Source organism: Bactrocera neohumeralis, chromosome 5 (assembly GCF_024586455.1).
Source record: "Bactrocera neohumeralis isolate Rockhampton chromosome 5, APGP_CSIRO_Bneo_wtdbg2-racon-allhic-juicebox.fasta_v2, whole genome shotgun sequence".
Classification (NCBI taxonomy): Eukaryota; Metazoa; Arthropoda; class Insecta; order Diptera; family Tephritidae; genus Bactrocera; species Bactrocera neohumeralis.
This window is the reverse complement of record NC_065922.1, coordinates 60,100,998-60,168,163: the sequence shown is the minus strand read 5'-3', so window position 1 is coordinate 60,168,163 and position 67,166 is coordinate 60,100,998. Positions and strand designations below refer to the sequence as shown.

Genomic DNA, 67,166 nt, shown 5'->3' with positions numbered 1-67,166 from the left:
TTTTGTTTAAACATATTGCAGTTTCATTTAATGAAAATGCTTATATAAATATATATTAATATTTGTGATATTTTCAGTTTGGTTGTTTTATCAAAATATTCAAAGAATTGAGGTTTTTTTCTATAATTATTCTGTTTAATTTTAAAAATCTAAGTTGCCTCTGGAAATGTATTAAAATAATAATACGCGCTATAGAAAGGGAACACATATTTCCAATAATATAAAAAAACATCAAATAAAAATATATTTGCGCGGTATGGCATTATTGATTTAGAGTGGCTAAGCACACAAATAGGATACAAACGCTAATGTCAGAAACATAGAGTTCCGCTTCTCCCTTCGCTACGAGCGGCAAGCGTTTTGTTCTCGTTTTCATTCGAACAATGTGGCCATTACGCAATACGCATATGTAGTTTTATACACATCTAACTTTTTAATTATAATTTTTCATAATATAAAATATCAAAACTGAAATCAAACTATTAAAAATAGTTCATATATTTTTAAATAATAGCATTGGACTCTGATTTTGAGTTAGTTTAAGAAAATTTCGAACATATTGAAGACATTTTTTATAATTACTACAGTATATCGAGACTCGCAACCCGCATTTCTACGGGGAAAACCCCAAATCGTTGGAAATTCTATAGTAAGCGGGCGGTAGAAGCGGTGTTGGCTTATCATTCACATTGCGCTCTCATAAGATTCATTTGGGCATATGTGTTTGAAGAAATATTGGTTCATAAACTGAAGTTATTATTAAAATTACTTTTTATTAGGAAGTTTAAAGAAATAACCTGATTTGGAACTTTCTGGTCCGAAAATTATATCTATGTTTGGAAGTACCTACACTTGTGAATAATTTTTTAATTAAACAAACATAAAATAAGAAGTAGGTTATCTGATTTAAATTTTGGTACAATAATGCCTGTAGCTACAGCAAATAAGATTAAACCAAACAAAGAATTTATTATTTGAAATAAACTAAATTAAATGCTGTTATAAAGACATATTAAAAAAAATTATACTTTTTGTTATTTGTCTTACATTTTATAAATGTATAGTAGATACAAATAAACTTAAAATTGTTAGGCAATTTTACATTATTACCCACAGTACAACTTCCCATATATGCGCGCGCTCTCATTTGTAAATATGGAGTGGTAAAATACGTTGCTCTCACTTTGTCCGCGATGATCCCCTCATCTAGCCATAAAAATGTGCACTCGCGCCCGAACGGGCAAAATGCCACTGAGGGCTAATATGCCCACCCCTGGTCTGTATGAAGACGGCTGTGTTAAGTCTTTCCCAGATTTATCTATCATGATAATCTGCGACTTTTTCCATGAAATATGATAGTATCCGAGGTTAAGAATTGCATTGAAGACCAAAGACAGCACTTCTACAGCAATATTTGGTAACTCAATTAGCATTTTTGGGGTAATATTATCATGTCCTGGTGACTTTTTTGGTTTAAGTTCTTTTATTATTCTAATAAGTTCAGAAGGTGAAGTCTTAAAAGACTTGAGTGACTCGTTAACTGTGTTGGGTAAGCTGGACAACTCAAAGTTGTTCTTTGGGCAATTTGGTTGAAACACCTTTTCTAAGTGATTTGCAAAACAATTAGCTTTTACCTCGTCATTTCGAGCCCAATTCCCACCCATGTCTCGTATAGGCATGTTGGAGTCAGGTGGTGACTTCGTGGATTTTTAGGCTTTCCAAAGTGAATTTTTCTTACTTGAATTTGGACACAGCTTCTTTATATATATTTCGGTATTGAATTCTTCCTCACGTTTAAGCGCTTTTTTAATTAACATACAGCAGATTTCAATTGAAGCTGAGTGGAAGGGGAGCGATTCATCTGCCATTCACGCCTTGCACGCCTTTTTTCATTTACAAGCTGGGACCAAGCGGCTTACATATATTTTTGTTTGGTGTTGCTAAGACAGCTGCGCTAGTTATTATATCATTGATTTCTCTTATGCTTTCGTCACAATCTCTTCCTGTATTAATTTTGTACTCAACATTAATGTGGCTACTCACATATTTTTTATATTTTAGTCAATTCGTTGTATACGATTTTAGACCCACTTTTGGATCAACGAATATGGGTTATTCACATAACTTTATTAGTACAAGTGATCAGAAGATAGATCAGTACAGTATCAGCTGTTATGTGCGATTTATCTAAATTTTTGATTACAGCAAAATCAATTAAATCTGATGTTTTCTTACGATTACTAAGTCAATAATTCGGCTTACCAGGAGATGTTATTTCAAGGTTATTGTGCCTATTTATAATAGTGTCATACAGTTGCCGTCCTTTCGGATTAATTAGTCGTGAGCCCCAATACGTGTGTTTTACATTGTAATCTCCACCTGCCAGATATCTATGGCCCAGTGTTCCAAAAAAGTCTTTAAATTGGAATTGGTAATTTTAAACCGAGGTGGGCAGTATATGGCCGTCAGGTTTAAGTCCCCGCAGCAATTTTTTATAGTTATTGTTGTAGCTTGTAATTGCGCTGTGGCATAAGATTCTAATGCGTGGTGATTTAACCGTTTTCCAACCAACACTGCTGTTACTCCATGCGCGTTTCCATCTGGGTGATTTGTAACATATATTCTAAGCCCCGGTATAAAGAAATTGTTTTTGTTCGTAAGATGAGTTTCTGACAAAAGCATTACATCAGTATTATTTTCATCCAGAAATCTAAAGTTCCAATTTATGTTGTTAACACCGTTAGCATTCCATAAAGAAATATTCAGTACACTCATTTTTTACTTAAAAAGTTTGCAACATTTGGTTTTGTGACTTGATTATCTCTTGAATCATATTTTGCATTGAAGCCATAAATTGTGTCATACATTGAGTAAGGTTGAAAAGTTTAGTTTCAACGCTTCCATTTGGTTGGTTTTGGGGCAATTGCATTTGTGCAGTATTTGCCTTTCACCACGTTTGCATAGCTCCCTTGTGTAGCATTGTCTTTAAGATTTACAGGTTTTGAAATATGGACGGTGATTTCAATATTTTCATTAGGAGAAATATTCAACATTGGGTTACGACGTGCTTGAATGCCCTGTGACAACTCTATACCTTTTATAACGACTGCAAGGCCTTTTGAGCTCTTCAGTTGGTAAGAGTAGTAATTCTTGTTATTATTTGACAAGAATTTCAAAACATCTACAACTTTTTTTAGAGTATGTTTGAATTTTTGTTTCATCTATGTTATCTTTTTTCAAGGGCAAGTGAACTGATTTTCGGCGCAAACGCCTTTTTTCGCAAATTTATCCAATTTTATTGGATACACACCCGCACATTCGATAAACGTACCGAACGATTTTTAAATCGGATGAAAAGAGACAAAATATATCGATCGTTATCGAGACTTTCGATACTGTTATTCACAGCCACCACCATTGTTAACAACGTTTATAATTCTTTCAAATCAATCGTGTTTTCGTTTAATTTACATACTTGTCGAACGAAAACGGATATGAATGTAATTATATTGCAAGCTCCAGTTTTCAAACTGGCTGGGATTTAGAATAGCATCCCCGGATTTCGGGAAAAAAATGGGTATCAGTGGAAAGGTGACGTTCTCCAGATCACGAATATATATATATATAGTTGCCGCTGATTTATAGTTTTAAAGTTATTTGCATTTAAAGTTGAAAAATTGATAACTTTAACATTGGTAATTTGTATATTGTGAATAACTTTTTCACTTATATTATGCACTTTTCACTTACTAACATTTCAAAACGTTTCTGTAAATTTTTTTTAATTATTTGTTGTAAATAAAGCTTTATTTTAATTATTTTATTTTAGTTACAAATATAAAAAAAGGGTTGCCATGGTTATTTTTTTAATATTTGTTGTAAAAACTTTATTTTAATTATTCAAACTGGCTGGAAATGCTTTATTTACAACAAAATTAAAAAAATTGCACGTTAATATAAGTGAAAAGTGCATAATAAATGTTACTCACAATATACAAATCAATGTAAAAGTTGTCAATTTTTCAACTTTAAATATCTTTAAAACTATAAGTCAGCGGCAACTATATATATATATTTTCGTGATCTGGAGAGCATCACCTTTCCACTGATACCCATTTTATCCCCGAAATCCGGGGATGCTATTCTAAATTTTACCCTTCAAACTTTTGGAATTCGTCGACTTTCCCAAGTTATCGGTAAGTGTACAGACCAAGACTGGTGAGGTTATAAATATGATGTGAAATGAAATTATTTCGAAAATTAAATTCATTTTACAGATAATATTTGGAATACTTGCAGTTATCAATGGCAACTAAAGCAAAAAGGAAAAGAAAAGGCAATTATGCTTTTACGTCCGCTTTGCACAAACAATTCCCTTGCTTTGTACAGGGCAAAACCGAGCAAGAAGTGAAGTGTGAAGTTTGTTCTTGTTCGTCTCCTTGTTGAAAATGTTCGCAGCATGATTGTCAGTAAATATAATTATAAGAACATGTCATGCAACGATTTCCATAAGTATGTAATGAAATCTGAAAATGTTGATATGCTAAAAGCATAGTAAATTGTACGATGCTGGGAGATAATTAAATTTTACCTATTTGAGGCGCTGGAATTTGTTATATATCTGTATACTGCTCCTTTTCTTTTTACTTTTTGTTTGGTTTTTTGATGGAGACGTACTGATTTTTCGCTGGACCGATCTCGTAACCCTAGCATTTGAGCTACGCTCACGCAAATAAATTGGAGGGGGTTTGGCATTTACGACTGTGGTGGTACCTTTTGCATCATCGTTAGGCTCCTTGTTCAGCAAGGCAAATCTGTTGCCATTTAGGATTTCTGGCTTTTTGCCATTTGGCGTACCTGGTTGAAATTTTTTTTATTGACCGCTGATTTAATTCGACTCGTTTTCCTTTTTACATTCACGTAGCGGTCAATACCAGTCTGAACAGATGGCCCTTTTTTGCATGGTACATTCTGACCTTGCGTTTTGTTTTCCTTCGCTGTCCGGGTGCTAGCTGGTACCTGCATAGTGTCTGCTGTTGGCACATTTGTTGTTGCCCGATTGTTGTTTACTGCTGCCTCTGCTGACTGCGCTTGCTTAATTTTCATTTCGGATTCTGAAATCCAACGATCCAACACTGGGGTGTGTCAAGTTTTTTTTGAGTACAACTGCTTTTTGTGATGCCGGCTTTTGGCCGCGCTTTAAAAAAATAACCTTGTCCGATCCAACACCATTAGCGTCCGACTTCTTTCTGGATTGGCGACCTTCAGCCGCGCTTCAAAAAAATAACCCTGGCCAATCTAACACCGGGGTGTGTCAAGTTTTCTTCGAGGCCGCGCTTCAAAAAAATCCAACTCAAGGGTAAACATTAGTCCATTCGCGTCCGACTTCCTACTGTATTGGCGGCCTTCGGCCGCTTTTCAAAAAAATAACCCTGGCCGATCCAACGCCAGGGTAAGCATTAGTCCATTCGCGTCCGACTTCTTTTTGCGTTGGCTTAAAACAAATAGTCCTGGCCGATCCAACACCGAGATGTGTCAAGTTTTTTTCGAGTAAAACTACTTTTTGCGTTGGCGGCTTTCAGCAGCGCTTCAAATAAATAACCCTTGCCGGTCAAAAATCATGATATATCAAGAAAACGGGTAATGATTTATGTATTTGGGGTATAATCCTATTTTTTATTAATTTTTATTCGTTTGATAAATGTGTAGATATGGCAATACTTATTATTTGACAACACGGAATACTTAGTGGTAGGTGAGTGCAGCTGGTAATCTCAACAAGGAAATGCGGTTGGACTCCGTTATATTTGAAAATTTAGTGTAAGTGAATTATTATTATTGATTGTGACTATATGTACCTGGTGTTACAAAGCGTTTTTATTGTTTCCTTTTTTTTAGATTCAACAATAGTGACTACCAAAAAATGAGCGTTCAAATTATCGATTGGTGATACGCGTTTACAGCAAGCATGTTTTACTTTCAGCGCTAAATTTTTGATCGCGGTTTTATGTGTATTGCAAAGCATTTTTATGGTTTTCTATATTTTATCTTTTTAGATTCGCCATTAGTGGATGGCATTAACAATGTATTGGTAGTGCCAGAATACGATTCAACACTTCCATGGGTGAAACAATTTACACTAAGTCCCAATTGTAAAGTTTGATACTGTTCCGAAGACTGTCATATGGAGGCTTTAAATAAATACCATCGACTTGCTTGAATTGGTGTTCTCCACACAGAATACACACGCCACATAAATTCATTGAATGAAACATGGAAGGAGGTGTAAACAAATAACTTGCACATTACATTTTTCGATACTCTCAGAAAAATGCAAAGTGGATTGAACATCAAATGGAAAAACTTTTTGTAGTTTTTGGTACAGCATTTGCGGACGTGAAATTAGCTATTGTAAGTGTAATGTTCACGAAAATTGTTTAACATTTGTTATTATTATATTTAAATTACTTACTTATAGTTCTAAATTAATTAATTTTAAATATTATTGTTAAATTATCTTGCATGTGCACAAATTGTGTGAATATTACGAATTAGAAAATTAATATATTTACAGCCCTATTCTCATGCCCTCACAAAAGTCACCAACCTCACTACAGTGATGTTTCTCACTATAGTGAGGGTTACCTTATTCTGGCGAAAATTCAAAAGCTCAAATGCTCACTATTATCACAAATATCTGTGACGTGTGAAAGCAGCCATCATAATACAAAACATCTGTGTTTGTTTTGTTTTACATCAATATTTGAAATTTTTTAAAAAAATATTTGAGTGTTATGGATGTTATGTTATAGCATGAAGGAACTGTTCTTTGTGTATGCGGCAATTGTTGAGGAGGGGGAATTAGGGGGTAGGAGGAAAATTTTGAAGCGTTTACGAGACAAAAACGATCCTTTTACTATGCAAGACACAACAATTATAAATACATTTCGATTCCCAAAATCGCTATGTAAAGTACTTATAGATAGGTGAATTGGTGCCGCATGATGTGCAGAAGTCGAGTATATCTTTTGATCTGCGTTTCCTGGCGTGTTTGTATTTTTACGGGCATGGCTCTTACCAAAAATTCGTTGGTAATAGTTATATGCTCTCTATGAGCCAGTCCTCTGTGTCTAGAGCTCTGCAATTTATTTCGAAATTAATTATGGATGTTAAGGGCAGTGAAATTTATTTCCCTTCAATCGCGCAGGATGTTTCAGATACAAAGAAGGAGTAAGATAAATAAATAAAAATAAATATAAATAAATAAATAAATTTTCTCTTAAAGATTTTGCATGAAATTTGGGATCAAGGGCACAATCGGCGCAATCGATTGTACCCATATAGGGATTGTTTCACCCTCAAGCACAGACGCATACATATCTTTATTATCCATTTGTGTTTTTGTTTGTTTGTTTTTATTAAAACAGCTGTTTGACAGCAAAAAGCTTTTTACCTCACGTGGTGACTTTTTTAAGCTTTTTTCTTATGAGGTTTGAGCAAGAATAGCCTCACAAAATATGCCTCACAAGAAATCTCTCAAATTTTTCCTCTCAACTCAGTTGAGAGGTTTTTTCAGAATAGGGCTGTTAGTATTGTAAGTTATACAAACAATACAAATTATATATAAGCCATATATAAGCTTTTTACCGAAAAAATAATGTTAATATAGTAAATGCTATCCATAAATGTAGCCAAACGGTTGATTGTTAAGGGGGTATTCTGGTCTAGAAGCATGAATTTCAGGTAATTTTTAAAGTGTCGTAAAAAAGGCAATTAATATTTTTAGTATCCATTTTTTTATTAGGTATTTGTTAATTTTAGAAGAGTACAGAAAAAATTAAAAACTAAAAAAAGTAAAAAATTTCAAAAATTATGAGCTGATGAAGTGGGGGTCTCTAAAAATTTCCACGTGACCATACCCACGATTTCAACCCTCCTAGTTATGTGAAACCAAAACAAAAAAAAAGATTATTAATCTAGAATAATGTCGCAATGGCCGGAACTACGGAAAAGTGGGAATAAATTTTTTTCACAAAGTGGCGACTGCCTGAAAAAAAGGTTTTTTGGATCACTTTTTCTGACTATTTCGAATTTTTTTTAAATAATAAAAATAAAAATTTAGGCATGAGGCTACTTCCAACCATAGACAAGCCTATAAAGAAGACTTTGTAAAAATTTCAAGTAAATCGGTCCAGTAGAACTTGAGAAATCGTGGGTATCGTTCCGAAAAATTCTGTTTTGAGAAAAACGCGATTAAAGTTTCGTACAATTTTGCATGAATGCATGAATAGTAATATTTATAGCCAATTTGGACTTGCATATTTAATAATTTTATTTGATTTTTACATAATATACTATTCTAATAAATATTTTTGTATTATGTTTCTTAGTAATAGAAATTGAATTTATCACAACAATATATAAATATATCGTCTATCATATTAATCTTATTATCTGCTCATATGATTGCATGTATACGCATGTGCGCATTCAGAAATTCAAATCATGACTTTATCACTTATCAATATATTACATGTGCGCGGACTGATCTGCATGTTCAAATACATTCATTTATACTTATATGTACATATATTTGTATACACTTCCGAACAAATAATGCACAAGCATACAAACATACATATGCGTACACATGTGAATATGTCACCAACAAAAAATTGAAACATTGTTCTACAAAAACAATTGTCTCAAATAACAGAAGCATCACAAGTCAATATGGCAGCCAAATTGGCGAAGGACAAATGTAGTAAATTTTACAATAAAAACGATTTCATTCATAAACGCAGGCGCAAATTCCACAAGCGACCTCGCTTCATTCATAAAAACAGACGCCGTAACATCTCCCCGAGCATGCCTTTGCCAACAAACGTCTTTTCGCGACAATGGCAAATGCTAAAAGTCATAAATTGAATAACTTTCTGATGCTTCTTCACAAAAAGATGCGAGAAAAGTGGCAACAACGCAGTTGTCGATTTATAATATTCATCTATTCTAAAATATTTTTCCGTGACTCGCAAAAATCTGCGTCAATATGTATTCACGCTCATACGTATACATACATACATATTTACGCAATTTTGTAGGCAAAGCTGTTACAGCGGCAAGGGAAGCGTTGACAATCGCCGGCCAGTCGTTTATTTTTTTCGTTTGTATTTTAATATTTGACAGATGTCGCTTGCAGTCTGTCGCGCTCAATGTGTTCAGCACTTGACTCTTTGACAAAACGCCAGTTTCGGCCATTGGTTGACCGACAACGGAGATGCGAAAGATGCGTGCGACACTTGTTATTATGAATGTATGTACATATGTATGTGGCTCGCGTTTGCTTTCGTAAACATACAGACAAATGAGCCAAAGAAATACTTAATATATGTACATACTCATATGCCATAGAAATTCTATTGGTGCAAATATGGAAATGATAACGAAATAATGCGAACATGCATATTTCATGAAGCTTATCAATTTTCTTTGAAGAAATTATATATAAATATAACTTTTTTGAAATAATTAAAAAATTAAAAAATATAATTAAATTATTTTTTACCCAATTTTTCACGATTTTGTAAAAAAATTAAAATTTTTATAATTTTTCTGAAAAAAATGGCTCAGAGAATGTTTCTTTACATTCTTTGTGTGACTTTGTATATTTTTCTTCAAAGCATTTCTCTTTATTCATTCTCACATGATGGCAGCGAGAATGGTGAAATTCTGCATCGCATCTTATAAGTTCTGTTAGCCGTCCAATCGAACATCATACAGAATTCAATTTGCACCTTCTCTATGTCTTTATGTTCTCTGTCTGAGTATACATATAAGTATGTAATCTCGTCTGTCGCGACAGCACGAACGAATGCCCATGCAAAGAGCACGTATAGTATACATATATTATAAGAATACACGCGGAGTATATCTGTGTAAAATCTCATCTGTCGCGAGAATGGCTGAAAATGCTCACCCACAAAAGTGCCCAACGCGCCATAAGAAGTTTTCACTTCAAAAAATTTCGATTTTTTTAATTTCTAGACCAGAATACCCCCTTAAGCTTAGTATTAAGTTCTTTTTTATATGAAGTTTTTACATTTCTTGAGAGCTGGATCCTGAGCTAAGACATGAAATCAACAATTGTTTCTTGAGGGAAATTCAAAATAATCATTTAATTCATTCTACAAATTAAAATTTGTGCGTGTGTGGGGAGAAGAACCAGTGGGATTTGCTCTCTTATAGCCTACATATTTTCAGGAGAAAAACCCTTTTCCATCCGCTATCATGCTCAGAACGGTTTGTTTCGCAGTTAATCACATTATGGAGCTCAAGCCTTTGTAATTTCGAGAGTTGCAAGAAAAGTTTGTGGGGCTTTCGATGTGTGACTATCGAGATGTAGTTATCGGTCTGACATTCATTGAATACCTTTATAAGCCAACAACGTAAACCCGTGGCCCGTGTCAGCTGATACGACCTATCTTATGGGAGCGCAATGTAAGTGATCAGCGAAAAACGCTACTCCCTTCCGATTTGGATTGGATTTTTGCCGTAGAAACGTGTCAGCTGATTGCTCTCTCACAATGTAGGGTTGCCAGTCTCGATATACTGTAATAATTATAAAAATTGTCTTCACTATGTTTGAAATTTTCTTAAACTAACTCAAAATTAGAGTCGAATGCTATTATTTATAAATATATAAACTATAAATATATAAACTATTTTTAATAGTTTGTTTTCAGTTTTGATATTTTATATTATGAAAAATTGTAATTGAAAACTTAGATGTGTACAAACTTATATGTGCGTATTGAGCAATGGCAACATTGTTCAAATGGAAACAAACAAAGATGACTGATTTGTACGGGCTCAACTTTTGACACATTTTGCTCGCTAAGTTCTGCAACTGAGGAAGGGAGTAGCGTTTTTCGTTGTTCCTGCTATAAGGAAGGTAACTGAGGAAGAGAGTAGCGTTTTTCGCTGATCACGCTATTACTTAACGTATGATCTTCGAAGTTAATACAGTACAGCGTGTAGGATGTCGTACTACTGCTAAACTGTTCCATCCTACACAAATTTAGTTTTAGAAAATCCCAAACAGCATAAAAGTTAGTGTGCGTAGAGATGCGCACTGCAACTCAAATCCTGCTTTATCTTTGATCTTTTTTGCCAAGTTATTTATTTCTCGCTAGAGATATCCTAGAATATCTTTGTGTTGTTACACTTGGGGCTCCCGACCTGTAACCTGTATTATTTGAGAAGATAACTTTCGAGGGTAACGTGGTATAGGTTCATTAGGGCAACATATTATAAAATGGGTTTTATGACGAGTGGGATGTTCTCCAAGAGTTCCGCCTTCAGTAGGAGCAAACTGTTCAGCTGAAATATTGCTGATACGAGTTGCAACTCTGCACGATTGAATTGAAGTTAAAAACCAGCTCTGGTTTGGCATTACGAATTACAACTAACAGCCTCATTCACATGCTCTCGCAAAAATCACCACCCTCACTACTGTGAGGTTTTCCTTATGCCGACGTAAATTCAAAAGCTCAAATGCTCACAATTTCTTCACAAATTTGTGTTGTCTGAAAGCATACACAGCCTCACATGACAAAATCGGTTGTGTTTGTTTTGTTTATTTCAATATTTTTAAAGAAATTTGCAATTATTGTTTTGAAATAGATTGGAGGAACTCTTCTTTGTTAATGGATATCCCGGGTCTTGTCATGACTGTGGTATTCGCACCATGATTCGTGGTTATTAGGTAACCACAGGTGTTAACACCTGTCGCGGGACCTTTAAATGCAAGGGAAGTGTGTTGCAACAAGTTGCACGCCAAAGCCCGCATACCATCCCATCGAATTCGCAGAATATCCTAATTTGAGGTACTAGAATTAAAGAACGATATATCTTGTCTTTGTAATAGAAATATTTCCAAAGGCGTTATCTATCGATAAGTGCTTTTCTATTACTATAAATATGTAACTTACGGTTTTTGTACAGTTTACTTCCTTCTAAAGCTTAGTATCCAGCTCTCAAGGAATGTAAAAACGTCATATAAAAAAACGCTTAAGAAATGGCGTCTAGTACTAATTTTTAATAAATTTTTTAAATAGAATGCGTATTTGGCAATTCTGGTTTTGCGAGGAAACATGAAATTAACAATTGTTTCTTGAAGAAGATTCAATATAATTATTAAATTCATTCTACAATTAGTTAAATCATTATTATAAGATATAGTTCATTTTGAAATTTTGTATAAAACTTACCAATCTTCATCCATATTCCTTAAATCGCTATGAAAATATTTATATACTTACACACATAAGTATATTTTTCTTTGTTTATTTTCTCTTGCTCTTCTAATATGGATCATTCACAATGCGTAACCAGCTGTCAAAATTACTTGACTACAGCTCAAGAAATAAGGAATTTTTTTCTTCAGCAATAACTTAAGAGCTGGATACGGACCTTTAATATGAATATAAAGTCACATACTTATGTATGTTTAAATAATTCAGTTATATTATTATAAACAAACATTTAATAATAGCATTCTCAAGAGTCTGATGAATTTTTCATATGAAATTAAGTAATCCTAATTATTATAAATACACATATTATACAAGACAATACGATACAAACACAAAAAAACATATATTCAACATTTAACAATACAACATATTGACCTAATAATAGAACTTGCATATAAACACGTGCATTAAATTGTACGCTCATTCGTTCGTTGTTCGTGGTTGTGCACGGTTGATTTTTTCATATCGAGCGCACATATACGTACTCGCTGCATAACTTCTCGTTACGTGGTGTACGCGCAATTTAACCTAGCTTTGACATTTTGAGCTTCAATTCGTTACACTTTCCACGTGTTTTTATACTTTTCATTATAAAGTTAAATCCACAATTTAATTGGGTAAGAACGTAAATTCTTTCGCAATGCCCCCTGGGGCCAACAGGCTGGGGGATAATAGGTTTGCACCATTATTCCCGGGTCCTAAGAACAAGAGAAAAAAACCAGAAAATTCAACGCTGGAATTCTTCCCGGAATGACCTATTTCTAAGAAGGATGATCCCAAGTACCTCGTAATCAAATCACAGGACGCCAGAAAACATATTGCATCCACTTGTTGCTTTGTAGTACAAAAAGGTATTCAGGCCATAAGCAAAGACATTAATAAAATCACATCGCTTCGTGACGGCAGCCTACTTCTTTTGGTCAAGAACAAAAAAATCGCTGACAAATTTTTACAAACCAAACATCTTCCCGGAGCTGGTGCTGTTTAGATATCTCTTCACAACTCTCTGAACTCAATAAAGGGTACAATTTACGCTCCATTTATCTGTCAGCTTGCTATTGACGAAATAATTGATGGTCTAAAAGATCAAGGAGTATCCGATGTTCATAAATTTACCAAGATAAACAATGGTGATCGTGTACCTACTGGTGCTTTATTATTAACTTTTGACAAATATACTTTACCTAGTCGTATTTAAGTTGCCTGGTGTACCCTTGATATCCGTCCCTACTATCCTAATCCCATGCGCTGCAAGAATTGTCAGTTGCTGGGTCATACTGCTAAGCGATGTAATAAGACCCCATCTTGTGCTATCTGCAACCTACCCCCAAATCATAACCCTCCCACTGAATGCTCTAAAGTCAAATGTGCTAACTGCGATGGTGAACACCCTTCTTCCTTTAACGCCTGTCCAAAATTTGTTCAGTATAAAGAGATACTTAAAATTAAAACTATCCACAAGTGTTCGATGCGTGAAGCCATCAATTTATACAAATCTCTAATGTCTTCTACTCCCTCACCATTCTCTTATGCTATTGTAACAGCTTCCTACAACAATACTACCTCAAAAAAATACATCAACATCGAAAAAACTTCAAACACTAATGATTCTAATGACAACATTAAAGCTACAACTTCAAACAAAAATGCTTCATCCCCTACCAACATACACTCAATCCATAATGATTGCCCCGAAACCCTTTCTCCCTCCGTTTCTTCCCTATACAATTCTCCTTCTCCATCCTTCTCACCCCTTTCCACAACTACTTCTCCTACCACTATAACCCGTTCCACAACTTCACCTGTACCCTCCTGCCATCCACAATCACATACCCAAGTATCCATAGATACATAATTCTAGATATTAAATTCCAATTAAAACTTACATTTTTCATACATATATACTTTAATTTTCTTTATTTTTTTATGTTAACTTTTCTTCAATGTAATATTAACGGATACATTAATAACTACTTTGAACTTGAAATTTTAATTAAAAAATATAACCCCCCTGTGTTTTAATATTATTAAACGAAATACATATTGCAAACAATATATCAGCTCATACTCCAAAAGCCTATGCTGGTCACTTTTATAACCTTCCTTCCGTCACATCAAGCAAACAAGGTATTGCAACCCTGATTAAGAGAAGTATACCGCATAATATTCTCCCAATATCTCCTTCGAATATCTCTTACGTTGCCATCGAAATTTCCTCCCCCCAAAAAATCATAATCACCTGTGCATATTCCCCTCCTCACCAAACTTTTACTTCAGCAGACTTCTTTAACCTTTTCCCTTCTGGCTCGACTCCTTTTTTACTGGCTGGTGACTTCAATGCCTGGTGCCTTCTTTGGGGTTCTTCCTCAACTAATTCCAGGGGCCGCATTATTGAGGATGCTGTCCTCTGTTCGGACTGTGTTGTCCTTAATGATGGTTCCCCTACCCATTTCTCCACTCATTCCACCTTCACCCATATAGATCTTACATACAATTTGTTCCACTTCACTCTCTCCCAAAGTTGTTTGGCATTGTATAGATAATTTGCATGGTGGCAATCATTTTCTTATCATAGCCAAAATCTCCTCCCATAATTCCAATTTCTTCAAACCCAGAATATTTTTCAACACTGATTCAGCTGATTGGCCCAAATTTCAAGAATTTTGTTTACGTTACTCAGACACCCTCCCTTCAGAATCAGAAGATTATAAGATCTGCTGCCAATCAATCTATATCACAAACCTCTCCTAAACCTCATAATCGTAACCTCCTTGGAGGGATAGTGAGCTATCTTCTCTCAGACTGCATAAGCAACAAACATGGCATCATTTCAAACAAAATCGTTCGTCATCAAACCTTGTTGCTTATAAAAAAGCTAATGCCATTTTCAGAAGAAAAGCGAAGCAAGCAAAAGTTAAATCTTTCCAGACATTTACCAGCAGCATTAATTCCTCTTCTGACCCTAAAATGATTTGGTCAAATATAAGATGACTGTCTGGCAATATTTCTTTCTCTCCTATTCCCTCACTCAACTCCTCTCAAGGCAATCTACTATATCCACAGGATATAGCTTTAGAATTCGCCAAATTTTTCTCGTCAAACTCTTCTGATTATAATTTCTCCTCTGAATACTCGTCTAATAAGCACTCTTTACTTGCCTATAATTACGTTTCATCTGCTTTAACCCCTTCAGCCGAATATCTCGACTCAGATATATCTTTAATAGAACTCAATATAGCTCTTTCTGCGGTTAAAGGTAAAACGCCTGGGTTAGATAAAGTTTCCTATCCCATCATCAAACATCTTCCTTCTCATCTCCTCAAGCGACTTATCAACCATTACAACAATATTTATCGAACTGCCACCATACCCCAAATCTGGAAAACCAGTGCAATCATTCCTATTCTAAAACCTGGCAAACCTCCGTGCGAAGTTACCAGCTATCGTCCTATTTCCCTTCTACCCTGTTTAGGAAAACTTTTAGAAAAAATTGTTGCTACTAGACTCTCTTGGTTTCTCCATTTCAATAAACTCATTCATTCAAATCAGGTTGCATTCAAAAAAGGACAAAGCACTATCGACGCTGTTTTACACCTTGACCACTTCATATGTGACGCTTTATCTAATAAAAATCACGTTTAACTTCTTTCGCTTGATTTTGAAAAAGGGTTTGATCGCGGGACATACATGTAGTTTTAAGACAATTAATCAAATGGAAGGTTGGCCCCCGTATATTTAGTTTTGTTAAATCCTTTCTCTCTAAACGTAAAATCAAAGTTCTTATTTCTGGCACAGCTTCACCTACTCTTCCTTTGGATAACGGCACTCCTCAGGGATCACCGCTATCAGTTATTCTGTTCACCATAGCATTTGATGAAATCAGCTCTATCCTTTCTTCCTTCCCTAATATTCAGCATCAATTATATGCTGATGATCTTCTTCTATTTTCAAAATCTTCTGACCTTAGTTCTATATCCTCTACCTTTGAAGAAATCCTTTCTAAACTATCCATATGGTCCCTTTCCGCAGGCGCATCAATATCGTACTTAAAATCCAGTTTACTCCACATTTGTAAAAAACATAATTGTCATTTTCCACCGATTTCATTCAACAATGTAAATATTTCATGTTCTCCTACACTTAATTTTGTGAAATTGTGAACACTCTGAAACATGGCAGTTGGAGATTTGTATTCACGGACGGTTCAAAAAAAATCCTAACCTCTTTTGCGGTTATTAGCGAGAAAGGAAAGCCAATTTCATACGGACTGCTTTTCCCCTTTTGTTCGATATTCGTTGCTGAAGCCACTGCGATTTTCCATGCTGTTCTACATGCCACAAAAAGCCCGGGAAAATATGTAATATGCACCGACAGCTTATCATGTTTCCAAGCCATTCAAAATTGCAACAACCACACTAACATCATCATTTCAATTAGAGAATATCTTATTATATATGAAAATAAAATTAAGATAATGTGGGTTCCAAACCACACTGGGTTATCCGGAAATAATTACGCTGATGTATTAGCAAAGAATGCATCCAACACGCCCACAATTACATTCAGTTTCTTTATGAAATCTGATATATTCCGACTCATACACCAAAATAGGCTCTCTAAATTGGCACTTGATTGGGTCTCATATAACCACCATTATTCAATAGTTAACACAGCCAGAATCAAACCGCTATACCCATCAACAGTTGCAACTAATTTTATAACACCATACATTCGCCTACGGTTTGGACATACTATACTGACGCATGCTCACCTCCTCGGAAGAAACAGTACCAACTGCTGTCCGTTTTGTAACTCAACAACAACTGTGCTTCATATATTAGAATTTTGTCCACCACTGAAAGATAAGAGAGATTGCCACTTCAACACAGATCCGATTTCCCTCCTTTCCAACGCTACGGAAGAAAATACCATCTATCGTTTTCTTAAAGAATGTGATCTATTGAGGAGAATTTAATCCAACACATTTATTCAACGGACAGCTGAAAGCCTCTGAAGCTAGCGCTGCTTCTTTTTTATGTTGTACATATGTTATTAACATTGTATAAGCTTTTATAAATAAATAAAAAAAAAAAAATTGTACGCTTAAAAACAGGGTATCGAATGGCAATACAACATTGGAATCTAAGCGTGCTCTACAAAATCCACAAAGAGGGAGACCCGGTAATCTGCGCCAACACATCGCAAATAAGGTTCTTACGAGCGTACTATGTGAAAGAGTGAAGCCCACGTTCAAAATACAAATCTTGGAAAACACCCGTGAAAGTACACAAGAATCGACACACACCATCTCTTTGTCGAATTTAAAGCTGGTTTGACAGCACGAAAAGAGCTACCTTTATGCTGCTATGTCTGAATTTGGTATTCCCGCGAAACTAATATGGCTGTGTAAACTTACGTAGAGCAATATTACAAAGCAGCATTTCCGAGCCGTCCGATACCAAACGAGGTTTTAGATAAAGGGACTACCTTTCGTGCGACTTTTTCAATCTACTGTTAGAGAAAATAATTCGAGCTGCAGAGCTAAAGGCACAATCTTTTGTATGAGTGTACAGCTGCAGACGTACGCCGATGATATTGATATCATTGGCCTCAACAACCACGCCGTTTGTTCTGGAAAATTGAACAAAGGGCGTGACACTAATAATCTTTAGATAAAAGCCTATAACTCAGAAACTTTACCAATTTCAACCAAATTTGATTTGCGATTTTACTCAAATATTCTTAACACACGCAGGCGAAGTCAGATGACAACCTCGCCCTTCCCATATGACACACTTTCTAATTTTATCTGACTCTTTAACTCTATAGGATACAAATCAAAAATCAACACAACTATCAGAATTTCTATTTTTCTATTCTATTTACTATTTTTCCCAAAATTTTGACTCCCATATACCTAATACATATATTTTTCAACTTCCGGTTCATTTTACCGCATATAAATGAATGAAATCAGGACAATACTTCCTCTAGTGTGCATGAAATAAATATACGGATTTCCAAACATCATCTTTCACTTTATACCTTTTATTCCATATCGGTCAATCTGTGTATCAGATACACGGATTTTCTAAACATCCTCTTTCACTTTATATGTTATATACCTTATGGGTTGTCGTTTTTGTTGCTAAGAATTCTGCCGAGTTGGCAGTCTTTGACCGAATAAAAAATCCAGGTCCGTTCCGGTTACGTAGACCCAACTAAAACTGAATAAAATCGGGTCAAAATATTCCTTAGCCCCCATTTACTCTTTATAAGAAATTTATAGGAATTATACTATGTAAGAATTTCAAGCTTCGTATGTATCTTTCAACATATAAGATCTCTTAGCAAAATTAAGTTAAAGTGCATTATTGGAAATAAATACTTCAGGGGGATTCTCGTGATCTTGCAAAACATACACAGAAAATATTTCAATGGCTATAAAATATGTCGGACCAATTCAATGGGAAACTAGTGGCAGAACTATCGAAGGTTAGAATGATATTGATATTGAAAATTTATTGTAGGTGAATAATTTTTTAGGACTCCAGTGAGTCCTGCACCAGATTTCGAAATAGAAATTTTAGAAGAAGAGAATTCTCCTGCTACGCCCTAAAATGCCGCACCTTCTATCGCACCAATTTCTATCCCCCTATCAACATTCCAACGGTCAACTCGGCCACCGAAATCTTAGAATGAACAATTGGCGGCTTGATTTTTTAAACAAGAAAATTCAGAAAAAAAATAGATATAGAATTAAAAAAAAATAGAAAGAGATGAAAAATATAAATTAATACATTTTGAAATTAAGGGGTCAGTAGGGTAATCTTTTTTAAATTTTTTTTTGCATTTTCTGTTCCCTTATACCCTTAAAATTAATGTAGAAACCCACTTTACCATTGGAAAGTTTCTAAAAAGGCCCAAAAATAATAATACCGCTCGACGTACACCTGGCGGTTGAAACGCGTTTTTCTCAAAACACACTTTTTTAAACTGGCAGACGTGATTCTGGTCGAACTACTCAAACGATTTGCTTGAACGCCTGGTTATCGTCCCTACCAGATTAGATAAAGTCCAGCACCATCAGTGTTGAGAAATTCGTCAACGGCTATAATGAATACATATGTAAGAACACCGTACTCGCGTACACTCGTTATAGTTGACAGTCAAGTCAAACAATTGAAATATAGAACTTTATTAAAATATATGAAAATATGACAGTTTATGCATTTTTTATAAAACGTTCTCAAGCACTGCGTACTCGCTATTTTACGCTGTTCACTCGCTGACGGTTGCTTTTTGACTGTGTCCTTTTGGTTGCTGTCACTTGCTTCATTTCATTTGACACTTGTTGGGCAACAGAGTTGCCATCGCTTACAGTCGGCTTTCCTAACCCAATGTGGCGCCCTCGCTCATGGTGCTCTCATCTTCGTCGTCCATGTCTGGATCATCTGGTGGTAACATGCACCAAGTTTTAAGTCGATCTGATGCAAATACGGCTTTATATTGATGTTGTGTTCGTTCGGCATGAGGTAAGTCTCACATAACGACCATTTGGCAGTACTTTGGTGATGATGAACGGTCCTCTGAATCGTGGTTCTAATTTACGTGATGTACTAGAGCTTATTGGTTCGTTTGTAGTCAATACGAGATCACCTTCAATGTACGTCTTCGGTTGATTATGCTTTGCGTCGTATAGCTTCTTGGCTTGTGCTCTTACGTCGTTTATTCGTTGAGCGGTGTCGACTCGTAGTTGTTGCAGGTCGGTGTCGTTTATCAGGTCACCATCATCGTCTTGAAGTGCCTGGATAAGTTGATTCTGCAGGATGTCTCGTGGCACGTACCCATAAAGTAGTCGGAATGGTGTACAACCTGTGGTTTTATTCGGGATGGTATTAATGCTCCATTGTTTTTGACGTAATTTGTCGTCCCATCGTCTTTCGTCATCAGTAGAAGATAATAGCGTGGATAGGATGACGCGGTTAGCTCGTTCAGCGTTTCCGTTAGCGCGTGGCGTCCGCACTGCGTTTAGAATATGTTTGACGTTGTTTTCATTGTAAAACTTTTGGAACGCTTTTGAAGTGAACGCCGTTCCTCGGTCGGATATGATACGTTCAGGCATTCCCAGATAGCAAGTAATCTCTAGCAATACCGGGATTACATGGTTTGTTGCGGTACTCTTGACTGCTCGTAGGATTGTGAATTTGGTAAATGAATCTTCAATTACCAATACATGCTCGTTGCGTTTTGGACTTTTTGGGAACGGACCCAAATGATCAATGTGTATTGTCGTAAACGGTATTGGTTTAACGATGTCGTAGTGATATCGACCCTCCTGTCGTCCGCCAGGGGTTTTATTTAAAGCACAACCCACACATGAGTTGATGTAGCTCTTTACGTAATTGCGCATTCGAGGAAAGCAGAAGAGATTGAGAATTCGTTTTATTGTTTTGTCAACGCCCATATGACCTGCCTTATCGTGACATTCGTGGAGTATTTGGAAACTTAACTGCTTCGGAACAACCCATAGTAGTCTGTTGTCGTATTTTCGATATAAGCGTCCCAGTTCAACAACGTAGACGGGATATTCTGGTTTCACCTCATTCTGTATTTCGTTAACGATGTTTCTTATTTTCTCGTCTTGTAGCTGAACACTAAACAACCAATCTGCCTTGTCGATAATTATCTTGGAGATTTTGAGATCAGCGGTATCTACTTCGTGTGCCTCTTCGTAAGGTGCACGGCTCAACGCATCGACATGGGCCATACGAGCTCCTGGTCGATGTTGAATTTCAATGTCGAATTCTTGGATTCTTAACCACCATCGGGCAATGTGTGGTATGAGCTCTCGTTTCTCCATCGTTGTTCGTAAAGCGTTGCAATCGGTGATAACTTTGATCTTCTTTCTGTATACGTAGTATTTGAATCTTTCCAATGATTCCACAGTCGCTAATGCTTCGAGTTCATAGCTATGGAAACGTTTTTCGTTTTCTGTAGTGGAGCGACTAAAGTATGAGATCGGGTGCAGTTCTCCCTTCTCGACTTGCAACAAAACGTTTGATAGAGCTTGGGTCTGTATGTAGTTCGTGTTCGGCTTCGATGCGGTAGCTGACCATGGTTGGTTTCGATGATAATGCGGTCTTGAGTTCGTTGTCTCCATGTGAATGCGGTGTCGTTGCGTAGCAATTTGCGTAACGGCTCAGAAATAATGGAATAACCAGCGACGAATTTTCGGACCTAAGAATTTGCGTACTCAGTGACATTTCCCGGCTGTGGAAATTTTACGATAGCGTTGGTTTTGACGTTGCCCGGTTACCTTCAGGAGTTAGCTGATGTCCCAAAAATGTTATTGTTTGCGTGAACAACTCACATTTGTAAACGTTCAATGTGAGTCTACAGGTGCGTAGTACTTGGAATATACGAAAAAGCTTTGTATACATTTCGACGAAAGAATTGCTGCCAATTAGGAGTTATCCATATAATGCAGCATGTCGCCCGTCTCCACTCGTCTTTGGATTTCTGCCATGAGTCTATTAAACACAGCTGGTGCATTCTTTAGATCAAACGGCATGCGTTTGAATTCATATAGGCCGTCCGTTTTGATAAAAGCAGTGTATTTCCGACTATCGGGTGCCATTTCGATCTGATATTAGCCACTATTCAAATCGAGTGACGAAAAGTATAGGAAACGTTTTGCTTCATGTAGCCGTTCTTCAATATTCGGGACTGGAAAATTTAGCTTGCCAGAAGACTTTGCATCTTATTTCGTTCTGCTTCAATGCTGAAATTGGACATTAGTTTTTAAAAATTGCTCTCAGTTATTACCGTCGTCTGTACTGCTCGTCTGCTTCCGAATATTGTTCGACCATTTTCAACTTACAGCGTAATGTTTGCATTGATGATAACATCTTGACCTATTAAAACGTCTTGTTCTAGTAACTCGTCATCAGCGAAGTAGGCTTGCCGTCGGTGGCGATATCTATGGTAATAGCCTCCGTGAACGTACGTACAACCATTCGTCAAGGTTGGTTGCACCAAGTCGTCGTAACGCTACTGTCGTCTTTCCACAATTTGCTCCGTTTGGATGAACTTTGTTACACGTTGTACAGTGATGTCGTTTCTGCGGCAATGGACATTTGTTGGAGAAATTTCCAGGTGCGTTGCAATTGTAGCATTTCAATTGTGCTTTAAATTCATCATTTTGTTTCGTTGACTCAGTATGTTTTTCGTTATTGTTGTATCGCTTGCTTGTTTGATATACTTGTGGCTCACTTAGCTCTCCGCGATTAATGAAATAATCCTCGATGGCGTCTCTCATCTGTTTCATTGTTGTAAACTTCATTGCTGAAATGCTTTGTAGGAGTTCCCTATGTTTTAATACAGCTCTTGCATAGCGTATAATGGCTGCCTCACTCAGTTTGTAACGTTTACCTAGGGCCACCACTCGAAAACAATATTCTTTTATGATTTCTTTTGGCTTCCTCGTTGCATTGGCCATCACGAAATGAATTTCCGCCTCGTCTCGGTCTGAACCAAATTCGTGTCGTAACGCATTAGCAAAATTTTCCCAAGTTGTGTGTAATGTGGGTGATGCATCCAACCACATACGTGCAACTCCTCTTAGTCGTGTATAAATAGCCAACAATAAGAATTTCTCGTCCCATCTATATGCTTCAACTACTCGATCGACTCTGTCAATAAATTGCTCTACCGTAATGATTGCGTTATTCGTTGGATCAAATTCCGGCAGGGTATTTGCAATTTCTTTTACTAACGCGTGTCGCATATTCCCGTTCGTTGAATATTCCCGTTCGCAGAAATAATTCCGTTGCTTTGAATGCGTGTTGTAACGTTGTTGTTAGTTGCCACCGTGCTGTCGTCGTTCGATGAAATAGCGTCAGTGGCATCACTTTGAACGCCTGCGCCGCCGTTTACTGCGACTGTGCTATCGTTTCTAGCTGCGTTTTGTACCGTTTGAACCTCTTGCGTGCTGGCTGTACCAGTGCCGTTATTTTGTGCTTGTAATAGCTGTACTATCATTTCACGTAACTGCTGCATCTCCTGCTGCAGTTGTGCCACCGTTGATATCTCGGATGACTCCTCCGTAACGTTGATTTCTTGGATGTCCACCTAGTCGGACTCCTCATATGCGTTAAGACGTTGCAACAACTGATCTCGCGTGCCAGTCGTCGCTAATTGCATTTTTTATAAAACGTTCTCAAACACTGCGTACTCGCTATTTTACGTTGTTCACTCGCTGACGTTTGCTTTTTGATTGTGTCCCTTTGGTTGCTGCCACCTGCTTCATTTCATTTGACACTTGTTGGGCAACAGAGTTGCCATCGCTTACACATATATATACGTGTGAAATAATAATATGAAATTCAAATATTAACTAATTGTTGTTAACATACATTCTCCCACATCATTGTAAATTTCACCAATATATTCGTCAAGTTTTGTCTTATCTTCAGGCATTGGTAAATCGTTCACATTTTACACCCATTCCGCCAACGGACTCGTCACAATGCCATGACTATTTGTACCATTCATACCCATGAATGTCTTAAAAGCCTCCGCGTTCGTAAACTAAAGGCAAACACTTGAATATATGTTAAACAATTTTCTGAAACATTACACTACAGCAGCTACTTGTCCGCAAATACTGTACAAAAAGTTGGTCCATTTGTTAGTCAAATTGTTCACCCAACATTTTGCGATACAATTTTTGTTCTGGATTGAAGTGATTGGAAAAACTGTTCTTTGTTTATACATGGCCATTAAATGAACATTTAACATCAAGAATGATAGAGAAAGAGATTACGCAATGCGCATGTTTGTTTTCAGTCAGCTGTTCTTGCTGACGTCACGGTTGACTTAGTATTCGCCCGCGCTTTTGAATGTGAATTCGAATTGTATTTTCGCGTGTAGTATTAATTGTGAAATTTTATATTTTTTAAAATGAGTTGCGCAGCGTCTGTTAAAAATAGTGCTACGAAAGAAGATTTTTCCATTTCCTTTAAACAGTACTAAAACAGTGGATTCATTTCTGTGCACTTCGCGCCAGAAGCCTTCGGAAGAAATTTGCAGTTTGAAATGGGTAATTATAGCATTTTGATTACAATAATTTTACTTTTATAACCAAACTCTCTTGCAGGTTTAAGTTCGCGGAGTCTAACGAAGGTGCTACCTACCGCTTTTCTCACGTTAACCAGATTAACTCCTGCAGAAGCTAATGAACGGCAGAAAAGGATGGAGCCCCGTTTAAACAAGGACGTTTTAGAAAATTTGCTTGGCGTAATCAGGTTAAAAGGCGGTCTTCGCGATTACCCTGACAGGAAGGAGCTCAAGTATAGGCTGCGTTCCTATATACTTGGTCACAACGAAGGACCGATTACAGATGAAGGAAAGGTTGAACAACACCCCAGATTTGGATGGGAATTACTAATTTCTAACAGGTAATTATCAAAATATTAAACGTATATAGTATTATAAACCTAAACCTACAGAAAACATTCTTATATAAAAATGTATTGATGTTAACAATAATGCAAATATGTACTTACATACAAACAAAGTTTTTACCACTGTTTCTTATCCTAATTGTAATAATAATCTTAACTAACAATTTATTCCATTTATTTATACGCGTTTATACGCGAGCCGTTCGATACCAAGCGAGGTTTCGGACAAGGTGATTCCCTATCGTGCGACTTTTTCAACCTGCTTTTGGAGAAAATAGTTCGAGCCGCAGAACTAAATAGAGAAGGTACCATCTTCTATAAGAGTGTACAGCTGCTGGCGTATGCCGATGATATTGATATCATCGGCCTCAACACCCGCGCCGTTAGTTCTGCTTTCTCCAGGCTGGACAAGGAAGCAAAATAAATGAAACGAGGGCAATACGAAATATCTCCTGTCATCAAACAAACAGTCGTCGCGCTCCCGACTTGGCACTCACGTCAAGTTGTAGATAATTTCGTCTATCTTGGAACCAGCGTAAACACCACCAAAAATGTCAGCCTAGAAATCCAACGCAGAATAACTCTTGCCAACAGGTGTTACTTCGGACTGAGTGGGCAGTTGAGAAGCAAAGTCCTCTCTCGACAAACAAAAACCAAACTCTATAAGTCACTCATAATTCCCGTCCTGCTATATGGTACAGAGTCTTGGACGATGTCAACAACGGATGAGTCGACGTTGCGAGTTTTCGAGAGAAAAGTTCTGCAAAAGATTTATGGTCCTTTGCGCGTTAGCCACGGCGAATATTGCTTTCAATGGAACGATGAGCTGTACGAGATATACGACGACATCGACATAGTTCAGCGAATTAAAAGACAGCGGCTACGCTGGCTAGGTCATGTTGTCCGAATGGACGAAAACACTCCAGCTCTGAAAGTATTCGACGCAGTACCCGCCGGGGGAAGCAGAGGAAGAGGAAGACCTCCGTTGGAAGGACCAAGTGGAGAAGGACCTGGCTTCGCTTGGGATATCCAATTGGCGCCACGTAGCGAAAAGAAGAAACGACTGGCGCGCTGTTGTTAACTCGGCTATAATCGCGTAAGCGGTGTCTACGCCAATGAAGAAGAAGAAGTATGTATGTTTATTATATTTTTGCAGGTAATATTTTTCAACGTGTGTCAGTTGATCTAAATTTCGCTGACCCAATTGAAAAAAATGACGACTTGAAGATTCTCAACAACGCCGGGCTTGACTATTTGGCAGGGTACATCTGCCCCAAACTTCGTAAAGACAACCCCGAAATTTATGCCAATTCAGAAAATTGTTCATCTTATACTTGGGTGGATCACCTATCTGAAGGAGGACTCTCAAAACCAACAGATATGTTGATGGAGCATATGAGAGCCTAGCAAGCAGTATTTGACGACTTAAACGGTACTGATTTGCATATATGTACAAATTACGTCCAGAAGCACTTAGATTTCAGTAATTTTGTAAATTGTAGCACCAAAGTAAAATAATTGTTTTTCAGAGCTAAAAACTTAATTGAAAATATGTACTGCAAAAAAAAGAAAACTAACTAAGACAATAAATTGATAGTTGATCACAAAATATTCAATATTTTTATTTGCGTAAATGTATATAGTTGAAAAAAACACAGCAAAGAGACAAAATTAAATAATACAACGAAAATGCAATGAAATGAATATGTAGGTAAATGTTCACTATAAATATTCACTTTTATTAATGTTCACTTATATTGATGTTAACTTTTGATGATATTCATGTTTTTGTATGCCTGCAATACAAAATTGATTCTTATTGCAAAGAAAAACAAGGAAATGAAAATCAGTTGATTTTACGTTGGTCAACCGTGACGTAGATGCGCAGAACGAACAAATTTTGAACTCGTCATTACGCAATCTTGTTTCTATCATTCTTGAGTTAACATAATGTTGCAACCATGGTGCTTTTGGATCGTATTCTGGCAAAGGCACTTCCAATGCATTGTTATTGGCTAAGCGATACACATTTTATATAACTGCATATATCAGAACTTCTATCTGCAATTATAAACAATTCAATAACACCAAATACATAAAGCCACAATCAATAATAATGATACTGTTAATCACTTTGCCACTTACCTAACGCTCTTCAAATCTTTTACGATGCCTCAAATTTTTCTTCGAATGGCGTTTCAATGGCGGCAGTTTATAACGGATCATTGTCAATATGTGCATCTCATTCCTACATATTCAAAAATTTCGTATGATGAATGTTGCTACTCTTACTATAAAGTTTTCTATTTCAAGACAAAAAGTTACATTTTGATATGTATTAATATAAAAGAAGAAACTTTTATTTGTGATTTGGTTACTCCCGTCTTGTATGGTACGTACTATATGTTTTATAGGTTTCCATCTGCTAAAAAGATTGTAGTCAATTAAAAAAGAGTATAACATACATAAGTATATTGCCAATATATATTGCAGAATCTAGTGATATATGAACCAAACAGCTGGTCAATTTATTGAGAATGACTATTGTGAATTGGCGCTCCTTATGCATTCATTCTTAACAAAAAACTGGGGTAAAATTTAGAATAGCATCCCCGGATTTCGGGGATAAAATGGGTATCACTGGAAAGGTCGTCACCTCACCAGATCACGAAAAAATATATGTATAGTTGTCGCTGATTTATAGTTTTAAGGATATTTGCATTTAAAATTAAAAAATAGACAACTTTTAAATTGATAGTTTGTATATTATGAATAACTTTTTCAATTATATTATGCATTTTTCACTTAGTAACACTTCACTATAACGTTTCTGTATATTATTTTTTTTTAATATTTATTGAATATAAAGCTTTATTTTATTTATTTTATATAAAGTATAAAGTTTTTGCTTATTTTCTTTTGTTGACAACTAGGCAGATATGGCAATACCATTTATTTGCTAGTATGCAACCCTATTCTTATTGTATAAATGCAGTGAATTTAACTAGAACAAAATAATTAAAATAAAGCTTTATATTCAATAAATATTAAAAAAATTAATATACAGAAACGTTATAGTGAAGTGTTACTAAGTGTAAAATGCATAATATAATTGAAAAAGTTATTCACAATATACAAATTATCAATTTAAAAGTTGTCTATTTTTTAATTTTAAATGCAAATATCTTTAAAACTATAAGTCAGCGGCAACTATATATACACATATATATATTTTTGTGATCTGGAGAACGTCACCTTTTCAGTTATACCCATTTTATCCCCGAAATCCGGGGATGCTATTCTAAATCCCAGCCAAAAACTGTATCAAATCTTTATAATAAGTAAAAATATAAAATCTATTTAAAACTTAAAATCCTCAATAATTTAACAGCAAAATATGTTTTTATATAAAATGGCAAGTGGCACAGGATTGCAATTACTTCTTAAGGTGACATTGCATGAAAATAAAAATTGGAAAATTCTAAATTTCGTGCAATACGTGTACCGTGCAAGGGCTTTGCTAAACAAGAGAATCCCCCTAATATCACTTAACTAATAAGTTGTTTTAACGTAAATTATGTAGTTTACTTGAAAGTGTGAACGTACTTTTTGGCATTTAATATTAAAATGAAATATCGAGTTCAGTATAATCGATTTCGTATCAATTATTATTTTTATTCTCTGAGAAATAGTTGTTCATAGTTGATTTCGTGTAGTGCGTAAAAAGATAAACATTTTTGAGGTCTTTTGAAACTTCACAATATTTTGCATACTATTTAAATAACATGAAATAACGCCATGGAATCCAATACTATATTAAAATTACTGAGCGATTTTAAAATGTTTCAAATACAACATGAAACGTTTTATGATAGAATCTTGAGTATCCTAGAAATGATGTCTACAATGGACATTGAAGATAAGCTGATTGGAGAATGCCTTGGAGAACTTTTACATATTGCACTTCCCGAAAATATGGATGAAAACGATCATCGTTTAGAACGTTTTTTTAATTGGCTGTGTGAAATATATTGGAAAAATGAATATGCGGAGTTTTGTGCCATTCGAGTAATATCAAAGATCATCAAATATAATACCAAATATCGCAGTTGGTTGTTCAAAAATTTATTTTGTCCGCAATCTCCCATATATGAACGGATTCTAGGGGATAAAATTAAGAATGATTTGTATGTGCTATCTGTATTGGAATGCTTAAATGCTATATTTAATGATTTAAAAATAGATCTCATCACTGAAGAACAAAAACAGTCTTGTGGATTTGTATTGACGCTTTTAATTCGTATGCACTATTCATTAAATATCAATTCATTACAAAACCCCAATATAACACTTTATTGTTTAATCTTACTGAATAAATATGCATCTTTTTGTAAACAGGATATAGAGCTGAATATATCTGAACTAATGGGAATATCTTTAGGATTCATAGAATATGGTCTTAATATAAAAAGTGTATCCATCATTTGTCCAGAATTAATTAAGCCGTCCCATTACCTTAATAACGCATCAGATGAACAAGAAATAGTTGAACCTATCATTCATCACAAATTTGGAGGGAAACAATCAAAAAAAAGGCATCGAGGACTAAAACCGAAGGAAAGTGTTAATACGATACTTGAGACTGCGAACAATGGATTCGGAGAGCTTGATTCAGAAATGGCAATGATAAACAATATGGAAAAAACACAATGTGATGTTCTTCAAAATGAAATTAGCTCAAGAATACGTTTAGCATCTATTATATTATTTGGCCAAATCACCAGATCAATTAAAAGACATGTTCTTTATACATATTGGCAATCTATATTTCCATACGACGGTGTCGACAATGTATGTGCTCGTAAAGGTATTATTTTTGTTTGCCAAGCCGAGGTCAATTCCAAGTGTCGTAGTGCAGCTCTAAATGTGTGTGCTGAAGTTCTTTTAAACTTGAAGCCTTTATATAGCCAAGCGGAATTTAAAGACAGATCGTCGGCTTTCCTACCATTTTCGCATATGCTCGGTTTATCAATTATAACCACATATAAAGCATTAATAGATATTATCCACAGTGAGAAGTGTTTAAATGTTTTAACACAAGCATTAAAATGTTTAGCAGCTTTAGCAGAAATAGCACCTTTCGCTAAACTTGAATGTGAAATAGTGGCCAACATTATTAATACAGTTAAAAACCTAGTGCACCACAACGATTATACAATTCAAATTTCTGCATTATCAGTGTTAGAAGTTTTATTAATGGATACCGAAATGCCTTCGGAAATTGCTGAAGCATTGGGTATGTCTAAGGAGTGCATCCCAACTTCTTCGTCGAATGAAAACTTTCCTAGTATTGGGTTCACGGAAAACGTCAATAAGGAAAACTGTTTTGACCGAGGAAAAGAAAGAACTGACAAATATAATTTCGAAGCGTCGTGGTTAATTTTGAAAATCATTTCAAATTTAGAAATGAATCTCGTACAAGACAATACGATTTGTAGAAAAATAAAAACGCCTTGCACTTTACGAATTAAAAGTCTACACATTTTGACTGCAATGGCCATTCATTTCGAGTTCTTTTTAAAAGATAATTTGGAAAAATTAACATTTGTCCTGAGGGATAGCATACATGATGGACAGCTGGAAGTTCGTTTGTGTGGATCAAAATGTATGGAGGCTTGTGTTTATCAAATGAATTTGTTTTTACAAAACAACTGTAACAACGATAATATATGCTCTTTTAAGTGCTTCTGGACTTGCATGTTTCCGATTATTACACATCAAATGAGTATAGAAAAGGAATCCACTGCAGTAAAAATTGCCTTATGTGACGCTATATCGAATATTGGCGCTATTATTTTCGAAAATTTATCAGAGCCTATTCGAATTAATTTACTAAGTTTTTTATCTGGTTTAAGCTGTGATTCTTCAGAGGATGTTTTAGTTCGAGCGACTGTTGTTAGGGCATTGTCTGTCTTCGTCACTTTTCCTACAATGCACATGAATTTTGTCTTTATTGAGAACACTGCCGAATTGATTTTACGATTAGCAGGGGAAGGAAATATGACTGTACGTATCAAAGTAATTTGGTCTATGGGAAATATTAGCGATGCTTTGTTAGAAAATATATCCGATAACACAGCTGAGAAAATTTCGGACGAAATATTGTGGAGATTAATTCAGTATTCAACTGAAGCATGCAACGATTGTGATAAAGTTCGGTGTAATGCAGTTCGAACTTTGGGTAATTTATTGCGTTTACTAACGGAAAAGCATTTTCATCATATCTCCGATAGAACTGTGATAAAAAGTGCAATTAGTAAACTAATTGATGGTATTCGCTCTTCTGGGACGGCCAAAGTCAAATGGAATTCATGCTATGCCGTGGGAAAAGTTCTGCAAAATGAAAGAATATTTCAGTATTCAAGTAGATACAAGGATTTAACATGGCAATTGCCGCTTTTTTCTGCTCTTTGTCATGTCATTTATAATCACCCGAATTATAAAGTAAAAATAAATGCAACGGCTGCTTTAATACATATAAAGGAACGGGAGTACTTTGGAGAGCACTACTCAAATATTTGGAGCGCTTTATTAGAAGCTATTGAACAATCTAATAATTTAATAAATTTTTACGAATATAATCATAGAGATCAATTACAAGAGCAAATGTGCTTTTTAATTTGTCACATTATAAAATTAGCAAATTTACAAGATATTATTATACTCTCTCGTGTACTATTCAACAAATTAGAAATCGTAAAAAATACTTGGATGAGAGTATTAAGACGATTGTTACCGGGGAAAGCTGCCCCTTTACTATCTTGCTCGACACACCTAAATGATTTATTGAAATCACCTTCAGAGTTGAGTATGGAACAAAAAAATGCTATTTTGCTTGTAATGGATGCTATACCGACAAGCTATTAATTGTATTGATACTATCCGAATAAATTAATACTACTCATTCATTAAGTTGAAATTAATTGTCCATTCTACAAAGGAATTTAATTTGCAACGTAAGTATATTAATATTTTCGGTGGCCATTCATGAAAGCAATCATTAAATATGGGTTTTCCTGTCTAAATATCCGTTGCTAAAAATAACAATGGTTACAGTTTTCTACAAATACATTTTCTAGATTATTCGCGAATTTATAAATTACATTGGCATACAAAAGTAATATTTACAAAACTATTTTGCGTTTGGTGCATATTTCGAATACGATGTAACATACTCTAAATAAAAATGATATCGAGAACATTCAATGGCATACTAACTGTTACATAATGCAGCATTAAAAAAATCTACATTCGGTATTTAACTGAATAAAATCATAAAGTAGACACTAATGATGTTTTATTTATATACTAGCTTTTTACCCGCGGGTTCGCCCGCCATTTAATAAATATGAGAGATAAAGGGTAAGGGTATAATATTAGAAATGAGTCAACTAAATGTTATTGCTTGGCTGAGATCAACAATTTTTAAAAATTACTACAGACAATGAAGTTTTAACACCTTAAAATATGAGTATTGAAATGCAACAACAAATGTTAAAATATATTTCACCGTAACAAAAATAAATAATTCTGAATTCTAACAATTTAAAAAAATAAAATAAAATATAAATAAAGTATTAATCTAGGATATTTATGTAGACAATGTTATAAGTTTTCCCGTCGGGTGCAAATATATGTAAGTTTCGGGCATTAGATACACGTGAACGGGCTACATAAAGTTGACCATGAGAGAAACATGGGTTTTCTAAATGCACTCCTGCTACCTGTAATGTTTGTCCTTGTGCCTTGCTTATAGTAACAGCAAAGCTAAGCTTGACGGGAAACTGAACCCTTTTAAATTGGAATAGAAGGTCAATGGGAATAATTGGTGTCCGAGGTATAATAACACTATATCCCTTACCGACAACTGTTAAAATAGTAGCACCAAGTATGTTCTGTCCCAATTTTGTTATCCGAAACTTTGTTCCATTACATAGCCAGGAGCATCTAGATTTCGCATAAGCGTTACTGGTACATTTAGTTTCAATTGAAGTTTATGTGACGGTACACCCGATAGTGAATTTAAAAACTCCACTGAATATGAAATACATAGTTTCGTATCTATAATTGTATCCATTTACAAATATTCCTTCATTTCTCTTTGAACCTCTTTTAAATGTCAGTGTTGATCCTATTAACAATTTAATTTCTTGGTGCTAATATTGCTCTTGCACACAACCACTGATCACTACACAAGTTTTGTTGCAATTCCGGAAAAACATTAGCAATGAGATCCACATCACTTTCTACTAAATTACAAAATTGTCTTGACAATAATATGTAGCCTTCAGCGTCAACATCTAAACAACAATCACCAATTTCCAACAACATTTCTGCGTAAAGTCCTGAATACACGTCATTATGAAGGTGCACTCTCATATTCGTTTTCAGGCGGAGTTTTTAAACTGTCGACCATAAGCTTGATTATTTGGGTTTGACGGAAATCACTTAAAAATTGCTTTGACTCATCTGTAACATTTAATAATAAAGTTTTCAATGGCTCTTTTGGTTCACTAAGTAATGGAAGTGAAACTTTACCACCGGAACAGCACATTTAAGCAGTTTCATCTTTCCATTTAAAAGCATCGCAGTACTGACATTTTTTATTCATTGAGTCAATAACAATCAATGGATGATTATGAAATTCAATTGAAGGATCATTTTGAAACCCAGTACCATTAAACACAGCCCAATCTTTACGCATGAAATTTCGGCGGTGCGTGGTGTGCATGTCTGCATTATAAATTCTTCTCGCCTGCGATTGTTCTGGTGTTTCTGTCGCTCTTCTAGTTGTCTGCAGTGACGCTGTCGCTCTGCTTGTTGTTGTCTTCTCAGCTATGCTTGAGCCGAAGTTTCTTGATTTCGTGCAACTTTTGCGGCACGGGCCCGCGATGAATTTTTGGATAGACCAGATTTCCGCTTCCGAGGCATTTTCAAAGAAAAGCAGAGTAAGGATTAACATAAGCGAGTACGATCTAAAATAATAAAGTGACAGCTAACCACAAAAATTACGGATTACCCAAAAAGTTTGAATAGTTTTATACTGCATGCAACGACAGAAGAAAATAACAATAAATGTAGAAAAATTAGAAACAGTTGAAACTTCATACATATATTCAGTTGAATTAGATATTGTCGTCACCGCCGGTAATACAGTGGGACGGTATTACAGTATTCAGGGTTCAAACTTCATTACTGTATTGCTAGATGGCGTTGAATTAGCTAAATTTGACGATTTTTTGACAAACAATTTTTTTATCTTTCGTATTTTTTTTTTAATATGAAGCACCCTATGTTACTTCTAATACCTTCAAGAGTTCGTAAATGCATCATGACGCGCATCATGACGATTGCATAACAAACATAACGTTCAGAAATGCCAATATTGCAGCACTGCAATAATCAAGCGTTCAAAAAGACAACACTTCTATCAGCTGTCACTCATAATTTCTATCAAAAAATTGTTTACTGCATTTAACTACGATGTCTGACGAAAAGTAAGTGCAAAACTGTTTATTTTAATTTTTGTATTGAAATTTAGTTAAATTATGTTAATAATAATTGTATAAATTATTATTTTTAAATTTTTAGTGAAAATCTCAGTAATGCGGAGACACAGTTATTGCTGAGAGTACGGTTGAATATGAAGGACGAGTTTAAATCGGGAAGAAGGAAAAAAATTTATTATGGAAGAAAGTTGTGACCGAAGTTAAAAATGTAAATGAAAACAATAACAATTTAAATGAAGTTCATCAGAAAAAGTAATAAAAAAATTATTCAAATAAAGGAAGGTGAGATAAAGTAAATTTTTTTTGATGAAAACAGAGTGGTAAAATAGTTTCTTCTATCGATACCATTGATATCATCTGAATCAACACGGCGAATGGGGGCATCTTGAATTCCTTCGATTTCATTGTTGGTTTCCATATCGGCATGTGTTATTGTATCGTTAATATGTTCAGAATAACCTTCCTTATTTATGATAAAATTGTGTAAGATAGCGCAAGCGAGTATTACATTAGATGTGGCTTTAATGCTCGAAGCTTCAATATAATTAAAAAGTTTAAACTGTTTCTTAAACATCCCGAAAGTTTGTTCTATAAATACTTTGTATTTTAAAAGACAAACATTTGTACCTATAAATTTTTCTTTTTGACTTCAATACCCTTCTTTTTCTTAAATTTAAAGAAAATCTATAATTTCTTTGCTCACAAATTTCGTCTAGTGTTAGATTCAGCAAAATTTCCATTTTAGTATTATACGCGTTCAAAAATGCAAACAAATGTATCTGCAAATTGTCAAAAATTGTATAAGAAGTATCAAACGTCAAACTTGCAGTGTTGCTACTGTTGCTTATGCTGCAAGTCATGATGCATTTACGAACATAGCCTATATGTATGTACACAGTTTCATGATGATCGGTTAAAGTGCCCATACACGAGCACACAAGTGCGTTCGATCGGTATGAATTCGTTTGCCCATACACGACACACAAATCCATTTTGCGTTCGTTCTTCACAGAGTTAACATGTGCGACAGGCAAGCGGAACATTTCTTCGAATTTATTTCTAATGTAGCACTTTTATATATTTCTTTGTATTTCGATAATAAGTTATTCCAACTTTTATTTTTCTCAGTTTTATTTTTATATTTATCACTTTTCGTTTGCCAATTCATATTTTTTATAAGATCAATAAATTCTGAACAATATTTTTTTTTTGCTTAAATCTCTTTAAAAAATATATATGTATAAGAATATGTCCCAAAAGTTATAGATGGGAATTCGAAATATTATCGAAGCTAGAAGGGAAATAGTAACCGAGCGTTTAGCAGATACATATGTGTATGCGCTTGGACAAAAAGCGAAAACTTTGAAGCGTGATTTCTCGGTTTTCCATTTTTACGATTATTTTTAACTGGCGGGCAGGATAGAGAAAAACCAAACGTCTTATGGAATTGGGACAAAGTTTAAATTTTGGCATAAAATTATATTTACTAGAAAAAAATAAGAAAAGTCAAGTTTGACCATATTTTTAAACAAGATAAAGTAAATGTTTTGGTCAAAACCACTTTTTTTCAATTTTTAAAAAATTTGTAAAATTTTACACTTTTTTTTTTGGAATTTTCTTAGTTTAACTAGAAGATAAATTATTAAAAAATATGAATCTCTTTGAATATTTTGTTTTGATAGAAATTGCGACCTGCAACCTGCCCGCCGTCCGAAAAATGCACATGTGAGATGCATCGGGCAATTGCTTCGCAAAGGCAGAATATCAAAGATTTCGTATCCAAAAAATTTGTGAGAGATGTTCAAATAAGTATGTATATAATTATAAAGCCTAGAAATTTTGCATGAATCAATTATTTCTTTCCCTCCCAAAAAAATCCTCAAAAAAAATAGATTTTTTGAAGCCTCTAAAGCAGGCCTTAACACTTGCCATTGTTCGTCCGCGATCTTTACTGTTCGGCGACACGAGAGAAATGATATTTTGTTCGCCGACAACGCCATACACGATACACATGCTCGCGCACCGATCGTAAAAAATCAAACATTTTCGCGAACATGGCAGTACGCGAAAAAGCCCATACACGATAAACCGTGCTCGTGTATGGGCTCTATTAGGTAGTTTTTGCGTGAAAGCGTAACAAACAAACTTACATTCGCATTTATAATATTAGTATGATATTATTAGTTTATTTATTTTTCTTTTTGAATTAGTAAAAATGAAACAAATAAACTTATTAAAAAAATATCCAATTTCATACTGTGAGCGTCAAAAATAAGTAAACAGCACTTCTATCGATATTAAAGTGTTTATAACAACGCAGTCTTTAATGCAACAATAAAAAGCTGTATTCCAGAATTCAAGGCTTATATTATAAGAGTTTAACTTAATATAAATAATAAACAAAAACACAGCCAAAAATAATTCACTTAAACTAAAAATACTTTCGTTTTTTCGCGTCAAAAAAAAAAGTAAATAGAGTCCAGTAAAGTTAAAATATATAGTATGTACATAAACTAAATTGATACACAGTCTAGTATTTTGTTTGCTTTCCTTTGGACTTCAGGACCTCAGTTAATCTTCTAGGTATAGATTCTGCAAGATTTTTTGTAAATTCTGGAGAGATTTTGCTCCATTCTTCAATCATAGCCTTTTTTAGGTCCTTGTTTGAAATGCTCCTCTGCCTGATTTTTCGGTCAAGGTCCTCCCACAGATGCTCGATATGATTAAGGTCTGGGGACTGCGGAGGGTGATCAAAAGTTTTTCGCGTTAGATAAAACAGCCACCCACTAACAATTTTGGACTTATGTCCAAAGATTCAATTTCCTGATAGTCCAAATTTTTCAACGCTTGGAGCGACGTTATTTTTTAAAATGTTTAAATAATCAAATTTGTTCATCGTGGACTCAATGAAAACCAAATTTCAAACACCAGTTGCTGCCATACAGCCCCAGACCATAACCGATCCTCCACCGTGGCTTACGGTGTTGTTAACACACTTATCATCAAAGGCTTTAGTTTTGGATCGCCAAAGCTTAGGGGTTTTTTTCGATACAAATATTTCAAATTTGCTTTTGTCTGTATACAAAATGTTTCCCAGAAGTTTGCACCCTGATTTATATACTTTTTTGTAAACCGCTTTTGTCCAATGTTCTCCTGACTGTACTGGCACTTACGGATCTACCCGATGTCTCCGCTATATCTTTTGATATTTGGACAGCGCTTGAAACTGGATTTCATTTTATTTTCCGTATTATTGATCGCGCTTCACTGTCAGTAAGGCTTTTTGGTCGGCCCGGCCGTGGCAAATTTTCAACTATCTGATGTTTACTGTATTTATCAATTAGGGGTGTTGTAGAATCTGATAGTTACCGGAATCAGAATTGAAACCGATCAAAAAAAGCAGTAGGTGTCATGAATGCAGACATTATTGGTTTGATATTCGAAACAGAATTTGTATCGGTTTTCACGGAAACCAATTTTATCGGTTTTGCTGTCAGAAACAAAGCAAGAAGATAGTCGCACACAGATTTGAAATGTAAGTTAAGAAATCAAGTTTTTTTATTGTTACAAATTGATTTATCTTTATTTCTATAGGAGAAAACATAAGAATAAAACACGGAATGCCTTAATTATTGAGTTTTGGAAAAAATGCGGAACCTGCTTTAGAGGCTTAAAAAATCGATTTTTTCGAGGATTTTTTTTGGGAGGGAAAGAAATAAATTATTCAAGCGAAATTTCTAGGGTTTAGGGAAGCAATTGCCCGATGCATCTCGCGTGTGCATTTGTCGGACGGCGGGCAGTATGCAGGTCGCAATCTCTATCGAAAAGAAAAAATTCCAAGAGATTCATATTTGTTAAAATTTTATGTTCAAGCTAAACTATGAAAATTTCAAAAAAAGTGTAAAATTCTAAAAAAAATTAAAATTAAAAAAAAGTGGTTTTGACCAAAAAAATGTTGCATTATGTTGTTTAAACACATGTTCAAACTTAATTTTTCTTAGTTTTTTTATACCCTAAACAGGGTATAAATACAACAACTTTTTTTTCATTTTTTTTAGTTTTTTTTCTGAATTTTTAAGTTTGTCACGAAGTTTGTAACACCCAGAAGGAAGCGTCGGAGACCCTATAAAGAATATATGTATATAAATGATCAGTATGTTGAGCTGAGTCGATTTAGCCATGTCCGTCTGTCTGTAGGGATGCAAACGATGCATCTATGTTTCTGAAACATCGATGTTTTTGTCAAGTGAGTTATCCGACAATAGTAATAAGAAGACTGCATGTATTGAATGTCTCCTAGTACATGTAATGGGATCAGTTGCCTGCGCTGATCCAACCTAATGTGAAAGACTTTTCTGAGCAGGTCAAAAGTATTTCTTACCAAGATGACCCTAAATCAAGGAAAATTACTGAAGCTATTGTGAAATATATTATAATGGGCAACAAGCCATTTTCCACTGTAGAAGGAACAAGTTTTATGCAGATTATGAAAGAACTGGTTCCGCTTTTTAAAGTTCCAAGTAGAGAAACAATAAAATTACAAGTGGATGAAAAATATGAAGCGCTGTCTTCAAAGAGTATATTCGTAAGTGCGACAGTTATTGCCTAACGTATTACATATGGACGGAGGCAATCAAAAATCAGTCGTTCCTTGGGGTAACAATTCATTTTTTGGACAATTTACGTTTGTTGAGTGGGACGTTAGGAGTAATCGCACAAGCTTCCAAATATTTATTCATTGTGGCCACTTCAGTCCCTAGTGAACGACTGTTTTCTAATGCTGGAGCAACGATCACACAGCAAAGAAATCGCTTGACAGGGAAAAAACTTTCCAAATTGTTATTTTTAAATTCTGTTTTAAATAAATAATTTGTTGTTTGTTCAAAAACTATTTATATCTTTTATTTATTGAGAAAAGGTTTTAATAGGTAGCTAAAATATATATCAATTAAAGGCGTACTACTGTATTTCACTTATTTATGGTTCTGAAATAAGCTTTTTACCTTCACTAATAAAATACGTTAAAAAAGTTAAAAAATCCATCGATGTTTCGATACATCGATTTTTCAATGGCCGATGTGTTTGGTTTCGATGTTGTTTGAAGAAACATCGATACATCGAACCATCGATGTTTCATTTCACGATGTTTGCATCCCTATCTGTCTGTCTGTCCGTCTGTATATATACAAACTAGTCCCTCAGTTTTTAAGATATCGTTTTGAAATTTTGCAAACACCATTTGCTCTTCAAGAAGCTGCTCATTTGTTGGAACCGATATCGGACCACTATAACATATAGCTGCCATATAAACTGAACGATCGGAATCAAGTTCTTGTTTGGAAAACTTTCACATTTGACAAATTTTCTTCACAAAATTCGGTATAGATTATTTTCTACGGCAACAATGTAATCTCCGAAGAAATTGTTCAGATCGGTTAACTATAACATATAGCTGCCATATAAACTGAACGATCGGAATCAAATTCTTGTATGGAAAACTTTCACATTTGACAATGTATCTTCACAAAAGTTGGCACAGGTTATTTTCTAAGGTAACTATGTAATCTCCGAAGAAATTGTTCAGATCGGTTAACAATAGCATATAGCTACCATACAAACTGAACGATCGGAATCAAGTGCTGGTATGGAAAACTTTTGCATTTGACAAGATATATTCACGGAATTTGGTATAGATTATTTTCTAAAGCAACTATGTAATCACCGAAGAAATTGTTAAGATCGGTTAACTATAGCATAGTATTAGCGGTCAGAATTGCAAACCAATTCTGATTATCAATGGTGTCACAGTATCTGATTGGATTTTAGTCTTTTCGAACATATGCAAAACCAATATTCGAATCAGCTGTTTACTAATGTGACAAAACTTGCAAATGAATATATTTTTTTCGAACATATGCAAAACCAATATTCGAATCAGCTGTTTACTAATGTGACAAAACTTGCAAATGAATATATTTGGAAGCAATCCTATTAAAGTTTTTAATGAGTTCCGAATTAAAAAAGATTTTAAGAGATAACATTTATCAAATGAATAAAGACTCATTTGGGTGTTAAGTTAAGTTTATTGCGTTTTGTAAATCTCCTTTAGGGGGGTGGGGGGTGGGTTGGTGTATTGACAACTTTTTTTTCATTTTTTGTAGTTTTTTTTTCTGAACCATCAACATCTTAAGAATATTATGTTAAAGTTTAAGGTCATTCGGACAAAAACTAACGAAGTTACAGCAGGTTGAATAACGGTACCTCTAACTTAGGTTTGCGCGCCTTCCGGCTACCTGCGCTGAGCGGTAAAAACTTTGAATCGATTTTCCCAAATATGTCATTTTTAAAGTCGGTGACCAGCCTACAGAAAAAACTACTGCATCGATCGTTTTGAAATTTTGTACAAATATTCTACATATACATATATAGCTCTCGAATGACGTCGAGTTTTTCCAAAAATTTTAATTTCTAACAATTTTACAATAACAAATACATAGGTCGATTTTTTCGTCTAAAATCGTCATTTTGGCTTGAAAATGGTACCAAAATTGAAAAATTGAAAAATTAAAAAAAAACTCGACGTCAATTAAAAGATAAACTAAAGAAAGCATTTTGATTTTTTGGTTTCAGATGATCCAGTGATGCTGTAGGCTGGTCACCGCACAAAAACTTTTTTTCGAGGTGCCTGCAGAGATCGACGATAAATCCGTTATTCCTCGCTATTTTTCGATAAAACTTTTTTTAAGTATCCTTCAAATGTTGTACTTTCATATAATAATAAGTAAAATAAGTAAGTCTTTTATCGACGAAACAAACCTTACCCCCCCCTAAGGGGGAAGCCTGCTTTAGAAGCTTCAAAAAATTAATTTTTTTTTCTTAAATCTCCTTAAAAATTATATAAGAATATGACCCTAAAGTTATAGACGGGAATTTGAAATATTGTCGAAGCTAAAAGGGAAAGAGTAACCGAGCGTCTAGCAGATAAGTATATGAGCGCTTGGGCAGAAAGCGAAAACTTTGACCCGTTTTTTTTTTCTTTTTTACGTTTTTTTCTTAATTGGCGGGCAGGATAGAAAACACTAAACGTATGGAATTGAGGCAAAGTTTTTTATCTTTGGCATTAAATTCTTCTTCTTAATTAGCGTAGACACCGCTTACGCGATTATAGCCGAGTTAACAACAGCGCGCCAGTCGTTTCTTCTTTTCGCTACGTGGCGCCAATTGGATATTCCAAGTGTAGCCAGGTCCTTCTCCACTTGGTCCTTCCAACGGAGTGGTGGTCTTCCTCTTCCTCTGTTTCCCCCGACGGGTACAGCGTCGAATACTTTCAGAGCTGGAGTGTTTCCGTCCATTCGGACAACATGACCTAGCCAGCGTAGCCGCTGTCTTTTAATTCGCTGAACTATGTCGATGTCGTCGTATATCTCGTACAGCTCATCGTTCCATTGAATGCGATATTCGCCGTGGCTAACGCGCAAAGGACCATAAATCTTTCGCAGAACTTTTCTCTCGAAAACTCGCAACGTCGACTCATCAGTTGTTGACATCGTCTAAGCCTCTGCACCATATAGCAGGACGGGAATTATGAGTGACTTATAGAGTTTGGTTTTTGTTTGTCGAGAGAGGACTTTGCTTCTCAATTGCCTACTCAGTCCGAAGTAGCATCTGTTGGCAAGAGTTATTCTGCGTTGGATTTCTAGGCTGACATTGTTGGTGGTGTTTACGCAGGTTCCCAGATAGACGAAATTATCTACGACTTCAAAGTTATGACTGTCAACAGTGACGTGAGTGCCAAGTCGCGAGTGCGACGACTGTTTGTTTGATGACAGGAGATATTTCGTCTTGCCCTCGTTCACTGCCCGACCCATTTGTTTTGCTTCCTTGTCCAGTCTGGAGAAAGCAGAACAAACGGCGCGGGTGTTAAGGCCGATGATATCAATATCATATACGCATACGCCAGCAGCTGTACACTCTTATAAAAGATACCTTCTCTATTAAGTTCAGCAGCTCGAACTATTTTCTCCAGAAGCAGGTTGAAAAAGTCACACTATAGGGAATCGCCTTGTCTGAAACCTCGTTTGGTATCGAACGGCTCGGAGAGGTCCTTCCCGATTCTGACGGAGCTTATGGTGTTGCTCAACGTCAGCTTACACAGCCGTATCAGTTTTGCGGGGATACCAAATTCAGACATCGCGGCATAAAATCAGCTCCTTTTCGTGCTGTCGAAAGCAGCTTTGAAATCGACGAAGAGGTGGTGTGTGTCGATTCTTCTTTCACGGGTCTTTTCCAAGATTTGGCGCATGGTGAATATCTGCTCGGTTGTTGACTTTCCAGGTCTGAAGCCACACTGATAAGGTCCAATCAGTTTGTTGACGGTGGGCTTTAATCTTTCACACAATACAGATGTGGGGTCACCTTTCTTATGGATTGGGCATAGCACACTTAAATTCCAATCGTTGGGCATGCTTTCGTCCGACCATATTTTACAAAGAAGCTGATGCATGCTCCTTATCAGTTCTTCGCCGCCGTGTTTGAATAGCTCGGCCGGCAATCCGTCGGCATTAAATTATCTTCTATTTAAACTAAAACAAGAAAAAACGTTAACTTCGGCTACACCAAAGCTAATATACCCTTCACAGGTGCATTTCTTTTAGTATGTAAATATGTGTTCAGTTTGTATGGAAGCTATCCGATCTGAACAATTTTTTCGGAGATTATATTATTACCCTAGGCAGTAATCCATGTCAAGTTTCGTGAAGATACCACGTCAAATGCAAAAATTTTCCATACAATCCCTTGATTCCGATCGTTCGGTTTGTGTGGCTGGTATATGCTCTAGTGAGCCGATCTGAACAATTTCTTCCGATATTACATTATTTCTATGAACAATAAATCATACCAAATTTCGTGAAGATATATCGTCAAATGAGGAAGTTTCCCATGCAAGCATTTGATTCCGATCATTCAGTTTGTATGATCTGAAAAACTTGTGTTTTCGTCCATGTAAAATCTGTCAAACGAAAACACAGTTTTCGCTGAAAACTACTTGAAAACTTACATTCCACTCATTAGTTTAATCGATGTTTTTGGAAGACATATTTTGCCGGCCCTAAATTGTCACTTGATATTTGTTTACATTCCATATACAAAAACAGCTGTCGCTTGATATTCTCATATTAGGGGGATTCTCTTGCTCTTGCAAAACCTTGCACGGTGCAGAAATTGCAGAATTTTCCTCTTGGTGCAACGGCACAACAACAAACACAGGGAGAAAATTATGTGCATTGGCTATAAATATGTCAGACCAAACCCCACGTTTATTTTCGTGCCGTCATATATATTATCACTAGATTCTGCAATGGGTGCTATCTTGGCCTTGCATATTTCGGTATACGATTTTTGCATTTTGTGTCATCGTGCAATCTTGGAAGAGCAAAAGAATGCCGCTATTGATAGAAAACTCATCGAAAACACACATTGTCGGTCCGAACGACTTAGATTCCACAACATACAAATGTGTTTTCAAAATGTTTCCAATGTCGGTCCGAACATGTATAAGCAATTCCGTCTTGGATTCCACAATACCCCTGAATAATCTAGTGGTACTCATTTAACGTCGTAAACGTATGGCAACATCGCAAATTCGCAGTATCGTAAAACAGCTATTAATTTTTACATGCATTTTATTTTACGACAATCTTGCAAATATGCGAGACCGTTTTCAGTGGCAACCATAGCATTTTGCGCAATTCGCAATCAGCTGGAAGCGTCCATTTGGTGTTTTAAAAGAAATGGAAGCGGTAAGTAAATTCATAACAATTCTTTATTGGCTTGTATTATTAATATTCAATAGAAAAAGGATTAAGGCTAAACGGCACATTTCGTTGGTCTGAAAGCCAAACGAAAGACCTTTTGATAAATATAGTGGACGCAATAAAAAATAATCCGGACCATTTTGAGGTAATATTGATATATTTTTTGTCATTTCACCATTTTACATTTTACGATCTGCGTTTAGAAACCAACAGCCCAAAGGTTTTACAACAAAATTGGCGAAAAAGCTCCAAATTTAATGAATATTAAATGGGACATAATGAGAACTAAAATGAGGCATTTGAAAACGGCATTTTTATCTGCGCTCAAGTGGAAAGGCCAGACTGGTGCAGGCTTACTTGAAAGTGGTGATCCTCATAGTGTGGAAGAATACATAAAAAGAATAAGTCCTTTTTTGAAAACCCTCACCTGATATTTGGACGTCGCATAAGTGTTCAGCCACCAGCGATTTATCAATCAACAAAGTTGGTGTCAGCGTTGGACGAAACATATATAGAATATATTACCCCAGAGATAGACTCCGACACAAGTTCTTCGAGTCCGTTACCCAGTCCGTCCTTTAGTATGTATCCGTCTGCAGATGAAGTAGTTAGTCCGTCCGCTAATTTTGCATGCACATCTACACCAAGAAGAAATATGAAAAGATCTCATAGCAGTTCAAATCCATTTTCATTACTTTTCGAAATCCAAAATAAGAAGTTGGAACTAGAAACGAAAAAATAGGATTTTGAAAAAGAGAGAGAGGAAAACAATTTTCAATTGCAGAAATTACGGTTGGAGAAAGAAATGGAAGTAGAAATGGAAAAAGTCAGATTGGAACACGAACGATTGAAAAGCGTAAATAGCTCATAAATTGCCAAAATGTAATTAATATTTTTTCTAGTCCAATAATTTATATTACTTGTTTGTGTAAAGAAATTGAATTTTATTTGAAAAAATAAATAAGAAAAGAATTTTTAAATTAAGATATTTATTGATTAAACAATTGTTCAAAGATTTGTCAACGCCTTATCTCCCCTTCATTGGTACGAGCATTTGGTCCCCATAACGACTCGTCAATACTGGGCTCCGATTCCTCAGGTTGGTAATCGAAACAATCGTCTTGTTGGAGTATAAAGTTGTGTAACAATGCACAACAGAGAATCCATTTGTTAACTTTTCTCATACCATTTTAATTTTTTATTTGGAGCCTTAAGCCTTTTAAACTAACAAATCTTTCCTTCAGCATTCCAAAACAATGTTCAATGTTTTGTTAAAAAAATTCCTTTGGCTTAGTGTTAAATTTCTAGAATTTTCTCTAAATGGCGTTATAAAAGTACTCGATAATTTATATGCACTGTCACCTGCAATCCATTCACCTTCTCCAAAAAATTTATGTGCTTCAAATGACAATTCGCTGTCATTAAAAATACGTGCGTCATGAACGCTACCTGGAAAGCTTAACATCAAGTGCCTTATTTGCAATCTATGATCGCACACGGCTTGTGCCTTAACGGAGTAAATATGTTTTCGTGAAAGGTACGCTTCCGGGTCCTATGACGGTTTTTCCGCCAATGGAACTCCGGTACCATCAACGTATCCCAGGCAGTTAGGTAACTCACTCGAAGTTTTTAAAACGAGCATTTTGCGTTCTTCCGTATTTGGCCAAAATAAATACTGGTCCTTATATTTCAACAGCGCATTAAATATGCGTTCTGTTAAATTCTAAAATATAAAAACACTAGCTTTTTACCCGCGGCTTCGCCCGCAGTGGAGCCATTAAATAAGTATGAGAAAAGGGTAAGGGTATAATAATAGAAATGAGTCAACTAAATGTTATTGCTTGGCTGAGATCAACAATTTTTAAAAATTACTACAGACAATGAAGTTTTAACATTTTAAAATATGAGTATTGAAATACAACAACAAATGTTAAAATGTAATTCACCGTAACAAAAATAAATAATTCTGAATGTTAACAATTTAAAAAAATAAAATATAAATAAAGTATTAATCTAGGATATTAATGTAGACAATGTTATAAGTTTTCCCCTCGGGTACAAATATGTGTAAATTTCGGGCATTAGATACACGTGAACAGGCTACATAAAGTTGACCATGAGAGAAACATGGGTTTTCTAAATGCACTCCTGCTACCTGTAATGTTTGTCCTTGTGCCTTGCTTATAGTAACAGCAAAGCTAAGCTTGACGGGAAACTGAACCCTTTTAAATTGGAATAGAAGGTCAGTGGGAATAATTGGTATCCGAGGTATTATAACACTATTTCCCTTACCGACACCTGTTAAAATAGTAGCACCAAGTATGTTCTGTCCCAATTTTGTTATCCGAAGCTTTGTTCCATTACATAGCCAGGAGCATCTAGATTTCGCATAAGCGTTACTGGTACATTTAGTTTCAATTGAAGTTTATGTGACGGTACACCCGATAGTTCAAGTGAATTTAAAAACCCCACTGAATATGAAATTCATAGTTTCGTATCCATAATTGTATCCATTGACAAATATTCCTTAATTTCTCTTTGAACCTCTTATAAATGTCAGTGTTGATCCTATTAACAATTTAATTTCTTGGTGCTAATATTGCTCTTGCACACAACCACTGATCACTACACAAATTTTGTTGCAATTCCGGAAAAACATTAGCAATGAGATCCACATCACTTTCTACTAAATTACAAAATTGTCTTGACAATAATATGTAGCCTTCAGCGTCAACATCTAAACAACAATCACCAATTTCCAACAACATTTCTGCGTAAAGTCCTGAATACACGTCATTATGAAGGTGCACTCTCATATTCGTTTTCAGGCGGAGTTTTTAAACTGTCGACCATAAGCTTGATTATTTAATGCACGCTTCATCTGCTGGTGTCCCCCTCTGAATCACTGGGTTTGACGGAAATCACTTAGAAATTGCTTTGACTCATCTGTAACATTTAATAATGAAGTTTTCAAAGGCTCTTTTGGTTCACAAAGTAATGGAAGTGAAACTTTACCACCGGAACAGCACATTTAAGCAGTTTCATCTTTCCATTTAAAAGCATCGCAGTACTGACATTTTTTATTCATTGAGCCAATAACAATCATAAATATTTTAAATTGATAATTAAATGTACTCTAAAAGGCATTTAAAACGCCTAGTGAATAAAAAATTAAATAATTTATATAAGAAACAAAATAATAATACACAAAATGAAAATGATGTGAAAAGTGTTAATGAAATTGAAAGTGATACAAGCTCTAAAGAAGTTTTTGAAGAAGTTGAAAGTGGTACAGGCTCGAAAGAAGTGATAGAAGATTTTTGTTTGCCAGCTGAACCACTTTCAAAACAGTTAGCCATTTGGGCAATTGAAAACCGAATAACAAGGGCCGCATGTAATAGTCTTCTTGCAATTTTTTTTTGTAAAATAATATAATATTATACACTTAATTATAGATAAATAAAATGGCGTCACATAACTTTTTATTCAATTCTCTCGGTAAGTTTATCTCTTGCAAATATTTTTTCATAACTCTTTAGCACATTTTTTTCCTAGAATGCGGAAGTTCTTCAATTTTAAGTGGAGAAAATATCAATGTGTCCACCAATACTTCCCGAAACACCTCCTCCTGGCAGAAAAACATGGAACAAAGAATACGGAAGCTAGAGGAAATATCGGCGCAGAACACTATACTCCTGGAGCGGATTATTGACATATTGCAACCGAAGAAGATTGAATTAATGATATTTCCTATTAAAAACATAAATGATTTAGCATCTACAGAGTCCTTGCTTTTGAATAAGCCTGAGGCAGAAATTGTGAGTATGATAAAATACATTTGATAAGATGTTATTAAACAGTTTGAGTTTATTATAGGAGGCGTATCTGAAGCAAAAATTTTCAAAGAGGCCCCTATCAAAAATTTTGGATGAAGTGATTGCGGAGTCCCTGCTCTTAAAAGTGAATTGGGATGGAGCCAAAAAAAAGTTGCATTGAAGAATTATGCACTTTTCAATAAATTTCTTTACGGTAATACATAATTTAAATTCATGTCATCTATTTTTTTAACAAGTTTAATTTTTAGAGGCCTTAATGATGATTACTCATACCCTGATTTTGAGGCAAAGATCAAAAAGGCGTTTCTCAAATGTAAGGCTCAGTTCTACAGGAACACTTATAATATAAAAAAAAAATAATAGATTTCATGTACATTCATTTGATTAAAAAACTTTAATAAAAAATAAAATTATAAAAATTTGTTTTTGTTAAAATAATTGCAGGTTGAAAATAATATAGGATTTATCATAGAGATTTCCTATAGTAATAATCATAGAGATGTCCTTTAAGATTAATCATAAAGATATCCTATATTAGTAATCATAGAGATCTCCTATATCAGTAATCATAGAGATCTCCTTTAGGAGTAATCATAGAGATCTCCATTAGGAGGTTAAAAGGAGTACTCGCGTTCCAATGACATGCAATGTTAAAAACGAGTATACAATTTTACGTGTATTTACACACGAGTATTAGGAGTAATAGGGAGTATAGGATATCTCCTAAAGGATTAATCCAGGAGGTCTCAAACGATCATCCTAAAATCTGTGGGTAGGTACATACATATGTACATGTGTGTATGCTTAGTGTACATACACTTGTGTAAATATGTATTTTATTATTATCAACGCATTGATATTTTACAGCTATTTAGATTAGTGCATCTAACGCACTTATACACTACAGTATTGCGGACAAAAGAAATTGAAATATCGGAAGTATTTTATTTCGGCTTATAATAAAAAATGGAATTATTTATTTTACATTTACGCATTTGATACTTTCCGCACGGAGGAGAGAGGATACCAAGTTTCATGAAAACCTTTTTTTTTATATAAGTCCACATGATTTTTAAATAAAAACAAATAATCAAACATTTCTAAGGCCCTGGATTCCATCTTTTTTTGTCCGCTACTGTATGTACATACGCTTGATACTTTCTTATTGTACAAAAAACAAGCTTTATCAAATATTTCTTACCACTGGTGGGGGAAAATAAATGATAGTCAAGTCTTGTTCTGTGAGAACTATTTCATTCTACGAGAACTATTTTAGTCTGATTTTATAAAGTACCCTATGTTATTGTATTTATATACAATTTTAAGAACTATCTTAACTATCTTAATATATGTGTATGTGTGCATGTTCATATGTATGTATCACATTGTTTATGCTACATGGTATGGTGTTGTTTTCAAGTGCACATGCACATTTGTATTCAATTGCCTAAATGCATATCTTAGGTAAATATGTCATCTTAAGTAAATATGTTAACAAACATTGTTAAGTGCATACGTATTGCATTTATGTAAATGCATACGTGCCTCATATAAATGTATGTATCCTTAACTGGAAGTTCAAATGGAACTGTCACAGATCTTGTTACACATTTGGATCTTATATATAAAATAGTAATGATGAATGCTATTATCAAAACTAATGATAGCGAAACGTGACCACTTACGTGATGAAAATTTATACCTTTTAATTTTATATTTTCTGTTTTGAGGAGTTATATTTGTTGTTTAAGATGTACGATATCTTTGGTATTGTTTATTAATGTTGAATCAAAAGGTTTTATTTGTAATTCTGGAATATCTTCAATATCTTTAACCCAAGAAGATGATAACAATTCTTTATTCATTTCAGATTGTACGTGATGAGACGCTGTTAAAGTTACTCCTTCATGTCGGGCTGTGAATCCTTCTCTTATTGTCATAATGCCTTGACTAGGGATTTCCATATGCAATTGTTGATTATTATCACATTCCATTATCCAAGGAATGTAATTCCCTTGAGGTTGTCACCCACCTTGCATCGATTTGAATAATCTTCATTGGCCAATGATGTTCCCCTTCTCGCAACCATTTTGGACCCTTCCACCATAGATTGTGTTTTATTAGTTTATTCGCCAGTACCCCTCTGGATGCTACATCAGCTGCATTGTCCTTTGTTCCAACGTGTTGCCATTTCGCATTGGAAGCAAGTAATTTGATTCTACTCGTGTTCTAATAAATCTGTCTTTACTTTGGCAATTATTTATCCATGCTAAAGTTATAGTTGAATCGCTCCAAATCGCAAATATTTTCATTTCTCTGTTGATGACTGTTTTTATCCTTTGCAGCAATTTAGCAAGTAGGTGAGCCGCGCATAGTTCCAGTTTTGGTAACGTTTTCTTATTTTTAATTGGATTCACTTTAGTTTTACCAGCAACAATTGTTATAACTGATCCAACTTTAGCATATACAACTGCTGCATAAGCTTTCTCTGAAGCATCTGCGAATCCATGTAGTTCAAATTTAAAGTTGTTTTTAGTTTCAAACCATCTAGGAATTTTTATTAAATTCTCGTCAAGTAATTAGTCCTAGTTGAGTTTCATCAACCAAAGTTTCTGTATAAATAACTTTTCTATAACGGTTATTCAGTGGCGGATTTGCCCTAAGACCCAGTAGGCCCGGGCCTAGGGCGGCAAATCGTGCCAAAAAAATCACTGATAACAACAATATTAACAAGAAATAACTCAAATGCAAAGTATCTTAACTGTAGTCTTATATAATCTTCCTAAATCACTATTTTTGCGAATCAAAGTATAAATAATTTTAATAGGTTCTTAGGTACCTAACCTATTGTTATTACGCGCGTGTCAGTCAAGCTCGTGCGGACGCGCGTGCGGTGCGTCGCGACGCTGCCGCGATTTCTTTGGAAAACCGTCTACAAATATTCAAGATCCTATTATTGACCCAAGTGACGTTCTAAGTAGTAGTGGCGTTCCGTCAACTGATGATTCTGCAGTGTCTTAAGTGTCTTCAAGTGAAAATATTTTGATCAATGTGGCAATTATATCAAAAGAACAAGCCGAAGATATCCCACTCGTACCAGGAGTGGCAGGAGTAGGAGTGCAGCCAAATCCTCCGGACCAGGAGCTCTACGAAATCAACGACGATCCAGCTAAATGGACAATCGACGAGTTCACGCGTGATCACATTTGTAAGAACGGAGCCAATCAAAACATCCAAAATGATTTTCCCAAGAGTAAGCGCATTTACAAAGATAAAGCGCGACAGTTGTCGAGACATTTATTCGATCGTCAGCTTCTAAATGGTGAAAAAGATCCGCGAAAGTGGCTAATTTATTCCAAAAGTACTGGATGTGTTTTTGTGGTCCTTGTTTGCTTTTTAATGGCGGGGAGAGTCAGTTCGACAAAAAAGAAGGTTTCAATGACTGGAAAAATTCATATCATCGAGTGTCAACTCATGAGAATTCGCCTACTCACAAATTATCTGTTCTGCGTATGAAAGAACGAAGCAACGTGTTAGGTCGCATTGACCGCGCATTAACAATGCAACTAGATGAAGAAATAAATTACTGGAAAAACATTCTGAAAAGAGTAGTTGCATGCGTAAAAGCACTTACATCACGTGATTTGCCTTGCAGAGGACACGACGAAAAATTTGGATCAATCCACAATGGAAATTATTTAATGTCCTTAGAGCTTATCGCCGAGTTCGATCCGTTCTTAGCTGAACACATTACACGTTATGGAAATCCAGGCTCAGGATTTACGAGTTATCTTTCTTCAACAACATGGGAAAAGTTCATTCGACTTATGGGAAACAAAGTTTTGAAAACAATTGTAATGGAAATATTAACAGCAAGATATTTTTCTCTGATCATTGACACGACATCGGTAGACCAGCTCACTTATGTAATCAGATATGTCCTGCCTAATGGATCACCTGTAGAACGGTTTTTCAAGTTTATTCCAAACACAGGCCACAAATCACAACAAATGACAGAAGCTGTTACTTCAACATTAACTGAATAGGGAGTTGACATTTCAAACTGCCGCGGGCAATCATATGACAACGCAGCTAACATGTCAGGCAATTAGAACGGACCACAAGCTAAAATAAAGGAAATTTCACCCCTTGCCGACCATGTTCCCTGTTCAGCACACTTGCTGAATTTAGTAGGTGAATGTGCAGCTGAAAGCAGCCAAGAGGCTTGTTCGTTCTTTTCTCTACTCCAAGAGTTATACAATTTCTTTGCAGCGACAACTCGTTGCGTTGGGAACTCCTTCAAACCCATTTCACCGTCAAAAGTCTATCAACGACTCGTTGGTCAGCTCGTGCAGACGCATGCAAAAGTTTACGCGAATCCTGGAATGAAATCCATAAAGCGCTAGTCACCATCGAAAATGACACACAACAGAAGAGAACCGTTATAAGCGAAGAAAGAGGTATTCGTTTGAAACTGGAACGTTTTAAAACGGCCCTCATGGCTGTTTTTTGGGGATATTTACTAGATCGCATTAACGCCACAAGTAAAAAACTTTAGAGTGTGGAAATTGACATTACCATTGTCATAGAACTGTACGAGGCTTTAATACATTTTGTTGGTGAAACAAGAGAGAATCTCGATGATTTCGAAAAAAAGCGAAAAAACTGTCCTTCGTACTGGAATACGAAAAAGATGTTCGACGCAATCGAAAGCGTAAGCCGTTTTCTGGCGAGACAAATACAGGTGAAGAGATGCAACAAAAAAAATGGCCCTGAAAATTTTAGAATAAATACTTTTTTAGTAGTAATTGATACATTGTCAGAAGAACTGAAAAGACGTCGGGATGCTTATAAATTACTCTACAATAAATTTTACTTTATTACCAACCTGACGAATCTAAACATCTCAGAAGTCGACGATAAGGCCAACTCATTGCAAATTATTTATTCTACTGGCTTGGAAGACGATTTTACAGAAGAATGTCTTCATTTCATTTCTCACTGCAGCATAAAAAATGAGGAGAAAAGAGGAAAGAGAATTGCGAAAGATGCAGTCAGTTTGTTGAAATGGTTACGAACCGAAGGTCTTCAAACCATTTACCCAAACGTGAATATTGTTTTTCGTATGTGTGTGTGTACACCTGCCAGTAACTGTACTGGAGAAAGATCGTTTTCTTGTTTGCGGAGAGTGAAAAACTATTTACGCACAACAATGACGGAGCAGAGGTTAAACGATCTTGCTTTGCTTAACATAGAAGCTGATTTTTTAAGCAAATTGGATTGCGAAGATTTGGTTAATGGTTTTGCTGCGCTTAAGTGCAGACGAGTTTTGTAACACATTGTACGAGTAAAACATTTATTTTATTAAAAACAAAACCTAAAACCATTTTTAAATGTTTTATTTAAATGTCCAATCATCCCTGAAATCTCGGAAAATATTATAAACTAACTTTATCCTCTAGCTTTTAGTTAAACAATTTTCTGAATCAATTAAAAGTGGGAATAAAGTAAATTCATGAATTATGTCTTTAGTCTATATTGATGGGTGCTGAGAAAGGGCGGCACATGGCCTGGGGCCTAGAGCGGCTAGGACTGCAAATCCGCCACTGCGGTTATTGGTGAAAGCCATCCCATTGGGTCGAAAATTCGCGCTAAATCAGACAAAGCTTGTCTTTTTGTCTTTTTGTAACTAACATGTCTTTGATAGGATCCCATTGAATACCCAATGTCTTTATTGTTTCGTCCTCTGCTATTTTTATTACTTCATTTGCGTTATTTACTGGAATAGTTGCTATGATTTTACTGTTGTTTGACATCCACTTCCTTAAGTGAAATCCATATTTTTGCAATTGTTTCGATATTTCATACTGAATGGCCTTACGTTCATCTATTGAATCTGCTCCTGTCATTAAATCGTCCATGTAGAAGTCGTTTCTAATGATGTTTGAAAGCAAATAGTTGTGGGGTTCGCATAATTTGGTAATTTCTTGTAAAGTTCTCGTTGCCAAGAAAGGAGCTGATGCTGTCCCATATGTAACTGTTTGTAGTTTGCATTCTTCTATCGGCTCTCCTTTTGTTGCTCCCCACAATATACGTTGGTAATCTTGATCACTATCTGTTATTTTAATTTGTCGAAACATCTTTTCAATATCACTTGTTAATACATATTGCCAAAGTCTCCATTTGATTATAATGTCAAAATAGTATCTTTTTGAAGTCTCGGTCCTATGAAGAGGATGTCATTTAAACTACTTCCATTTGTAGTTTTTGCAGACGCATCGAAAACTACTCGTAGTTTAGTCGTTCTACTGTCTTCTCGAATCACTGCCACATCAAGCAAATAGTATTTTCCGCATTTATTTTCACTTGCTTTTTCCATGTGGCCCATTTCTGAATATTCTTTCATAAATGGCACATATTGTTGTTTTAACTCGTTATTTGTAGCCAACCTTTTCTCAAGATTAAGAAACCTCGCCATAGCTTGTTTGGGAGAATCGCCCAATTATTTTTATTGTTTAAAAGGTAGATTGACGACAAATCGATTATCTCCATTTCTTATTGTTGTTTTTTCAAAAATTCTTAGGCATTCATCATCATCTGCTGTATCTGCTGGAGTTGTGGTGTCTTCTATTTCCTAAAAGTTCTCCACTGTAGTGGTAACCGCTGCTAAAATTGTATTGTTTTTTCTCGGTTGTTGTAAAACTCCCGACAATATCCAGCCCGATTTCGTGGCTTGACCTAGTATTCGATCATTTTTAAATATGCCTTCTTCTAGTATGTCGGCATATATGTCACTCCCAATGACAATATCGATTCGATCCGATTTATTGAAATTGGGATCAGCTAAAGTGTAGTTTTTCAATTGTTCTATATCCCATTTAAACGTTTTGTCTGGTTGAGCACTCGCTAATTTCGGCAAAATTAGTGATTCGACATTGTACGCCTCGTTGCTTAGGAATCTCGGCTTGATTATAATGTTGATTTTAAATTTGGACACTCCCACTGTGGTATTTCCTAAACCTTGTAGTTCAGTTACATCTCTTCTTCTTGGTAAATTAAGTATTTGAGCTGCTTCTTTGGAAATAGTAGTCTTTTGGGATCCTTGATCGATTAGAGCTCGCAATGTCACATACTCTCCATTTGCTGCCTTCACCCTTATCTGTGCTGTTGCTAGGAGTATCGCCGTTTCCGAATGTTTCGTCATCATTGTGGAAGATGTTTTTGTGACATTTTCTTCACTTCCTCCTTTTCCTTTTTGGAATTCATTGAAGTGCAATAAATTATGATGATTTCTTTCACACTTATTGCACTTCTTCTTATTATTACATTTTCCTTCATATACGTGATCAAGGCAAATGTAGCATAACTTGTTGTTTGTTATGAATTTACTTCGATTCATCGTAGTCAATATCTGAAACTTTCTGCATTCACCAATTTGATGCCCAGGAACCTTGCAGTATACACAATTTTTGTGCCGCTGTATAAAATGTAGGTGTTCGCTGTGGCTGCTTTTGATTATTCCATTTAGCTGGTTTTCTGTCTCGTATTGCTTCTAGAGCTTGATATTGCTGCTCCAGAAAACTGAAGACGTCGTTTTGCTCGTATAAACGTAGACTTTCTTTGTCTAGTTTTCGAACCACTATCCGAGCTATGATGGCTTGTTCGTCATTTAAATTTAGATTTAGTCCCTTTAATGCATAAATGCATTCTTTGGTAGTATCTAACAGCTGCTTCATGCTTGCTGCACTTTCTCCATTTGCTGCCGGTTGATCAAGTAGTCTGCCTACTTGTGCTGTGAATTGTAGCCTTCTATTCTCATATCTTTCCTTGAGAATTTGCCAAGCAGCTTCATAATTTGTTTCTGTTACTGGTAAATGTTGAATTAATCTATCAGCTTCTCCACCTAATGATGTCTTCAATCGGAACATCTTTTCCACTTCAGTAAAGTGCTTCGAATCATGCACCAAACTTTAAAAAAAATTGTGGAATGACGACCATTGTTTCATTTCTCCATAAAACATCGGAATTTTAATATCCTGCAGTTTAATATTAGAACACATTGTTTGTGTTGTAGTATTATATTTTTTTAATTTCTCCGCTATTCTTGCGGTGATAATTTTATAATCTTGCCGAAATTCATCTATTTGTTCCTCGATAGAGTCTTCAGTTGTTTCTACTAATTTGATATTTTGAGTTTCAAAATATGCTTCTTCAACATTCTCAAATTGTCTCTCAAGCTTAATTTTGAATTCTCTCATTTGCTCGAGAGAATTCAATTCATTTTCTTGAATTTCATTAAGTGTGTTTTGCTCGACGTTGATATTTTCTTTCAACGCCAGAAGCAGCTTCAGGTGATTCGACCTGAATAGTTTGTGGCATAGATTCTATTTGCCCCTTGCTGCTCACTGCTGACAGACTTTCGGCAGTACTTTCAATTCTAAATTCAGAATAGAATTCTCCATTGTTTGCATTACATGCTCGTAGTAATTCTTCGCAATGTATTCCTCTGCTTCTTGACTCTTCTTAGCCATTATTTTGTTATGATTTGCAGTAAACTCTTTCATAACAGTCTGAATATGATCCATATATTCCAGACATGAAGCCTTTCTTATCATTCCGCTCAGAATTTTCTGCTCCTCCAACGCAGCTAGATCGCCTAACTCCTTCTGTCGTGTTAGCAAATTCTTCATATTTGCTTCTTTATAGTTGGTTTTTGTAGATAGATATATGTATATTTATATTTTTTTTAACTTTTACGAAAAGTAATTTTTATATATACTTATATAGCCTTTGCTATTCCGGCTGACATTTATTTTTATTTGGCTAAGTAATGCTCTTTTTCTATTAAGAGGCTTCTAGTACTTGCACTTGCTCGATTCTTTTTCAAAAAGACGACCGAAGGCCAAAATGTACAGAAAGACACTTCTTTTTAATCCGTACTGTGAGAGTTCACGTTTGACTCTAAAGTTCTTTATTTAAATTTGTTTCGTCAATACATTTCTTAATTCTAATCTCTTAACTAGGTACATATGTATATGTGTGTATGCTTGGTGTACATACAAATGTGTAAATATGTATTTTATTTTTATAGCATTCTTCAGATACCAACGCATTGATATTTTACAGATATGTATTTAGATTAGTGCATCTAACGCACTTATACTCATACTTACATACGCTTGATACTTTTTATACTCTCGCAACAATGTTGCTAAGGAGAGTATTATAGTTTTGTTCACATAACGGTTGTTTGTAAGTCCTAAAACTAAAAGAGTCAGAATAGGGTTATATATACCAAAGTGATCAGGGTGACGAGTAGAGTCGAAATCCGGATGTCTGTCTGTCCGTCCGTCCGTCCGTGCAAGCTGTAACTTGAGTAAAAATTGAGATATCATGATGAAACTTGGTACACGTATTCCTTGGCTCCATAAGAAGGTTAAGTTCGAAGATGGGCAAAATCTCCACTGCCACGCCCACAAAATGGCGGAAACCGAAAACCTATAAAGTGTCATAACTAAGCCATAAATAAAGATATTAAAGTGAAATTTGGCACAAAGGATCGCATTAGGGAGGGGCATATTTGGACGTAATTTTTTGGAAAAGTGGGCGTGGCCCCGCCGCCTGCTAAGTTTTTGGTACATATCTCGGAAACTACTACAGCTAGGTCAACCAAACTCTATAGCGTCCTTTCCTTCAGGCATTTCCATATACAGTTCAAAAATGGAAGAAATCGGATAATAACCACGCCCACCTTCCATACAAAGGTTATGTTGAAAATCACTAAAAGTGCGTTAACCGACTAACAAAAAACGTCAGAAACACTAAATTTTACGGAAGAAGTGGCGGAAGGAAGCTCCACCCAGGCTTTTTTTAAAAATTGAAAATGGACGTGGCGTCGCCCACTTATGAACCAAAAACCATATCTCAGGAACTATTTGACCGATTTCAATGAAATTCGGTACATAATATTTTCTTAACACCCTGATGACATGTACGAAATATGGGTGAAATCGGTTCACAACCACGCCTTCTTCCAATATAACGCTATTTTGAATTCCATCTGATGCCTTCTCTGTATAATAAGTATATACATTAGGAACCAATGATGAGAACGGAATAAAACTTTACGCAAATACGGTATTTGAAAAATATGTAAATGAGGGATAATGAAATCTCGATTATCATTTTATCATGCGAGAGTATAAAATGCTCGGTGACACCCGAACTTAGCCCTTCCTTACTTGTTTTTTATTATTACCGTTTCTTATTTACTTGCTAAACGATATTATTTATTTATATTTTAGTTTGAAGGTCGAAATTATCCGCACTTTTAATTTATTAACACTTTTTACGTCCTTGTGTTAGTATTCAGGTACATCCTAATGCTTGGACTTGTATGTATGTATATGTAGTATGTGCTTATGTAAGCACTTACCCTGCCAACCACGGCTACCCGCTTGTGACAAATATTCCAACACAACTACACATTTTTTCTCTATACACTAACACTAACGCACATTTTCAGGTTTTATAGCATTGGAAATCAAAACTGAATTGGAAGTAGCAGCAGCAGCTATGGATATCATCAGAAGCGGCAAATATCAATTGTTAAGTAAGTATGTATGTGAAAAAAGTGTGTGTACTTTGAAATTGGACTGCGCAGTCCAATATAATACGCTAAAATAAATACATACATACATATGTACATATGTATGTATTTTATGCGTTTAAGGCGGCCTGCACAATCCAATATAATATGTGAAAACAAATGTTTGTTTTATAATTTAAATGATCAAATAATATTTATCTTTTCTTTCAGATGTTATTATTACTTTTATTTAATTATTCTTTATTTTCAGATTTTATCACAATTTTTATTTAATTAATCTTTGCTTTCAAAGTAAATTCTATTTGTTTCTAATATATTTTATTCTTTCAGATAATATTAATCTTTGTTTTCAGATATTATTATAATTTTATACAATTAATCTTTCTTCAATGTAATTATAATTTATTTTCAGGCATTAATAACCTTTCACTCTTTTATTTTCAGGTTTTAATAACTCTTTTCATTAATTAATCTATTTTCAGATATTAAATATTTTTTGCAAACATACAAAAAATAAAATAAAATAAAAATTTTGAAATTTTAAAAGTTTAGTTTGAAATTTTAAGAAATTACATGAAATCACATGTATACATACGTGAGTGGGTAAAATTGTCGCTCGGCCTATGGCAAAGTACAGATGATTACCCTATGGATTACCCACATTCTTACCTACTGATTATCTGGTTTTTAACCCGCTCATGGTTGGCAGGGTATGTTTTGTGCAATTGAGAGCTCGCTGAAGAGATCAATGCGCTATTTACTAAGTATGTACGAATTGTTTGTGTGCTTATGATTATGCTTTGTTCGTAAAAGCGCCCATACACGAGCACACAAGAGCGTTCGATCGGTATGTGTGCGCTTGCGGTTTATCGTGTATGGGCTTGTTCGCGTACCGATCCATGTTCGCTAAAATGTTTGATTTTTTACGATCGGTGCGCGAGCATGTGTATCGTGTATGGCGTTGTCGGCGCACAAAATCTCATTTCTCTCGTGAGAAAAAAAAGTGTAAAATTTAAAATTTTATTAAAAATGTAATAAATAGTGGCTTTTGATCAAAAAAATTTTATTTTATGCTGTTTAAAAATATGTTAAAACTTGACTTTTCTTAATATTTTTTTTAGTTAAATAGAAGATAATTTTATGCCAATGATAATAAACTTTGCCCTAATTCCATACGACGTTTAGTTTTTTCTATCCTGCCCGCCAATTAAGAATAATCGTAAAAATGAAAAACCGAGAAATCACGCTTCAAAGTTTTCGCTTTTTGCCTAAGCGCTCATACATATAGTGTAAGAAAAATAAAAGTTGGAATAACTTACCGCTTGCCTGTCGCACATGTTAACTCTGTGAAGAACGAACGCAAAATGGATTTGTGTGTCGTGTATGGGCAAACGAATTCACATGTGTGTGTACAACTGTGTTAATAAATATTTTGTACAGTTCTTACAAGTTATATATATTTTGTTGAATTGATTTCTGTTATTCGTTCCAATAAAAGTATTTTGTGGGTTTAGATTATCTTTCCGTTTAGTTCTGTACGGAAAATTACGATTACTTTTTCTTTGCAAATTAATTAACATTTATAAGTTTAATAATTTAGTATGAAGTACCTAGTGTAGGGTATACAATTACGATTCTTCGCAGTGTGTACAAATATATACTTATATATATATATATATATATATGTACGTTCGCTCTGAGAAGAGAGCGCAAAAGCGAAGTGGATAATGTGCAGGTATGTTCCCGTATGCACTCTGTATTTGTTTGTTAATGTAAGAAGTTAGGTTTATGTTTATTATATACTTTGTTTATGTTGCTGATATGAACATTTACATATGTATATAGTATGTACATATATTAAAAATATGTATAGCGGAGAAATATATTTCCATTAGGTAAATATGCGAATATGTATGTACATACATATGTCTTAAATTTATTTTATGTGGTACTATTAGATTTGCAGTTCCTTTTTAATTACATCTGCTATTTAGGTTTTCGGTTTCCGCCATTTTGTGGGCGTGGCAGTGGGTATTGTGAATATTCTTATGGAGCCAAGGAATACGTGTAAAAAGATCAAAATTTACGGACGGACAGACAGACATCCGGATTTCGACTCTACTCGTCGCCCTGATCACTTTGGTATATATATTACTTTTAGTTTTTTCTTGAACAAAACTATTACGAGAGTATAAATATGTAATGAAATATGTACGTTTTTCTATTTAATATATTTGAATTTCATTATATATATGTGAATGTCGAGTTGGTCGCAAGCGTCTAAAATAAATGAGAGAAAAAGTTGATTTTATAAATATGTGTTTGATTATAAAATTACTTTGCCTGAATTCAACATTGTGTTTGTAGTTTGTTTTGTGTTGATTGTAAGGGTACTCTGCATAAATTTAACAGGTTATGAGTCCAGTATACGCCAATAGCCACGGAGAGGGCAAAGCGAAACATTGTTCTATTTTGCGGCGAAAAATATGGAATATGGAAGTTTCGAGTTAAAGCACTTTTGGCTGAGGTCGACGCTTTGAGGGCTGTAGACGAAAATACCTCAGAAGATTCCGATGAAAAATGCTAGAAAACTGAAAGGAACGCGAAAAGTTTGATCATTGAATTACTAAATGACTCTTTTCTTGGGTTTGCAAGCAACGAAAGTACAGCTAGGCAAATTTTCGTAAATTTGGATATGATATATGAAAGTAAAAGTTTAGCAACGCAGTTGGCTGTACGAAAGAAATGACTCTCATTAAAATTCAAAAATGAATCACAGCTATTGATTCATTTCAATGGTTTTGATGATTTAATAACTTAACTGTTAGCTTCGGGAGCTAAGATCGACGAGATGGATAAAGTATCACATCTGTTACTTACTTTACCATCGTCTTATGATGGTGTTATAACCGCGATTGAAACGTTATCTGAAGATAAATTAACATTGGCATTTGTGAAAAGTCGATTACTTGATCATGAAACAAAACTTAGAAGGGCTGATAGAGATACAAGTGTAAAAGTTCTACAAGCCGTAGGGCACATTTCACAAAACGTTCACAAAATAACACCATATATTCATACTAATATTATAAATGCGAATGTAAGTTTGTTTGTTACGCTTTCACGCAAAACCTACTTAACCGATCATCATGAAACTTTGTACATATACTCTTGAAAGTATTAGAAGTAACATAGGGTACTTTATATTAAAAAAAAAAATTACGAAAGATAAAAAAATTGTTTGTCAAAAAATCGTCAAATTTAGCTACTTCAACGCCATATAGCATTACAGTAATGAAGTTTCAATCCTGAATACTGTAATACCGTCCCACTGTATTACCGGCGGTGACGACAATATGTAATTCAATTGAATATAGTTTCAGCTGTTTCTGAAATCTGGTCTATCCAAAAATTCATCGCGGGCCCGTGCCGCAAAAGTTGCACGAAATCAAGAAACTTCGGCTCACGCAGAGCTGAGAAGACAACAACAAGCAGAGCGAAAAAGAGTTTTGAGAGCAGCTGTAACGCCTCTTCAGACACGAGTTCGTTTAGAAAGACAAGCTGCTCTGCAGACAACTAGAAGGGCGACAGAAACACCAGAAAAATCGCAGGTGAGAAGAATTCATAATGCAGACATGCAGACCACGCGCCGCCAAAATTTCATGCGTAATGATTGGGCTGTGTTTAATGGTATTGGGTTTCAATATGATCCTTCAATTGAATATCATAATCATCCATTGATTGTTATTGGCTCGATGCTTTTAAATGGAAAGATGAAACTGCTTAAATGTGCTGTTCCGGTGGTAAAGTTTCACTTCCATTACTTGGTGAACCAAAAGAGCCATTGAAAACTTTATTATTAAATGTTACAGATGAGTCAAAGCAATTTCTAAGTGATTTCCGTCAAACCCAGTGATTCAAAGGGGGGCACCAGCAGATGAAATTCAAGCGTGCATTAAATAATCAAGCGTATGGTCGAGAATTGGAAAACTCCGCCTGAAAAGTGCATCTTCATAATAACGTGTATTCAGGACTTTACACAGAAATGTTGTTGAAAAATGGTGATGGTTGTTTAGATGTTGACGCTGAAGGTGTATTACTGTCAAGAGAATTTTGTTATTTAGTAGAAAGTGATGTGGATCTCATTGCTAATGTTTTTCCGGAATTGCAACAAAATTTGTGTAGTGATCAGTGGTTGTGTTCAAGAGCAATATTAGCACCAAGAAATTATATTGTTAATAGGATCAACACTGACATTTATAAGAGGCTCAAAGAGAAATTAAGGAATATTTGTAAATGGATACAATTATAGATACTAAGTACTTCATATCCTGTGGAGTTCACTTGAACTATCGGGTGTACCGTCACATAAACTTCAATTGAAACTAAATGTACCAGTAACGCTTATGCGAAATCTAGATGCTCCTGGCTATGTAATGGAACAAACCTTCGGATAACAAAATTGGGACAGAACATACTTGGTGCTACTATTTTAACAGGTGTCGGTAAGGGAAATAGTGTTAAAATACCTCGGATACCAATTATTCCCACTGACCTTCTATTCCAATTTAAAAGGGTTCAGTTTCCAGTCAAGCTTAGCTTTGCTGTTACTATAAGCAAGGCACAAGGACAAACATTACAGGTAGCAGGAGTGCATTTAGAAAACCCATGCTTCTCTCATGGTCAACTTTATGTAGTCTGTTCACGTGTATCTAATGCCCGAAATTTACACATATTTGCACCCGACGGGAAAACTTATAACATTGTCTACATAAATATCCTAGATTAATACTTTATTTATATTTTATTTTATTTTTTTTAAGTGTTAGAATTCAGAATTATTTGTTTTTGTTACGGTGAAATATATTTTACCATTTGTTGTTGCATTTCAATACTCATATTTTAAGGTGCTAAAACTTCATTGTACATATATAGTAATTTCTAAAAATTGTTGATCTCAGCCAAGCAATAACATTTAGTTATCAATTGACTCATTTCTAATATTATACCCTTACCCTTCATCTCTCATATTTATTTAATGGTTCCACTTCGGGCAAAGCCGCGGGTAAAAAGCTAGTTTTAAAAATAAGTACAAGCAAAAATATTTCAAAAGTAATTTTAAAAAGAAGTTAAATTGCCATCATTGTGGAAAAATAAGTCACATTAAAAAGGACTGTTGCACGTATAAAAAGAGTTTTAACAAACGAGGTTCTGAAACCAAAACCGTTCAAATTACAACTGTACAGCAAGGCAGGGGATTCGCGTTCATGACGGGACGCGGTGTAGCGAGACGTAAAGATAACACGGTATCATTTATTTTAGATTCTGGTGCTTCTGACCACTTGATAAACGAGGATAGCATGTTTATTGAGTATATTGAATTGGTTCCGCCAGTGGAAATCGCAGTAGCAAAGTGCAGTGAATACATGTACGCAACAAAGAAAGGCATAGTGAGACTACACAACAATTTACAAAATCCGATCACTCTAGAGAATGTTTTATTTTGCCGTAATATAGTATACCGGAAAACTTACTTTCTGTTAGAAAGATGCAAAACTCTGGGATGACCATCGAATTTCTTAAAGAAGGTGTCAAAGTATCTAAAAATGGTGAAGTAATTCTTGAAAACAAAGGTATCTATAGCGTACCATATATTGAGTTCACATAATGTAGTAAAGTATAGGTTAGGTTAGGTTATATGGCTGATCAAAGATCGCACGTGGACTAATAGATGTTGTCCTTTATGAAGCCATTGAAAAATCGAACTCCCGTGTTCGGACTTAGAGATCGGCAAACCGCTTAGTAGCCAAAACAAATTTGCAGAGGCGCTTAATTTCTATGCCCGCCAGATCGGTGGGATGTCTGAAGGTATGTGCCCTCAAGTGTCTAAGTCTTGATCTCCCAAAAGCAGGGCAGTCAAGAAGGAAGTGCTGGCTAGTTTCTACCGCATCTTCTTCCAAGCAGCTTCTGCAAGCGCCGTCCGGTAAGATTCCCCGTCTTACAGCATGTATGCCAATAGGGCAGTGGCCCGTCAAGAGCCCCGTCACCAATGAGAGGCAAGCCTTACTGAGGGCAAAGAGATCACTAGATCTGCTGAGATCTATCCTGGGCCAAAAGGCTTTTGCGACCGCGCAGGTACCAATGCTGGCCCAGCGCTGACCAAGCAGCCGCGAGGCCCAGCTATCCAGTAGTAGAACACAAGAGGATGCAGGAGCACCCACCCGTTCCCATTCTACCGATAGCGATTCTAGGGTGCCTTTCCTTGCTAGCTCATCAGCTTTGCAGTTACCTGCGATTCCGCTGTGGCCCGGCAGCCATACAAGTCTTATAATAAAAGCTCTCGCCGCCAGAGACCATGGCGCCAGACACCCTTCGACCAACCCTGAACGCACTGTGAATGAGTTCCAAGGCTAATATCGACGCTCTGCTATCTGAGTGAATGGTCACTTCTCTGAAGGTAGACACTCTCTTGAGCAGCAAATCTGCTGCTACCTTGATAGCTGCAACCTCAGCCGGGAAGACACTGCAATAGTCGGGAAGTCTGAATCTGGATTTGATGGAGAGCTCCCGACAGTAGACCCCTACACCAACCTTCCCCCCAAGCTTTGACCCATCCGTAAAGAAGTATACTGCCCCACTCCTCTAACGGCTTCTGCCCTCCCAAACCTCCCTCGTCGGTATATGGACAGAGAAGAAGCCACCGGAGTTTGATATCGCGACTCCATGATCCAGATGATCCAGTATGCAGTCAAAGCTTGTGAGGATATCCGAGTGTTCAGATACACGCACCTCTAAGAACCCAGATTCTCTGAGCCTAATAGCCACCTTTGCGGCCGTACACCTTCCGGCAATATCCTCCGGCGTTATGTTCAGAATTGCATTAAGTGCAATGGTTGGGGTGGACCTTAATGCACCGCACATGCTGATGAGCGCAGCTCGTTGAACGCTCTCAAGTTTCTTTTCAAATGTGGTCTTCTGTAAAGCCCTCCACCACATAAAGACTCCATAGAAGAATATGGGCTTGACTATGGTGTCATAGAGCCAGAGTACAACCTTCGGTGAGAGGCCCCATCTCTTGCCAATAGCTCCTCTACAGCGGTATAGGGCAATCGATGCCTTTTTGGCTTTCTCCTCGATATTCGGCTTCCATGAAAACTTCTTATCCAGGATGAGCCATAAATACTTTACTGTATTCGCCGGTTGCAGGCAAATACCTCCCATTTGCGGCAACGGTGCCACAGGGATCTTGTATCTTCTACTAAATAAAACCATTTCTGTTTTATTTGGATTGATGGCGAGTCCACTTCCGATCGCCTATTTTGTTACAACGCTGAGATATCCCTGCGTCAACTCATACACGGTGCTTTCCTTTCATCATAAGTGCTACATCGTCTGCATAGGCAATTACCTGACAGCCAAGATCCTCTAGCTTTTTGAGAAGGTCGTTGGTCGTTAACGACAAGGATCCATAGAAGGGGAGAAAGAACTCCCCCCTCAGGGGTTCCCCTGCTCACACTCCGCCGCGCGCTCGCGCTGCCCCATTCTGTTTCGACCACTCTGTCGCACAGAAGACTGAAAATGAGGTGCTTGAGGTTCGATTCAAACCCAAGACCGTCTAGAGCAGTTATGACTGCCTCTGGCAGGACATTATTGAAAGCTCCCTCAATATCAAGGAAGGTCCCAACAGCGAAGTCCTTAGTCTCAATTGCTTCCTCAAGCCACGACACGATAGTGTGCAGGGCAGTGTCCACTGACCTTCCTTTACGATACGCATGTTGCGCTCCTGATAGATAGTCTTTCGGAATGCGCTTTCTTAGATACCAGATCTCCCCAAAGTTTTTAGTAAAAAGGAGGAGAGGTTGATGGGCCTGAAATCCTTGGCCGTGACGTGGGAGCCCCTGCCAGCCTTCGGATGAACGTAACTCTGACTCGTCTCCATGTCCTCGGGACACGGGCGAACCCCAAGGGGGGGTGGGGGGGGGGGTTTTTTTGGGGGTTAAACAAAAATAATTGGTTTTCCCAAAAAATAAATTTTAAAATTTTAAAATCATTTGGGAAAAAATTTTAATTTTTTTTTTTTTCAAACAATCTTTTTTCCAACGATGGTTTTGTAAAATAAATGAAAGCATTAGTACTAAAAGTTCCGTTTTGATACAATTTTATCTTTTTTTTTTTTTTCCAAAATTTTTTGATTTGATAAATTTTTTTACAAACCTTTACCCCCTTTGATCTTTTTTGTGATAGAATGTAATTTTTTGGGAAAAATTATTAAAATTTAAACTAAAAAAAAACCCTAAATCTGGATATTTTTAAAAAAATGTGGGGAAAGGGAAATTAAAAAAAAAAATATAAACTGGACAAAGAAAATTTTGGTGTTTTCAATGGGAACCCCCAAGGGCCCCAAAAACCTACCCCTCCACCACTGGCGGTTTTTTCCAACCCTCCCTCCCCCTTTCGCGTGGGGGGGGGGTTTTCCAAGCCTTTTCCCGGGAACCTTCCCATCTTTTTGTTCCCGGAATTTCCGAAAGATTTTCTAGGGCGGACCTTCTCCGGGGA

General features: G+C 35.6%; 1 protein-coding gene, 1 long non-coding RNA gene and 1 pseudogene across 2 annotated transcripts; 2 read left to right on the top strand and 1 right to left on the bottom strand.

Moving 5' to 3' along the window:
* Positions 1–26,499: 26,499 nt before the first annotated feature.
* Positions 26,500–33,073, bottom strand: LOC126760197 (uncharacterized). Its single transcript, XR_007667156.1, has 3 exons — positions 32,703–33,073; positions 26,927–27,029; positions 26,500–26,842 (listed from the first exon to the last, which is right to left on the bottom strand). It is a non-coding gene; the product is annotated as an uncharacterized LOC126760197 (long non-coding RNA).
* LOC126760158 (HEAT repeat-containing protein 6) lies at positions 28,268–31,760 on the top strand. Its single transcript, XM_050475606.1, has one exon. It carries the CDS (start codon positions 28,580–28,582, stop codon positions 31,706–31,708), a length of 3,129 nt encoding a protein of 1,042 aa, XP_050331563.1. The 5' UTR covers positions 28,268–28,579; the 3' UTR covers positions 31,709–31,760.
* Positions 33,074–44,141: 11,068 nt separating the features above from the next.
* LOC126759334 (uncharacterized) lies at positions 44,142–45,036 on the top strand (annotated as a pseudogene).
* Positions 45,037–67,166: the final 22,130 nt, after the last annotated feature.

Excerpts from the sequence above, each read along its gene's own strand:
- LOC126760158 (XM_050475606.1), top strand. The coding sequence starts at position 28,580 with ATGGAATCCAATACTATATTAAAATTACTGAGCGATTTTAAAATGTTT.